This window comes from Solanum pennellii, chromosome 2 (assembly GCF_001406875.1).
Source record: "Solanum pennellii chromosome 2, SPENNV200".
Taxonomy (NCBI): domain Eukaryota; kingdom Viridiplantae; phylum Streptophyta; class Magnoliopsida; order Solanales; family Solanaceae; genus Solanum; species Solanum pennellii.
This window is the reverse complement of record NC_028638.1, coordinates 54656644-54727909: the sequence shown is the minus strand read 5'-3', so window position 1 is coordinate 54727909 and position 71266 is coordinate 54656644. Positions and strand designations below refer to the sequence as shown.

Here is a 71266-nt window from a genome sequence, read left to right as displayed (position 1 = left end):
AAAAGTAAGCAAAGAAAAAGTCCACGCTGTTAATTAGGATTTTATATTTTTAGAAAATTGGTAAAGTTGATTTATTTATGGTATAATTACGGGCCCTACACGTAGTTTGTTTCGTTTCTCTCCATTAAAATTACATTTTTGCTGATTATTCAAACATTTTAAAGATTTTTCAAAAGTTTTTCTTGTGTTGAAATTTTAAGTCTATTTTGTCCATGAAAATTAGTCCATCTAGAAAATAATAGTAAGCCACTTGGTAAGTGAAAAACAAGAAGATGAATAGAAACGCTAAGTCATTTAAATTTCCACGTAATTTAGGTATTTATCAAATTTTATGACCATCTATTTAAAAATATTTTATATATATATATATACATATACCAAATCTCATTGTCATTTTTATAAAAAAAAATAAATTATTTAATGATGATATGAATCTGAACCCACACCTCTTAAAGAAAGACAAAAGTCCCACATCGGTGATTAATGAGATGGGTGGACTCTTTATAAGGCATGGGCAATCCTCCTCCCTTTGAGCTAGCTTTTGGGGTGTGAGTTAGGTCTAAGACCTAATTTTACAACACCTAAAGTGAAGGTTTAGAATATAATTTCTTTTTTTGTTAAAAATATGTGCGTGTAATGGAGTATATAATAAATGATACTCTTTCTAACAGCTTAAGATATTAGATAAGATCATTCACTTTAATAGCTCTAACAAAAAGTAGATTAAAAATGTTTCTTTATTAAGGTGGTGCATGAGTGGATTCAGGTGGTTAGGTTTGAGGTTCTCGAAACTCAATAACTTTTCTGCGAATTTCATATTTGTATATATTGAGAAATCTAGTAAATATATACGAGTTAGAAATTCATAAACAAAGTGTGTTGTTTGATCTAGTGATAAAATAGAAACTTGATAAACTCTACTACATGTTGAAAATTCATAAATTTTAAATTCTAAATCAACGTCAATCACATAATGCAAATGTCTTTGTGCCAAAGGGCCTTAACGGAATTTGTTGAAATGCATTGTCTTTTACTCCATAATTTAACTAAGTTCTCATACAGATCTCCTATCAATTATTGTGATGTAATGTAATGTATATTCACTCCAACATATAAAACAAGTGAAACTTCATATATTTGTCTGTATGTTAACATGATCCATGTCTGCTTGTTTGACATATGATTCTACTTTGCCAAACACAAAATTCCAACATTTATGCTAAATCAAGTCTCTTTTTTTTTGTAACAATTTGCACATGAAATCAATAATTAATTCTTAAAGATCACAAGCCACTTCCAACTTTATCCCTATATTTTTTTTAAAAAAAACAAGAAATGTTAAACTAAAATATCTGCTAATGACAACGCCCCTCATTAAACAGTTGTTGGGGGGAATTTACTCTATAATTATATACATGGCCAACTGTCATTAAATGAAAAGTTGTTGGTGTCTAATACTCCGTGTATTCCCGTTTATGTTATACTCTTTTCTTTTTGCTAGATATGATTTCATGTCACACAAATATCAACGATATGTTTTTAGACAACGAAAAAAGAAATATTTATTGATCTTGGATTTTTGTTTTGTTAGGATAAATGGGGGAAGATGAGGGAAGTCATTTTCAGATAGTGATGGGCCAACAAACTGTAGAAACCTAAGAAGAATGAATAATGAACCAACTACTAATTGATCAAACTCTTTCAATTAACTTATATTTCACTTTTGAGTAATCAATGAGTAACATGCTCACACACCCACCACCCCACCTATGAGGCTATGCTTAATCTTGTTTTGATAGTTTCCTTTTACATACTCTTGTTTTCTCTTTTAACATTTTCATTCTAAAAGGAAAACTTAAGACAAAGATATTATGTTTTTTCTACAATATAATATAGGTTTCGAAAATTAAAATCATGATCAATGAGCAGATTCAGTATAAAATTGTGTAAGTTATTGCAAGCATTAGACGATAAAAGTTTAATATTTTATCTGAAAGGTTAAGTAATACATAAGCAAATAGTAGATCTAGTGTAACGTTGTTCGAAAGGATAATTACTCAACGGCTACACTTGCACATGTTTAAGATTATGTACTAAATCTAAATGGTGACCTAAAAGGGAATATTTGCAAAATCAGCATTGAATTTTAGGGCCCTTAAGCCCAAAAAATTATTCCCAGAGCCCAACACTCCTCATATTGACAGTATTTGGTAGGGGATTACAAAATCAAATCGAAAATCAAATCGAACCACAAATGAGTTAAATCGAGAAAAAATTTTGAGTAGTGGTTGGTTTAACTTGATTTGGTGTTGGAAAAACAAACCCTACTATATTTGGATACTTTAGTGTCATTGATTACATCATTGTTTGCGTTATATTCTTAAGAAACATCTTAGATAATTGTATTTTGATAGTACTGAAAAAATATTTGTTTCAAGTAAAAGTAAATTATATATTTGTATGAATACTTTAGCGGAAAAACTCGAAAACTCCGAAAAAATCTGAAACAACCCGAGGTTGAAAACCCAATTTTTATTTGTTTGTTTTGGCTTATAGATTTAAAAATCCGACACAAATGGCTTGATTTGATATTTAAAAAAGCCGAACCAACCCGACCATATACACACCCGGTACTGGAAAGTCTGCTCAAAGAAAAAGCTCCAATCTCCATTTGGTAGGCTCAGTTCTAAAGTCTATTTTAGCCAGGAGCTAATCACAGAGCACAGTTCTAAAGTCTATTTTAGCCAGGAGCTAATAGCATAGTTTCTATGAGAAAATAGTTAAATGAGAGGATTAATGCTGGGGAAGTGTGTCGTGTTTCATTTCTGAACCATATATGTCAACCATAATTGTCACTGCTTTTGGACCAAAACTATTGTGCTTCAATAGGAAATTTAATCCTTTTCACCACTGTAAATTTTCCCTGGTATTGCACATCTAGCACGTAGAGAAGACAGCCAACAGATTTAACTATTAAGAAGGTAAAACAACAATAACAACGTACCCAGTGAAATCCCTCTACATTGGTTCTGGAGAGGGTAGAGTGTTACTTCACCACTACTTTGAGATGATAGAGAGGCACTTTAAGAAGTTGAGGCCTAAATAACTTAGAGATAAAACAGTTGCTTGTTTCCAACTCATCATTATGTAAAATGCATGTTCCTCTGAGTTATGGATATGTACAAACATTGACCATGAGAAGTGTTCTTCACTAGTGTCTTGATTTGAGCAGGAAAGTGTAGTAGGAGAGAAGGACGTACAACAAATTTCGCCTTTATTTCAAGTGTCATTGCTGCTTCGAGAGAGATTGATCCCAGGAATCATACTTATCATTGCAGCTTTGTATCATTACATAATAGTTAACTTATCTGGGAATACTATTTACAAGAAAGTGTTGATTAACTGCATAAATCTATTATATCTGGTCTGATGTAAGAGACATATCTCAGTTCATGAAACTTATCATTCATCGCAAAGACCTGCTGGAACAGGAGAAAGCAATTTAAGATGCTGACCTAATCTGTCAACCATCTGATAAATCTTGTCTGATTTGACGTGAGATTTATCCATCACGGTGAATTCACGGTATTCATCATTCAATAGTAACAAGCTAGCACCAGATTGATTTGGCCTGCCAATGTTCTTCATCATCAACCTTATGTTGGCAACATTATCCCAGTCTCCTGCTGAAGCATAAATATTCGACAATGCAGAAAGTTTTCCAGCATTTTTAGGCTCTAATTTAACTAGGAGGCTACGCACGTCATCTGCAAGTTCAACATCTTTATGCATCCTGCAAGCCCCTAAAAGGGAACCCCAAATTTTTATGTTAGGTTCAAGCGGCATCTTTCGTGCAAGTTCAAAAGCTTCTCTAACGTAGCCACCACGGCCTAAAAGATCAATAAGACAGCCATAATGTTCTACTTCAGGTTTTACCCCATAATCTTTCTCCATGGAATAGAAAAAAAGTATTCCCTCGTCCACCAAACCAGTATGATTGCACGCACACAATATACCAACTAATGTCACTTTATCAGGCACAAATCCTTCTTGCTTCATCCTAATGAAGAGCTCAAGTGCCTTCTTTCCACGTCCATGCATAGCCAACCCATGTATCATAGCATTCCAAGATACCAAGTCTCTTTTTTTCAGCCCGTTAAAGACTTTATAAGCCTTATGCAAACATCCACACTTGGCATACATATCAATCAACGCATTACAAACCAAAGTATTACACTTGTACATACTCCTTTCAACGGAATCATGCACTTTTTTACCCAAACTAAGCATTCCCGACTCTGCACAGGCAGCTAGAATGCTTACAAAAGCCGCAACATCAAGTCTCAAACCTGTCTCCTCCATTTGCATGAACAACAGAATTGCCTCATTTATAAGACCCTTTTCAGCATACCCCGATATCATTATTGTCCAAGAAACCAAATTCTTGGAAGGCATCTTATCAAATAACATCCGAGCCATCTCCAAATCCCCAGCTTTGCAATAACCCGAGACAATGGTGGACCAAGAGACGACATCCCTCTGTGGCATAGTTTTAAACAACTCAAATGCCACACTCATTTGCTCAGCCTTGGTATATCCATCTAACATAGTATTCCAACTAACCCTATCTCTTTGAGGCATTTCATCGAACAGCTTCCGCGCTTCACTCAAATCCCCCACTTTGAGCAACGCACTAATCATGGAATTCCAAGAAACAACATCTCTCTCCTTCATTCCCCAAAACAACTGACCTGCAATTCGTACACCAACTAACCCACACTTGGAATAAGCATCAATCAACGAATTGGGCACATATATATCATCCTCAAACCCCCATTTCACAACATGGGTATGAATCATACTCACAACACTCAACCAACACTTCCCCGAACAACCCTTTAGAAGAAACGAAAAGGTAAAATTATCAGGAAAAATACCAGAAGACTGCATATCAAAGAAAGTATCAAAAGCTTGAGATGGTTGAAAGTTGTAGATATGAGCTCTTATCAAAGCATTATACAAATGCACATTAGGGTCACGCACTTGATCAAAAATCTTCAAAACAGAACCCATTTGTCTACAATTCGAGAAAGCAGCAATTAACTTTGGAGCAATGAAAGGGTCTTGTTCAAGATTGGATTTGTATACCAATGCCTGCATTTGCTTCAGCTGGTTAATGTCTCTGCATTTATCTAAGTCCCATAGTTTCTGCTCGAAGTATCTTCGCCTTGAAACCCATGTAGGAGCTCGGATTGGTGTTGGCATCTGCATCTTACAAATGGCAATTTTTGAAGAAAAATAGTCGAATGAGTAAAGATTTTAGCTCAACTCTAAACGAATGTTCATCAGAAACTGTCGGGGATAAGGTTTTATTTACGATAAATATCTAAGGAGAAACTTATCACGAACAAGTTATTCCGTAATTATGTAATAATATTATGGCTCGTTATTAAAATTACTTTATATGATTCAAAATTTGTATAATATTATTCGTATAACTATTATATAATGTAAATTTTGTATAATGTAATTTGTATAATTTTTTAAAGTTTTGATGACTGTGTTTGTATAAATTCATTATTTTCAGTTTATACAAAAATAACTCAATTAACAAAAATATTTGTGAATTATATAAACGAAATAGTTTAACTTATGATTATAATTCGTAAATATGCAAACTATAATTATGAAACATAATTAAATTTACTACAATGTTTATTTGTAAAAATTCCTCGAAAAAAAAATAACATGAATTTTCTAGTGATCATTGAATGTTAAAGCATATTTAGCACGTACAATTAGAAGCTTGAGTACAATTATTTTAACGTGTCTACAAACAAAATTTTCATGTTTATGTATAAAAAATAATTAAAAATATTCATGAAACTTTATTATATAATTTTGATGATAAAATTAGAGTTACATAAACATATTTTTTATTATTATTATATCTTCTTTAAAGATAAAAATATAAAAAAAATCATTTTAAAACACAATATTTTTGTATGTGATTCCAATAGTAGTAGCCTAGTAGGTTTGTTTCTTTCATTAGGATAGTATGAAATATTTGTTTTCCTAAACTTTCCTTTATTAAGAATAAAATAATGAAAAGAAAAGAAACTAAATATATAAAAGAACCAAGAAATATAAGTGGAAATGGACAAATAAAACTTAAAAGGTTATCTACTACAAAAAAATTTATTACAAGATCAAATTTTTGGAATAGCTTTTTTTTTCTTTATTCAATTATAAGCTATTTATTACTCCTTATCCTTATATTTCTAATTACCTGTTCATTTTTAAATTAACACACCTATTAAAAAACAGTTAATGACATAAAATTTATCATTTTAACCTTATTAATTATGAAATGGATGAAAAGTTCTACATTTTTTTCAAAGTAATTAGTTATCTAATTGAGGATATAATAGATTTAAAAAATTATATTTTTTTAATTTATCAAAATGAAGAAATAATTAGGGACAACTATTAAAGAAAAAGTGGACAAGTAATTAGGGATGAGAGAGTATGAAGTAGTGATACCTCTCGAAAGTCAATTTGTTTATATTTCAAAGTTAACTAATTTTAAAATTAAAATTTAGATATTTAAAAATTATATGTAAAATATTATAAATTACAATTTTATTCATGTATCATTTATCAATACGAGCAAGAAAATATAAACTAATTTAATATTGATCGAAATTCATATCACTTGACTCTTAAAAAGGAATGACATTAGAAAGAGACAAAAATATCTTAAAAAAAAGTGAGGAATTAAATAATAATAGGGAATATGATATAACCTCGTTACAAATTTAGCCAAGATATAATGGATTAATAGATGAAAACTTTATGTATTTATGCTTACAAATTTAAATAATTTTTCAAATTAGTTCAAAACTTTGCATATCACCTAATTCATAATTAATTAAGGTCAGAGCTTACATTTTTTTAAATCTAATTGTCAATTACAAACTTCTCTAATTTTTAAAAGTAAATATTTTAATATTTAAAAAAATCATTGATATAATCCTATCATATAAAAAGAAACATAGATTTCAAAGTCAAAATAAATAAATAAATAAATCGTAGTAAAATTTTCAAAATATAAATATTTATCATCTTCTAGTAAAAGTTTAAAATATGTTAATGAAGATCTTTAGCCTGTTCATCAAGAAAAATTCTTAGCCAAAAGCAATGCTTGCTTTCAAAATTTTCCTGCCGAGCTTCCTCTTAACTTTTCTCAAAATCATATTTTAAAATTCTTATACTATCTCAACATATATATGAATTTAAATAATTTAATTAATTCAATTCATAGACGAAAAATCTTATATATTCTAAGTATAATTCGTAAAAATACGTATTTCCGAATGAAACAAAATTTTATTATATTTATGAAAAATGACCAATTAGATCATTTTAATTATGAAAATTCACAAGGAGAGGCTATTATTAGTTGGAAGACATATATTAACAAATATAATTGACGCATATGCTAAATTAAAAAATTGATCAAATTTTTCTTTGCATAAATCTCGCGAGGTGAGGATCTAGTCATCCTACAATCTTAGTTCATTTGATACATTTTCTATACATATTAAATTCACAATAAGCTCAAAACACTCAAAATAATAATATAACAATGCAATTATGCATAAAATATAACGTAATATAAATACATATTTTTAACCGAATATCATCATATAATTTTGACATATATAACAATATTGATAAAAAAAATATGTTACACATGTTACAAGAAACTTGTCTTACAATAAGGAAAATCACAAATAAATGCACCAAATCAGCACGGAAGAAATGCACAAATAGCAACACTTCTTTGCGTGAAAAACCATTTTTTTGGGTTAAAATGATCCATAACGGTATGAAAATTATTGATATTTATTTGATTAATTACTCTAATGATAAACACATTAGCTATCAATTTGAAGATTGTAAGCTCAAATCACCAAGAAAGTAAAAGATAAAATTTCTTAGAAAAAATTATAAAAAAAAGAACTCATTCAATTAAATTAATATTTATCATCAACTTCACGTGTAACATATATTAGAATAAGATATGTATACATATTAAGAAGATAGGAGGAAAATTGAAATATATTTTTTAGGAAGAGCGAAAATAGTTATAGGCTACTAACTTTGACTAAAAAGAGTTAAATATCTCAATTTAATGTCAACATTTGAATATTAGGCTACAACTTATAAACTGGACAAAAGTTAAATTTGACTATGCCAACTTTTGAATGTCTAAAATATAATATCAAATTGGAAAAAACTAAGGGCTTTTGTGATAGAGTGTATTAAAAAAATAATATTTGTATTAATTTGATATATTTTTAGTATTTTATTTGATATATTTTTTTAATCTATTAATAATTGATGTCTGTATTAATAATACACTCTATCGTGTATTGAAAAGTGTATTATTAATACCATTTATTTTTATGCATTAGTAATGCAATGATCACTAATGCATGTATTAATATTATTAAAAATATAATTGCCCTCAAAAACTTGTTTTACATCATTTTCACTATATTTGTATAAGATATTTTTGTAAACTAAAAAAATTATATAATGCATAATATTTTTAGTACACCAAATCGAATATTGCATAAAAAATTCATCATAACTAATACAAGCATTACTAATATAAACATTACTAATATATTACACTTTACATTATTCTTATACACTGTCAAATTTGGGGCAGATGCCAGATGAGAAATCGACTGCCTCACCGATAAAGTAAAAATATATGTAGTCTCTTTATTTTTTTAAAATTTTTGTTTAGAATTTTATTAAATGGTCTATTAATTGAGCCATTGAAATTTCCTTTGGAAATATTTGAATTCAAAATGTTCAATTTTTTTATTTTTTATTTTTAAAGTCTTTTCCACTGAGAAACCCACAATTGACCTATTTAAAGATTGGATTGGCCAATTACGAATTGCCAACTGAAAAGTTTTGCATTGACATCTTTTTGTTTTATTTATATATAATATAAAAAGCGTCATATTATTTTCAGAGGGGGAAAACATAAAAAGAATCCCTTTTTATTAATTTAAATAAGTCTTCACTTCTTCTTTTTCTGAAAAAAAAGGTGAGGTTATTTATTAATTTAGATTAGATTACAAAAAAATTAAAAAAAATAAAATAAAAAAAATACGCGCACTGAGCACCAAAAGCACCACTCCCAAAGGTTGCAAGTTGATCTTCATAAAAGGAATCTATATAATTAAAAAAAATTATCTTAATAATTAAAAATTTTCATAAAAGCAATTAAAATTCTGATCTCAATAATTAAAAGTTCTTTATGAAAGAAATCTATCTAATTAAAATTTTGATCTCAGTAATCAGAAGTTTTTTTTTATAAAAACAATCTATATAATTGAAATTCTGATCTCAATAATAAAAAATTCTTCATAAAAGCAATATATATCATTAAGATTCTGGTCTCAATAACCAGAAGTTTTTCATAAAAACATCTATATAATTAAAATTTTGATCTCAAAAATCAAAAGATTTTTCAATTTATGTTTCCTAATTCTTCCATCTAAATCGGAAATAATTTTTTAAAATTTCAACTTGTTAAGCAAATTAGAAATATTATAGTATAAGTGACAAACTTAATGACTCAACGTATTAAAATATTACTCCTCTGTTCCAGTTTATTACGTGACAAATTTAATGGTTCAAATAGTCACACAAATACCTATTAATTATTATTTTTCGCTCAATAATATTTATTATAGTTATCTAATAATACTTGTTCAATTTACAAAATTAAGAGATAATTTATTATTTGTGTCTATTTTATCCTTGTTATTAAATACTCTTTTTGTTCCATTTTATATGTCATCTTTTTACTTTGCACTTGCATTAAAAAATAATATAATTTTACCTTTCTACCCTTACTTACTTTTTCTCGGACTCAAGTTTTCAATTTATGAATATAAATTCATTTAATCAATAAACATGAATAATTTACTTAGCTTTTCTAAGTTGGTCAAATATATATTTTTAAGAATAAAAACTCACAAGGATAAAAAAGAAACAATATCGTAATTTATATATTGATTTTATGAAATGACAAATATTATGGACTAACTATTTATAGAAAGGGATAACATATAAAATGAATCGAAGAAAATATTATTTATCATCTAACACATTTTTCAAAAACTTTAAATTTAATAAAGTCAAAACATTAAATTTATAAAATCAAAGAATAATATAGTAGTCCATCCATTCCTATTTATATGACATTCTCTTCTATAAATAGTTGATTCACAATACTTATCATTTAATAAAATTAATAGATAAATTATCATATTCTTCCTAATATATTTTTAATAGACTAATTAATTAGTTTTAATAATATATATTTTGACTAACCTAGGAAAACTAATAAGTGATAAATATCCATTGAAGTTTTTCATACATTGATTAATTACTCTCTCCATTCCTTATTCTAAAAAAACTTATTTTGAAAAAGAAATTTTAACAAACAAATTAAAAATAATATATGGAGAAAAAATAAAAATTAATCTTGAAAGTTAAAGCTTTAATAATTTATTTTCAAAATTTTAGATTAATTGGTGAAAAAATGGCTCCGAAAATAAACTCAAAAATTTAAATAATCATCTAAATATATTTTAATTTTTGAAATCTAACATATTCATTATTTATTGAGAAATTGACTCAAGAAAACATTAAATAAAAATAAACAGGTAAAATTAGTTAATTTCTTAATACACAAAATCTTTCTATTTCTTTCTATTTTTATTTATATGATTCACTTTTGATTAGTAAGTTCTCCAGAAAAAAAAAAGGACATACTTTTATATTTAATAGTAATAATATAATTTTAAAATACTTATTTTGCCTTTAATAAAATGCTTTAATAATTTAGAGATCAATTATTTATTGTAGATGACAACTGACAAATGAAATTAATCACATAAATTAAAGACAAATATAATATTTTATCAAATATTCTTTTGAAAAAATATATTTTATTTTTAAAATTAAAATCCAAATATATATATATGTAGAGAAAGACTAGGTAGTAGGAGGATATCGCATCAGATACCTAACACCCCACCCACCAAGTGGACCTCACGGGGCGGAGAAAACTCACCTAACTCCAAAACCCATCTATTCAAATGCATTTTTGTTACGCACCCAAATATTCTCCATTTCTTCTTCTTCTTCTCTTTCTCTGTTTCTAATGGAAGCTCAACTGTTAAGACTTTCATCTACTCCCATAACAACCCCTCTTATTACTAACTATTCAAGAAACAATACCCTTTTACCCCATCAAAAGTTTCTTAAGTTTCACTTGTCAAATTCAGGTACCATTAAGCATGGCATTCGACCCATTCAAGCTTTTTCAGCTTCTCTTGGGTAAAAAAGATACAATCTTTACTCTTCAAATTTAATTTTTTTTTTGAAGGACTATGTTTCTTGAAAAATTCAATCTTTATAAGGCTCTGCATGCGTTTGGGTTTAATGGCACAATGAATTTTTTATTTTTAGTTAATGGCTTTTGATTTTTTGCTGGATTCCAGTTTTGAGTTCTGTTTTTTTTTTTACGAAGTTACTGTGAAACTATCTTTGCTCTAAGAAAAAACTATCTTGTATGGCTATGTTGGATCAGGATTAACTTTAATGCTACTGAATTGGGACTTTGACTTCCTTTTCCCCAATTTAAGTTATGCGTTGCACTGTTATTCTTGTGCCTGTGTGTCAGTTCCTATTAAATTGAACATGGTTTTGGCATTAACAATTAGCAAAGCAAGAAAAGGTCAAACTTTTGAATCCAGTTTATCCTTCACCTAATCTTCCTTTTTTATTCTGTGTATTAATTTGGAAGGTACATGGTACTCTGTAGACATAGTCTAAACTTGTATGTCTAAGTTTTGGGGTCCTTTGGGCACATGCTGGGGAACTTAAATTTATTGAACAGAAAATGGAGTTCAACCTTCTGATCCCTAAGTTCTTTTGAATTATGGAATGTCCAAGAAATAGAGTTGGAATCTAATGTGACAAAAAGTGTATTATTCCCTCATTCTCAATTATATGATGGTGTTGGACTCTGTATGAAATTTAAGAAAGAAAGATTGTTGAAACTTTTGGTATATGTAACATTTCCATAGATATTTATGTTACTAAAAATCATCTACTAAGCTTAGAAGTTTAAAAGTAAGTTGTTTTAAAGTATGGACATATGTCATTCTTTTTAAGACAAATTGAAAAGGAAAAAAGGGGTGTCTCATAAATTGGGACAAAGAGACTAAATAGTAGGTGTACTGAGACTACCATACTGTGTCTTGCACATCTTTAAAAGGTGTCTATTTGCAGTGTGGAGGCATTACTTACCTTCATATTAAAGAGATGGACAAGATGGGCATTACCTAACTTCATATTAAAATACTTTAGTGCCGTAATTACAACTCAGAAAACATGTATTCTTATGTGTCTTGCTCTTTTCCTAGGGAAATGAAGAGAATAGATGAGACAGAAAGTTACACTCTCGATGGTATAAGGAACTCTTTAATTCGACAAGAAGATAGCATAATATTCAGCCTTGTGGAGAGAGCTCAGTACTGTTTCAATGCGGAGACATATGATCCTGATGTTTTTGTGATGGACGGGTTCCATGGCTCTTTGGTTGAGTATATTGTCAAAGAAACTGAAAAGCTTCATGCGAAGGTACTTTCATCCTAAGCTTGTGTGGATAAAATATATCTTTTCTTTGCATATTTTTCTGATGGATAGCTTTACAGGTTGGAAGATATACAAGCCCTGATGAGCACCCGTTCTTCCCAAAAACATTACCTGAGCCAATGTTGCCACCCATGCAGTATCCAAAGGTGAAATATCGATTGCATTGTGATTTACTCTCGTTTTGAATATTAACATGCATTGTTCAATACCTTGATAATCCATTGAGACCCTGAATAACCCAAGAAATTTAATAACTCATATACACGTCTCTATTTTCGATATTGTAATCATAATCATCAGACATTGATTTTCTAGAATGATGCGCTGGATGCTAAATATATGCTGCGATAAGCTGGGGAAATTTCTTCCCTAACTGTGTCCAAAGTGTACAGACCAAGAAATGAATGATTTATCTGTCCTCTATGTAAGTTTTGTGTTGGGTCCTGTCCATTGAAAGGACATGTACATTGAACTTGGATTTCTGCTTCAGTCATAGGATGATGAGTTGTGTAGTATTTCCCTATATTTTATCAAAATATCCAGTCTTATTTAGGTCATCCACTCATGAGTAAACCTTTTAATTTATCTGTAAAGGTTCTGCACTCAGCTGCTGATTCAATAAATATCAATGTCACAATATGGGAAATGTACTTCAAGAAACTCCTCCCAAGATTAGTGAAGGAAGGCAATGATGGTAATTCTGGATCTACAGCAGTATGTGATACCATTTGCTTGCAGGTATTTGTTTCTTTAAGTTCTATCTGTCCAGAATTAGCTTGTGATTAGGCACTAGTTATTATATTGCTTTTCGTAGCTCTTCTTATTGACATATTATAGATTTGCAATTCCATGCTGTCCCTTACGCAGTGTCAATAATTTTTCCTTTTCAAGTCCCTTCTTTAGAACAAAAACATCAACACAACTCATGTTATTTGTTAGTTGGCTCCTTGAAGTTGCCTTTCAAGGCTCTGTTGAATCTTCTCTCTGGACTGCCAATATCATTACGACACTAGGAACCATCTTGTGAAGAAAATGAACTCAAGGCTTTGAAAATAAGTGTGACTGTGGTGATACCTTAAGAAGAATCTAATCCATCCCTTTGCAACAACTTCTCAAAATCATGTCACATTTGATGATTAGTTTTCCTGATACATCAGGACCAGCTTATCTTCCCTCCCCTTGACACTGTGTTTCACTTAAGTTCCTATTTTATTCGACAATTCTTGTTACTAGTGAACTGCCACAGCTATTTTCTCTGAGAAATCTGTGCATTTACATAGTTAGAACTTAGAAGCCTAGATATATGTTTGCCCTGTCCTCATGGCCAGTATGTGCATACCTTGACTATTTCATTCGATTCTTGCATCACACTAGTATCTATATGGGTGACTCTATGCATCAAAGCTCAGGCAGATTAAGAGAAATCACGTATTCTTTTTTGGCTTTTGCTGTACTCGAATCCATGTTCCCCACGTGCCAAATAATCAGACAGTTTGTGTTCAATGAACCCTCTAACAAGCCCTTTTTCCCTTGTTCAATCACACCAACCTTGTTTCCCGGTTCTGTTTCTCTTTCTTTTATCCTATTTTGGTATGGATTGGTGCTAATGAGACAATGAGTGAGCATGGAATTCTTGTCCAATTGCAATTTGAGTGTTGTTTATAGCTTGGATGGTGAAGGAACTAAAATCTTCCTAGACGGATTTACACCCATTAGAAGTGGGAGTGGAGGTTCTAGTGGGCAGATAATGCTAGAGATAGAAGTGGTTGAGAACCATGAAGTCTCAGGTTCAATTCTCAGCGGAGGCCAAAAACAGGTGATTCTTGATTCTTCCAATCTGTCCTTAGCCTTGATGGACAGAGTTACTTAGTACTTGTTACTGGTGGGAGGTGGTAGGTATTCCATGAAATTAGTTGAGGAGCACGAAAGCTGGTCCAGACCGAACATTGCAAAATGTTTCTGCTGGGGAGAAAATTAATATTTGAACAAGAAGAATCATTGACGAACAGCGGACTTAGTCTGTGCCTACTGTGCAGGAGTATCAGCTGGTATTATATGATAACTGAGGTAATAGATATGTATAGGATTTCGTACGATCTATTGTTGGGAAGGATAACAGCTCATTAAATGATTTTGGAAATTTTTGTTTCTCTGATTTGTGCCCTCTAGACTGCTTTTGCCTTCATTAGTGTGAAATTGACATTCAAATTACATCAACGCTAGTGAATTAGGAGCTGTCATGTAGCGACATATCAAATATGCTGATTTCAGAATTTCCGTTGGCAACTGGATAGGATAGACTAGAAAGAAAACGACACCAAGAAATTGCATCGCCTTGAGATTACCCTACCGGTGTTCTTATCTGAAAGCATTCTTCTATCCACTGCCTTAAGAGTTTGCAGGTTACTGATTGCTGAGACCTTGTATGCAGGCCTTGTCAAAGAGAATTCATTACGGAAAATTTGTTGCCGAAGCAAAATTTCGAGCTTCACCAGATGTCTATAAGGCTGCTATAAAAGCACAGGTAATCCATTTCCTGATACGTCCAATTTTATTGCTTAATTTCTGTGCTTTGTGAATTCGTGTTAAAGATAGGCAAGAGCACTTATAATTGATATTTTGTGACGGCTATCATTCCGCAGGACCGAGACGGTTTGATGGATTTACTAACCTACCCTACAGTTGAAGAGGCTATAAAAAACAGAGTAGAAATGAAAACCAAAACTTATGGACAGGAACTGAACAATGGACCGGAACATGTAGGAGATCCCGTGTACAAAATCAAACCATCCCTAGTTGCTGAATTGTATGGGGACTGGATCATGCCATTGACAAAGGATGTTCAAGTTGAGTATCTTCTGAGAAGACTGGATTAGGGGCAGAAAAACATCTGATGGAATACAGGAGCATTGAGTTGTATCATACTGTTCCACCAGATGCCTATAAATATATGATGGACAAAGTTTCTTATAGTGATTTCTGGCATTGTAAATGAACATGGAGGTGTTGAAGAACTAAACAGCGATTCTTCTCCTGAGAATGTACCGATAAAAAACTGTTGTAATTTATGATTTTTAGTCCTTGAGAATGTAAAAGAGGGATATGTCTTTGAATAATCAACATTATAAGCTGGTCTTTTCCAATGAATTTCCACCCTGTTTCTGTTGGTGCCGCTTTTTTTTTCAATGTGCTTTTCTAGATCTGTTTGAAGCTTTCATATATGTACAGCTCTAGTTTCTGCACGATGGACAAGAACATTTAATTAGTTGAACAGATTTTCTATCATCATTGATTATTAAAACAGACGAGCACTCAAGGACAAATACCTGGCGTGAGTAGTGGCACATCATGAGATTCTTCATAAATTTTTTTTTGGCTGAACAAGGAAATATATTATTATGTCAAAAATTGTCTACACAGACTTGTGGCACTGTCACTGAACTAGCAGGAACAACAATATTTACATACATCACAGGAGCACTAGAAGGAGTAGAGGTACTTCCATGTATATACATAGATGAAGAGTGGGCTGAAAGAACTGAATTTGTGTTCACTCTTCTCCTTACTTGTCTGCACAAAACAACCAAAGTTGATGGAGGAGGGCTCGAAAACGTAGTAGTCAAAACAGTAGGGGTGCTTCCTGTGCTGCTAAAAGCTAAAACTGCTAGGCTATCTGCTAGTTTGTTCTGCTCTCTGTAGACATGGCGGACAGTAGGATCATTCGGAGGCACCTGCAGTCAAGCAAAAGAGGTGAAATGTTAGTAAAATCAGTGTACAACAATCGACTAGCAGCTGAGCATCCACATTTATTTCCAGAGGCAAAAGATGACGATCCAATGCTTATTGTAAGCCCTTGAGTAAAGCATGTAATTCGGTGTCTAAGGCATCCGCAGTGACCAAAAGGCCTGAAAAACCCAAGATCCAATCACCATAATGATTACTAAACACCCCTCCTATACCACCTAAAGTAAAAGAAGCAGGTATAAAAGCACCATCGATATTTAACATAAAATGGTTACTGGCTGGATTCCATTTAACGTATAAAGGAGATTTTACAGTCGAGTGCTGCGTTTTTCCTGCCAAAAAACAATACTCAATGGCAAGGTGAGAGACAAGGGCGGGAGAAGGCATGAAATGCTTGCCCTCAAAGATATATTTGTTTCGTTGGGTCCAAATATACCATAGGCAGAAGGCTAGAAAAATCAATCTAGGGGTCATCCCAATGTAACCCTTGCTATGTGAGGAAAGGAAAGATTCCAGCCAAGAATAAGGATATCTCTGAGGGTCAGCTAAGGACAAAATTTGAGGCAGAATGCCCAGTTCTTCCCAGAAAGAAGCAATCTTAGAGCATGTAAGAAAAAGGTGGGTTATAGATTCCACATCACCTGAATTACAAAGCTGACAGACTGGCAAGGGGATGCAAGAGATGTGGTGAAGGCAGCAAGAGATTGGCAGTCGCCCATGGTGTAATAACCAGAGAAAATGCCTGATTTTAGGAGGTAATGACAACTTCCAAATCAAAGCATAAGCAAGAGTTGAGGGCTGAGTGGTATGAGTCGACTGAGAGAGAGTGTTATAGCAAGAATGCACAGTAAACTTGCCAGAAGGTGTTAGGCCCCAAGAGAGTCGATCAGAGGCAGTAGTATATTGAGGGAAGTAGACCGACTGAAGTAGCCTAAGGACATGGTGAGGCAGGTCAAAGGATAGAGTTGAGAAATTCCAACTATTGCCCGATCGGTATTGGCTAATTGTACTGGCCAGTTCATGGCGAAGAAGCGGACCTTGGATGAGTGTACGGAGAGCCAGGCCAGGCTTAATGCAGGGCTGGTTCCAGAAGTTGATGTGGTGACTGTACTAGGTCTCCAAAGAATCCCAGATTCGCAATATTTCCAACCTTGCTGCAAAGTTTTCCAAGTTCGGAGGCAGCAGTTGAATTAGGTAAGGAGCGAGAGTATTTATTCCGCAAGATCATGGCCCACAAATTATTTTGTGAGTTGTGGAGTCGCCAGGCATTAGATGCAAGAAGAGCATTATTTTTTGTTCTAAGGTCCTGGATGCCTAAACCCCCTTGGTCCTTAGGGCTGTGACAGTGGACCAACAAACCAGATGAAGCCTTTTCTTTATGGGAGTTATTCCTCAAGAAAGTTGCGTTCATAGCGCTCCATGGCCTGAACAACAGAAGACGGGAGCTTAACAACTTGCATAATATGATTGGGCAGAGAGTTGAGGGTAGAGCGGATAGTCTTAATATTGTTATTTCCTTCTCCTGCTGCCGTTCTTGAAGACTCGTTCGTGGCAAAGAACTTCTTGCTTTGGTATAATGGAGGAGCTGAATGACTTCCTCTACTATTCCTTATAAACTCATCTGTTTTAACTCTGACTCCCAGCATTAATCCATTTATGCGAGTTCCCATCGACCCTAGCAGGCAGCATAGCTTGTGGTATTCAGAAGGACCTGAATTACAAACATCCCATGGATCAGGTCCCCCTATACTGGCCATATTCTCTCTAGAAAGAGCATAAAAATTGAGGCCAAACTTTGCAGGATCTGGGAACAAGCAGTCCTCTTTTTCCACAACTGTTGTAACAACAACTTCATGTTTAACAGAAGTTTTGATACCATTTTCGGCAATGTAAAGATTAGCATCTTGAAACCAGGCCCCGAGCAAAGTATCTGGTGGCAGAGGAGTCGGTTTTGGACTAAAAGGTAGCAGGCCAGAACAAAACTTTTCAGTCTGTTTGACATTATCCAACAAGATGTTAGTCTTCATCCAGAATGTCCTTGGTTAATGAAGATTTTTCTGAATCTCCTGACAAAAAATTGACCTTTGCAATGCCTTGCTCTGAGTTTTGCACCTAGAGAAGTTCTCAAAATATAATTCTTGCCTCTAGGATACCTTTGATTTAAGACCTGGTTGAGATCATCAGATACTTCAAATCCAACACTATAATCACTATCAAAATGATCCATCATATATCAGGCTTCTGCGCAAAGAACAGCTCCGGGTAAATGGTTTCCTTCTCTCATGCATGACATGCAAACTGTCATCAGATCAAGTGACTACCTAAATGAGGCATCTACTATTGATCTGCCAGCTACAATTGTTTGACTCATTCTCCCATCACAAACTTATTAACAAGCATTACAGATGTATGCAATAGATTTCTGTTGGGAATTTCAAGAAATCAGAGAGAAACAACAAAGAATCATATCATTTCAAAAAGTACTTGGTCTGAAATAAAGAATTTAATATACATCTGGATGTCATCGTCTCCTAAAGATAGGAAGGCTCCAAGAAGATTGATGTAACAAATATCTAGATCTATGAAAAATTGACGTAAATTTTGGAACAAAGTGATTGTTAGGGAAACAAAGTGTAGAAATGATAACTTATAACATCTCTTATCCATCAATTTGACCTATATACCTTCACAATGTAAACATCAGGACCTGAGATATAACCTGAGAACTTGAATGAACCATCGTTTGCATTCAATTTGTTAAGGGAACTCAGATGTACCCCAAACCCACTGGACAATAGCGGCAAGGGAGAAGGAGAAGCACGTGCGCAAAGCAGGTCATCCTCATTTCATGATAATGAACATAATCTAATAAACCAGATAGGAAATATCATTAAGTTAGCTGGTATGACAAAGACGGACTTTTCAATATCAACAATTTTGAAGGAGACACTGGCATGCACAAGGGCGATTCTTAGCACAGACTCTTTCAGAAAATGCAAGACCCTCTTTGGGCTTCCACAGATTATATACGCAAACCAAAAGATCAATCGACAAACTACAACTTTAGAAGTAAAGTATGTAAACCAATTTTTTTATTTGTTTGAACTGTGAGAAAACTAGAAGTACTTGGAGTGCATTTGGTTCATTCAAATGGTTGGTGGTAAAATACATCACGAACAATGACTGCAAAAGAAAAATCCCAAGAAATTTACTTATAAGCAAACATCAGTCAACTCATGTATCATGTATCAGGTAAGCTTATACAGAATTTCCCATTGTACATGCATTAGTCTGCAATCATCAATTACAAGGTACAAACACTTGTCGTCCCGTTTACAGTGTGCTAAGAACAAAGACCAAGTTAGTTGGTTTATAACTATCCTAATAGATACCACCAACTAAATCTCAAAAGAGCTTTACCGCCATACCTTACGATATCCATGTCGCCTCCCATGAGTTTTAGAAACAAAATCCAACAAAGAAACGTAGCTCAGAGCCTCTCCTTTTAAGCCAAAGTTTGCTGGGAAAGCATGCATATCATCTGAATGATTTGTATTTTGATGCCACTGGTGTAAAGAAGCACACAAAACCATAGTTAAAACGGCAAAGACAAAAAGAAAGCATAACAAAAGATGAAAGAAACAAGCACCTATTGTCACCAGAAGCTGGGTAGAAGTGCCAAAGCACCAATATTTTTTCCAGCTCAACTACAGCTGTTATCAAAGGCGAAAAGCGCAAAAAAGCTCTAAGGTCCATTACAGATGAAAAGCATTCAAACTGCAAGTCAGAAGGGAATGGGTTCAATATCTACACATTATCATGGAAAATACATTGCCCCTTATGCATAGTAAAGGGGTAAATTTGACTCTTTTCCCTTTTTTCATTAGCAAACTGAGGCTCAGATTTGTATTATGACAAGGCCAAAGACACAACCACACCATGGCTGCAACACATGATTGCATATGTGAGTTATGCTTCTCAATTAAGGTCATACTGGGTTGCACTGGCAAGATACAAGTTGAGTAATCTCAATGCCCAAATTTAGTAAGCCCAGAAATCATCACCGCCTCTTTATTAATTTTCATAGTCATGCTGTCGTTGTATAGTTGTGGATATTGCCTTATGAGCATACAAAAATGAAATGAAACCCAGAAAGTCAAGTGTACTCTCTCTGTCTCTTTCTTTTTTAAGGGCAGTTGGTTTGTTAAAAAGAAATGGGGAATCATAGGGAAAACATTGAGAGAAGGTCAACTACCCTTGATAGAAATTCGAAACTCTTTGCTGTCTCATTCTTGCCTTTTGTAGGCTAACCTAACAAAAGGGAATTCACAAGACTTCAAGTGTCTTTCAGCCAATTCTTTCTCCTGAGGCTCAGATTTGTTATAAAACCAGGCAAAAGTAGACAAAGCAACCGCCATGACTGCAGACCTCAATTGCAAAACGAAGATGCCTTGCTGGGTTTCCTTGTCAAGATAAGGGTAACTCCATTTCCTGACCCAACTCTATACAACTTTGTTTTTCATCATCACAGCCTTGGAGTATTTGTTGATGCAAATTCTGAAACTTGGAATAAAAAATGCTAGGCATGACAATTCTATTACAAGATCAGAACATAAGCAAGATAGAATTTGAAAGAGATTATGTGTCCTAGGAGACTTAGAAAGAGACATTGTAATCTCTAGTGCATTCAGGATTAATATGAATGCAGTCTAAGATAATTTTGAAATGTGGGTGAAAGAAATGAAGCTAATTATAACTGAAACATGCAGTAGAAAAAATCAGCTCTTGTTCAGGTCAGGAACAAATGGCAGGACTAGTTTACCTTCTTTCGACTCCCCTAGATCTTGTAATTTGCTATTCCAGATGTTCATAAGTTTCGCTTTCACACTTGACCTGAAGAGAGAAACATTAGGTCGTGCGAGTTACTAACATACTTGATTGAGATAATATCAGAAAGGCCTTTCTCCTGAGGCTCAGATTTGTCATAAAACCAGGCAAAAGGAGACAAAGCAACGCCATGGCTGCAGACCTCAGTTGCAAAACAAAGATGCCATACCGAGTTGCCTCGCCAAGATAAGCGTTGCTCCATCTCCTGACCCAACTCTATACAACTTCATTTATCATCATCACAGCCGTATCCTATAATTAAAAGCTAGCATTGGGACATAACCTTACCCCGATCCTTTGTGGGTGACTAGAGAAGTTGTTACCAATAGGCCGCAACTCAAGAAAATCACATTCCACAACCAGTACTGGAAAAAAAAACTAAACTGCAGTGTACTACATCTATGATTCTGGAAAAAAAAAACAGAATCATAGGCAAAGCATAGAGAAGGGCAACCCCCTTGAATAGAAATCCCGTTATTCTCTCTGCTGACTCATTCTGAGCTAGTAAAAAAGATCAGGGCTTACAGAGAAGGGAGTTAACCACCCCTAAAAAAATCCAATAGTTTATACAAGATGATTATAAATTGCACATCTTAACCAAGGCGGCAAGAATAACAACATAATTTTTTAAGAAAAGCTTTCTTGAATTTCCTTAATACGTACAATGCCAACATATTCTTGAAACTTGTATAGAAAGCCAACAAGTTCCAATGCACGCAAGAATTCCAACATAATTTGACAAGAACTTGATAAAGAAAACAGGTTCTTGATTTTTTCATAATTTAGGGTTTTGGTCGGAAATCATCAATCGGACAAAGACAGCAGGTTTAGTTCCGAGAATTACAAACCTTTTTTATAAGGATAGAAGAAATCCGGTGGAGTAACGACGGTAGCGTATGAAGTTGAGCATACTTCTGTAATAGGCGGTGGGATGTTTTTATGGTTTTGGCAAAAACAAATAAGTTACTTAATACTATAAAATATATTATTTTTAGTAACTTTCTAGCACTTAACTTATTATTATATATAATAACTTAAATTATTTAACTCATGCAATTTTCACAAAAGGATGCAGAAATTTTAATCCTAAATTATGTAATTATAAATTGATATTTTTTATATAGAAAATAATTTTTTTAATAATTAAAATAAAGAATTTAACTTAAAGATAATTTTGACACTACAATCTTTTCGTGGTAGTTTTCACTAAATTCACCACAAGAAACTGCAGCAATTATTAACATCAGTCCAACAACGATTGTTTTTTATATCATCTATTTAATCATGTAAATATAATTTGATCAAATTGGGTATTTGTGGACATAGGTAAAAAGAACTCACGTACATTGACTGTTCTGAAAAATATAATTTAAGAGTGAAAATTAATTTTTAATTCAGAAACCTTTAAAGCGTATATATTTTGGAAATTCTATATTTAAATTATATATGGAGTTTTCTACTGTTCATGAATTATAATCTTTTTATATTGAAATACAACGGAAGAAGGGAAGGGCAGAGGCGGACCTACATGTTTGTGTGGGAGTGTACAGTTAACTTCTTGCAATTTTATTTTAATTATTTTTTATTTTCCGTCCAACTCTCTTAATCTTTTATTTTTTTTGTGTAGTACTCTGATTTCGATTTTTCAGTTATTTCAATAGATACATACAAATCATGAACGAACAAACGAGAATTACTCTATGTATATAACATGCCTAGAATTCAGACAATTTTCCATTTATTTCTTTGGATCAATTTTCGAAAAAGAATTAAAAATAGACTTAACCTAACAATTTTATTAGGTGGTCGATAGACCATCATTTATTAGTATAAAGTCAACACATCTTCGCTAAAACATTGCTAAATATTCCAACTTTCATGGAATGTTTATCTAGATAATTAATAAGAAAACTCTTATAATAATTGTTATTTTAATAATTTAAGATTGAATTTGATAATTATTTTTAAAATTCAATAATTTCAATAAAAAATATAATTTTTATTTTTTCAGTAAGTTTCGAAAATTAGTAATTGATTAATAAAAATAAGAAAATATGAAAAAACTATAAAATTAATGCCAAAAGATCACAAATAAATACAGTAACCTTAAATACTTGTATTTCTTTAAACAAATATAACTTTTATTTTCCCTCTCAATTAAGGATAATTTCGCGAACTTAGGAAAAAAGTTTATTGGTGCATATTTCTGTGTGTCTTTCTTTATTACATCTGTTACTATCTTAATCCTCCTGAAATTTCTAACATATTTTGTTGGGATTTGTGAATACCTCTTGGTAATGATATAATCCGAGCTTAAATGAAAAAGTGTATATTCATATAGCCAATTCAACTTGTTTGAAAACTGGGATGTAGTAAAATAATTATTATTGTTGATGTTGATATGGTAAACACCCCTACTAGCGTGATGATAGTATATTAGACAACTTGCCTGCTATTCCCAAAATTTGCAAAGATTTCAATGTAAAGAAAAGGAATATTGCATATCCTTTTGGTTAGAGATGAAAGGAAATGGTATCCATTTAGTAATCAAGAAATGATGAAGAACATGTATCTTGATCTATGCTAATTATTATTGTTCCTTTGTCTTCTAATTAGCCAAACAGGTCTTCATTTAGTAATCAAGAAATGATGAAAGAACATGTATCTTGATCTATGCTAATGATTATTGTTCCTTTGTCTTCTTGATTTTCCAATTAACCAAAATAGGTCTTGAAGCACTTCATAATCATCAGGGTACAATCTGATAACATCTAATTGCATATTTGGTTAAGTATCTACGCTTATGTTATTATTCTCAATTTCTCAGCTGCTATTTGTTTCTTTTGCCTTCTCCTCAAGATTGGCAAGTATAGCAAGAATGATGTAAAGCCTATTGATTCTTTGCTTTGCTTTGCATCAATGGAGGCATAACTTCATATCCCTTGCTTGAAGTGAATTATAATGCCTTATAATCAATGTCAAAAATGAACAGAGTGCGCATCCGGGGAATCGAACCCCGGTCAGTACCGTGGGAGGGTACTATGATACCACTACACCAGATGCGCTTCTTGTTGTTGACGTACAACTAATTCCTTAGAATTTAGGGGGAAAGGCAAACACAAATCTGGAGATGATGTAATATAAGGATTTTCATATGAAGTGAAAAAAGTGTCTCTCTTGCTTTTTTAAGTCATTGATTTCCAATCCTAAATAGATCTTAAGAGCTTCCCTCTTAAGGCAAGGTACTACATACACTTCACTCGCCCCATACTAAAGAGAGGGTATCTGTTCCATTATTCTGCTGACTAAAGCCTTGATGTTTGGCCACTCGCCAAGTCTCCCTTCATAACCACCATAGGAGGTGTCTGCAAAATTTCTCTGCACCAGAAAGGATTAACAATGGCCAGCAATGCCAACATGAGATGACAAAGTACGAAAGAGCGCAAGCAAATGTGAGATGGCAGACAAACTCACACACAATGAGCAGCAACAACTTTGCAAGAAGATCATTGCCTCAGCCTTTAAGTTCTGTCTTCCAGGTGGACCTTTGATGCATATACTACACCTGGGCATTATGTACCAGGTAAATGCCATAAACTAAGAAAGTGAACTCATTCCAAGAAAAACCTGTGACAGACATGTATTTTATTGAGCAAAAATTAACTATACTCAAAAGATAAAGGCAAACATCAGTAAGCATGAATTGAAAAAGATATATTCTTTGCCTCCACACCCACCCCCAAAGGGAAAGTGGAAGAAAATTAACAGAAAAGCACAAGCACACTTCCATGATATGAAGCAGCTTGTAAGGAGCAAAAGAGAGAGCACAATAGCCAGCGTGTCTTGACATACACGAGAAATTTCTCCAAAAGGAAGTGCTCGCCAAAGTACTCCACAACTGTCTTGGCTCTACACAAGAAGTGTTCATTCCATATTGCTGAACCACTCGTGATTCGTGAAACAGAACCGTAGGACCACCATTCCATGTTGCAGACTTATTTGTGGCATCTTATCAATAACATTTAATGACAATGTAAGTGGGCAATTCAGAAAACAATGTAATTTTTTTTTTAGAAGTGAAGTTTACTATAAAATTATTTTTAGAAGTTTCTTTCATAAGAATTGAGGCAGCAATTAAATAATTAGAGTCAACCTAGATTTGCATACCGCAATATTTTCTAAATGAACAAATCCTCTTATATTAGAATCATCTATTAGTAAATAGTATCAGACAGTACAGAGATTGGACCACACCGAAACTAATACAACCAATAAAAACATATACTACTAGTACTATGCCTCAATGTAAAAGTAAAAGGTTTCAGCATATGAACCCTCAGTTGGACCAAGTTCAGATAAATAACCTATAAAGCATATGAGATCAAGACATAGAGATTGATCCAACTTGATTCACACAAAAATGAGGACAATAAGTTCAACGATGAATTTCCTCTTCATGAACATTGGGGGAATATGCACATGACATTCTAAAATATTGAATGCAAAGGATAAAAGACCTACAGACATGGATTAACTTGTTTAATAAGATACAAAATGTTTCTAAATATTACTCCATCTAACACATCACCTGCGGAGTGTTCTCGTGAAATTCCTTATGCACCTGCCTCAGAGGTGATTTTGGCAACTGAAAAGAGAGAGAGCAAACATTACTGCTCAACTGACAAGGAAGAGTATATCAAACAACTTCATTCCTAAACAGCATCATTTTTTGTAATGCCCAGGATGGAGGGTGGGTTGATGCGGGCGGGTCAAAGAGAAAGAGTTGGCAGGCTTCTATGTTGCCAAGCTGCTCATAGAGGGTTACATATGACGTCGAAAAGCTCGAAAAATGAGTGAAGTGATATATATGAACATAGCAAAGTTCACACGGTATGAGTGCTTTTGGGCATTGATGATAGAGTTGTCCAAGAGACAAATCTGTGAGTTTGTTAAGCGAAAGCACACAATATGTGCCACAGCTTATGTTATACCAACTATGACATCAGCGTCAAGTTCCCGAAGTACGATGATGGGGAAAATCTTACCAAGGACACTAAGTTGTAAGGAGGCACCCTCACGTGACACTAACGGCGGAGGGCGAGTTAATGAGGAAGAGTGGAAGTTTTTAGTTAACGAGGATTGGCAAGCTTCTGAATAAGGGGTACATATGACACTTAAGGCAAATCTCACATCAAAAAGGGAGAAAAGAGTGAAGCGTTACCTAAGACATGGCGTAAGTTGGATGGTATGCGTGTTTTTGGATTCAATGGCTGTGTAGTATAAAAGACCAATATGTAAGGTCTGTTTGCACAACAGTTGACAATAGTCCAAAGGCTTGGCAGTGAAATTTTTAGACCTTGACTCTAATCTAGCAGACATCTACCACACATAATATCATAGAGACAAGTTATACCTAAATTACATGAAAGCAAACCAATTGAACAGCATGCTTATGATCACCTTTAGTCCACTTTCACAACTATGGTATTTTGCATCCTTAAGACATGCTCCTACATCATGCGACCATGAAAAATTATCTGAACTCCTTCAAACAATTATAATTGGTGGCGAAATAAACTCAACATCAATAAAATCAGAGGGAGATCTATTACCTTGGCAGTGTAAGCATTAGCCTTGATTCCAAATTTAGAAAGAAATTTTGGTATACTTAATGTTTCTTTCCTAGTCGGGGCATATATTATTGTTGGTCAATCCTGCAACGGTTTGTGTCGAAGCTTTGCTCTTTCTTCTGGATCATTGGTCAGATCAGGAGTTTTGTGCAACAGAAAATCACTACAACCTTTCAGTGGTAGTTTTCCACTAAATTCACCACGAGAACTGCAGCAATTATGACATCAGTACAATTTATTTGAATTCATCAAGATATAGGAGTAAATGACCAAGTTTATAATTTAAAAAATAATAAATGTACATTCTAGGTAACCAATGAGAAATTGAGGAAACCCCTCATAGGTACCTTGGACGAGAAGATGAAGTCTTTACATAAGCTGCAATATTGCTGGTTAGAGGATAAGGAGAACCCCCAAAAAACATTTCCCTTACTCGGTTTTCAGAAATGAAGAGACTATCTGTCACACAAAAAGGTCAAGTTTGTGAATACAAGAAAGAGTAGGATGACATACTTTTATCTAATGTGGTCTTTCAATCATGAATTAAAAAGAGTTGTGTTGTAGGATAAGGTTTTTTCCTCCATCAACTGCCAGGGATAAGACATATCTATCTCAAGCTAAGGTTATATCCTCTTGAAATCTCATACTAAACAATCTTGCACCGAAGTGAAGATAGATTGCCCAGTGGTTGTAGCAAGTGAGAAACTGAAATTTAACACACTTTAGAATGTAGATGAAAGTACTGCTGCAGTTACGACAAAACAAAAGGAATTGTTTCAATCCACACTAAGGTAACTACTATTAAAATTTTCAAATTCTCTAGGTATATGCAAAATAATTTTCAAGGTCTCTGCTGTGGTTTTCGGACTTTGGTAACAGATCGAGTTATTGGTTGTTTAATCCCTAGTGTCATGGAATATGGGTCAGTCAAATTTTCTCTTAAATTAGATTTGTACTATATCATGATCTTTTCACCCAAAGAAGAGTTTTACCATCCAAATCATCAACATCTTACACAACATCACACTCATCTTCCAGATACTACTTAACAGACAGTTGTGTCTATCCTTCAATGAATCTAAACCATATCACCCAGGAGACGGTACTTCATTGTCACTGTCAGAAACAGCATCCCTCAACATCGTCTACACAAACGTCATTGATCCAATTATGTTCATCCAAGCAACCATTGGAAGCATTATCAGAGCTTTCAGAGTTCTCCTCCAAATTTGTAGACATTAACTTATTTTCGAGGAAGTCTTCCCTTTTTTGGAATAAGTGCTTATCAATTCATAAAAATCCTTGTTGTAGGATGCTAAAGATGATGTTTTAGAGTTCTCCACCGATAAGCAGCAGAAATGAAATGATTTACCATTATTTCTATCAGCATATGTACAAAGAATGAAGACTGTACCTTTAATATGCAGTATATAGCCCTTTCGTGGTATGATGCAGCAGACATAAAGTGACACAAAGATTAAGGATCTAGTTTAAATACCATAACTAGTCAAAGAAAGTTGTAATTTAGTTCTTGAGTGTGAATGTAAATGATGGGCAAACATAACGTCACAATTTAAGTATTGAGTTCTCGAAGAATTTAACTTCATGGGAGTTTAAACGGTGTATGGATTATTAACAATAAATAAATGTGTTCTCAAACCCCACCCCCTTTTACATACACACACAAACACATCAAACAAAATAAGGAAAAGTAAGAGAAAGAAAGCGAAGAATGAAACGGTGCAGTAAATGCAAATGCAGGACATACAAAAAAATACCAAACCAAAAATATTACCGTAGCACGGTGTAAATTATCTTACTAAAAATTGGAGATTTGGCCGGAAAAACAATGTGAGAACAATTTTTGTCGCCTCTGACATGTGCAATGACTGCAGAATGTCTTCTCGAACACGAGTAGCGGCAGCAGCAGTCAGTGCCATGATTCGGAATGTCAAACTTCAGAAACTTCATGGTGTCCATTCTAAAATTCTCTCTCAAAACAGATAATCGCCTATAATACATGGAAAAATTGTGTCAATTGTTTCCTGCAGCTTTTGCTTGGCTAGAACAGAGTTGATAAGAGATATATCCGAGGAGTTTGTCTACTCATATGCATGGTATTCTCTTATCAGTTAATAAGCATGATCTATTGAGATTCATATCTATGCTCAACTGGTAAATTAGCCTTGTAATTCAATAAGAGAAATTACTAGTCAATAAATGGGGCATACTAGAGTCAGGTGTAATTTGATAGCCTGGTATAGCAAAAGACCACGTCTACAAGCAAGCACTATCTTCATAACAGAATGATAACAAAACTCAAGGAACTTAAGAAATTTGTTGTGGTGTGTTACTAGATTAATGAGCAGAAAGAAGTCGATATTTTCTTGTCAGAAGCAACAAAAACACAGAGGCTCCTTGAGCTTCAACTGCAAGAACCAATTTCATAAAATAGCATTACTGTGATTTATCAAACCAATAAAAGAATAAAAACCTGTAATCTGGTCGAAAATCATGACCCCACTTAGAAACACAATGAACTTCATCGACTGCAAATAGAGCAATTCCGCGACTTTCTGCAAGGCTTTGGAGGGGTTTTATGAGTCTGAAAGAAAAGGAAAAAAGAAATACAGGAAACTCATCTGTCAAACAACAGCCAATGCTATCCTTGAAGTATAATTCAAAAGATCAACATGCTCCATACCTTTAGAATAGTCTCAGGGCATACATAAATGATGCTATACATGCCTGTCATTGTTTTCTGTTCAACACTTCAATCAGTTTGACCAGATCCAAGGAAGCAAGCAGAAACACTATGTTTTGCTAACTCCAAACACTGATCGTGCATCAAGCTAATCAACGGTGATATGACTATGACAACCTTCCTAGTCAGCTATGCCAGAATCTGAAAACACAACGATTTACCTACAGGAACATAACTCTGCAGAACAAGACGAAGAAGAGGAGCCTCTTTTTCCCAGCATACCAGAACAACTGGTGAAACATGCAGTACTAGTTGATGCACTTGCAGTGTTTCTTCAAGAATCATCAAGTAGATAATCAATCGCACTATCAATTGACGGACCTACAACTTCTACAGCATTTTTAATATCAGATAAATCAAATACCACTCCAACCAATTCAGCAACAACTTGGTCTGAGTCCATACTGTAATAATTGTTTCAAGAACAATGCAGCTGAGAGTGCACATACACACAAAAGTCAGAGAGTCCAGATTGAACTACAATCAAACAAATTGAAAACTTAAGAACATTTACTGTTTTGGGGGACTTTACAGACACAAAACTAATTTTTAAGGTTGTAAAGTGTTTCAGTTGTCCTGATGCATTGCTGCAAATCACTTGAAAATAACACTGATAATCTAACAATGCTCTAACTTCAATCAAGAATTGAATCAACAAGAAGTTCTCACAATAGACCACTTATTTAAATAATTTCCCAATTATTGCCAAGTGAATGGGGTACTGGAGAAATGTGAAAAGAGACTCACCAGCTGGAAGAGTCAGTACTTGTCCTTGGGAGGAAGATTTAACAGTGTGATGGATGCATTACCTCTTACATGATGTCAGTATTCCCTATGCCTGCCAGTGTATCTAATAACATTGATGCTCTTAGAAGAAATTTCTTATGGCAAGGCAGTGAAGATAAGAAGAAGTTTCATCTTGTTAAATGGAAAGAACTGATGGTGAGTAAAAACACAGGAGGCCTAGGAATAAGAAATCTGAGGAAACAAAACCAGAGCCTAATGATGAAGTGGTTGTGGAAGTTTGCAAATGAAGATAACATGCTCTGGGAAGAGGTCATCATAGCAAAATATGGCATGGAAGATAAGTGGATGACTAAAATGATAAGTACTCCATATAAATGCACTGTATGGAGGGGAATCAGAAATCTATGGCCAGTGCTATATCACAGAACCAAGGTAGAAGTGGGGGATGGGTCAAAGACATCCTTCTGGGAGGATAAGTGGAATGGGTCTGTCCCTATGAAACAGTTGTATCCTGAATTGTTCACTTTATGCCAACATCAACAGGCCACTGTGGCTACAATGTGGACTGGACAAGGATGGAATTGTTCTTAAGGAGGTACCTTCAGGATTGGGAGATTGACAAAGTGGCAGAATTTCAAGATTCAGCAGGCTCTTTCAGCAACCTCACTGAAAAGAAGGACTTATTAGTTTGGCAGAATGATACCAAAGGTCAATTCTCAGTAAATTCAGTGTATATGGAACTCAACAAGAATGCTGGACAGGAGATGGAATGGCCATGGAAGATCATCTGGAAACCAAAAGTACCCTACAGAGTAAACTGTTTCATGTGGCTATTAACAAAAGAAGCAGTTTCGACTCATGAAAATCTAAAGAAAAAAGGCTATCAGTTGGCTTCGAGATGTACTTTATGTGGAGAACATGCTGAGACAATTAACCATCTTTTTTTTGCATCGTACATGAACAGAACAATTATGGAGAATGTTCATCTGTCTAAAGGGGATAAGATGGGTGAAACCAGGGAGCATTAAAGGAATCCTGAGCAGCTGGAATAGAGATGGCAATGCTTCTGACAAGGAGAAGAGATGGAAACTTGTCCCGGCATGTATTTGGTGGACAATCTGGAAAAAGAGAAACAGCAGGAGTTTTGAAAATTGGCAGAATAGCTTACAGAAGATCAAGATGGACTGCTTAGCTCTTTTCTATTTTTGGTGTGAACAAGATATATTAACTAGGACAGAAGATATCTTTGATGTGCTAGTTATAGGTAGCAGTTTAGACTAAGACTATTTTATTCTGTAAGTTGTAAAACTTTTGAAGGGGAACTACACTTTTTGTTGTAGTATACCTGTAAATATATAGACTAAAGTTACCAGTTTCAAAAAAAAAAAAAAATTCCCCGTCACACTAATTGTTTACTTTCTCCAACAACATTTGTTCTAAATATCATCTATCTGATTACATAAGTGCATCAAACAAAGAACTTCTGGACATGGAAAAAGAATGCACAAAGGGAAGAGTATATCAAGCAATTTCATTCCTTAACAGCATTATTTTTTGTAATGCCCAGGACGGAGGGTGGGCTGGTGCGGGCGGGTCAAAGAGAAAGAGTTGGAAGGCTTCTATGTGGCCAAGCTGCTGACAGAGCATAACAAATGATGCTAAAGATAATGTTTTAGACTGATTCACCTGCAATAAGTGCTTATCAATTCATGGAAGTCCTTCCTGTAGAATGCTAAAGATAATGTTTTAGACTGATTCACCTGCAAACAGCAAAATGAAGTGATTTACCATTAATTCTATCTGAACATTTGTACAGATAATGAAGACTGTTCATTTATAAGGTTCAATCACTAATACTGTTTAAAAATAAAACTAAAAACAATCAAGGGGAACATTATTAATATGCAGTATAGCCCTATCATGGTATTACGCAGCAGACATAAAGTGACACAAAGATTACGGATCTAGTTTAAATACCATAACTAATCAAAGAAAGTAGTAATTTAGTTCATTAGTGTGAATTCGTGATGTATTGATAGAAAAACATAATGTCACAGTTTAAGTATTCAGTTCTCTGAAGAATTTAACTTCATGGGAGTTATAAATTATTAAGAATAAATAAGTGTGTTCTCAGAAATCCCCCCCCCCCCAAACACACAAACACAACAAACAAAATAAGGAAAAGTAAGAGAAAGAAAGAGAAGAATGATCTGGTGCAGCAAATGCAGGACATACAAGGAATATCAAACCGAAAAAATTACCGTTGCAGAAGACCGCATCTACAGTGCAAGAGCACTACCTTCATAACAAAATGATAACAAAACTCAAGGAACTTAAGAAAGTTGTTGTGCTGTGTTACTAGATTAATGAGGAGAAAAAAGTCGATATTTGCTTGTCAGAAGCAACAGGAACACAGAGGCTCCTTGAGCTTCAACTGCAAGAACCAATTTCAAATAGTCAACCAAATAAAAGAATAAAAACCTGTAATTTGGTCGAAAACCATGACCCCACTTAGAAACACAATGAACTTCATCAACTGCAAATAGAGCAATTCCACGACTTTCTGCAAGGCTTTGAAGGGGTTTTATGAGTCTGAAAGAAAAGGAAAAAAGAAAAACAAGAAACTCATCTGTCAAACAACAGGCAATGCTATCCTTGAAGTACAATTCAAAAGATTAACATGCTCAATACCTTTAGAATTGTCTCAGGGCATACATAAATGATACTATACATGCCTGCCATTGCTTTCTGTTCAACACTTCGATCAGTTAGACCAGATCCAAGGAAGCAAGAAGAAACACTATGTTCTGCAAACTTCAAACAATGATCGTGCATCAAGCTAATCAACGGTGATATGACTATGACAACCTTGCCAGTCAGCAATGCCGGAATCTGAAAACAAAGAGATTTCCCTACAGAAACATAAGTCTGAGACACTGAAAATCACGATTTAAAGGAAGGGAGAGAACGGTGAAGAAAGAAAAAGTGCAAGGGGCTAATACCTGATCCTGTTGCTGCAAGAACAAGACAGTCTTGGTGAGATAACCAAGCTTCCAGAGCATCTTTCTGAAAATCCTTCAACAATGAAAATCCAAAGTGTTTCTGCAACAAAGTCTTGACCTTCTTTTGCCAATCTGGTCCAATATTTTCATCTTTGCGATAAGATAATGATACGGCCTTTTCAGTTGCAACGTGGAGATCAGAATCCTGCAGAGGAGGATGCACATTTTGGCTTCCCGTATCTCTTTGCAAGCCTCTTTTTCCAGCATACCAGCACGACTGGTGAAACATGCAGTACTAGCTGATGCACTTGCAGTGTTTCTTCAAGAACCATCGGGTAGATAATCAATCGCACTATCAATTGATGGACCTACAACTTCTACAACATTTTTTAAATCAGATAACTCAAATCCAATTCCAACCAATTCAGAAACAACTTGGTCTGGGTCCATACTGTAATAATTGTTTCAAGAACAATGCAGCTGAGAGTGCACATACACACAAAAGTCAGAGAGTCCAGATTGAACTATACAATCAAACAAATTGAGAACTTCAGAATATTTACTTTGGGGGACTTACAGACACAAAACTAATTTTTAAGACCGGAAAGTGTTTCAGTTTTCCTGATGCAATACTGCAATCACTTGAAAATAACACTGATAATCTAACAATACTCTAACTTAATCAAGAATTGAATTAACAAGAAGTTCTCACAATATAATTAATTTAACTAAATGGATATATATTACCTTAACATTGTAAGCAGCAGCCTTGATCCCAAATTTTGAAAGAAATTTTGGTATACTTAATATTTCTTTCTAGTTGGAGCATAGATTATTGTTGGTCCATCCTCCAACGGTTTGTGTCGAAGCTTTGCTCTTTCTGCTGGATCATTGGTCAGATCAGGAGTTTTGTGCAACAGAAAACTAGTACAACCTTTCAGTGGTAGGTTTCCACTAAATTCACCACAAGAAACTGCAGCAATTATTAACATCAGTACAATTTATTTGAATTCATAAAGTAAGTTATAGGAGTAAATGTCCAAGCTTATAATTTAAAATAATAAATGCACATTCGAGGTAGCCAATGAGAAATTGAGGAAACCTTTACAAAGTGCCCCTGTACGAGAAGATGAAGTCTTTACTTAAGCTGCAACATTGCCGGTTAGAGGCTAAGGAAAACCCACAAAAACCATTTCCCTTATTTGGTTTTAAGAAATGAAGAGAGTATCTGTCACACAAAAAGGTCAAGTTTGAGGATACAAGAAACAGTAGGATGAGATACTATCATCTTATGTGGTCTTTTGATCAATGTACTAAGAGAGTTTTGTCATAAGATAAGATGATGCAAGGTTTTTTTTTCAATACATTTCCAGGGAAAGCCATATCTATCTCAAGCTAAGGTTATACCCTCTTGAATCTCTTACTTAACAATCTTGCACCGATGTGATGATAGATTGTCTAGTGGTTATTGCAAGTGAGCAAACTGAAACTTAAACACTTTAGAATGTAGATAAAACTACTGCTGCAGCTACGACAAAACAAAAGGAATTGCTTCAATCCACACTAAGGTAACTACTATTAAAATTTTCAAAATTCTCTATGTTCACAAAAAATAATTTTCAAGGTCTCTGCTGTGGCTTCGGACTTCGGTAACAGATCGAGTTATTGGTAGTGTAATCTTTAGTGTCGTGGAAGATGGAGTCAATCGAATTTTCTCTTAAATTGGATTTGTACTGTATAAATGATCTTTTCACCCAAAAAAGAGTTTTACCATCCAAATCATCAATATCTTGCACAACATCACACTCATCTTCCAGATATTCAACAGACAGTTATCTATACTTTAATGAATCTAAACCATATCTGCCAGGAGAAGACACTTCATTGTCACTATCAGAAACAGCATTCCCCTCAACGTCGTCTACATTAACCTCATTGATCCCATTACATTCATCCATGCAACCATTGGAAGCATTATCAGAGCTTTCAGAGTTCTCCTCCAAATTTGTAGACATTAACTTATTTTTCGAGGAAGACTTCCCTTTCCTGGAATAAATGCTTATCAATTCATGAAAATCCTTCTTGTAGGATGCTAAGGATGATGTTTTAGAGTGCTTCACCTGCAAGCAGCAGAAATGAAGTGATTTACCATTATTTCAATCAGCACATGTACAGATAATGAAGACCGTACCTTTAGAAGGTTCAAACACTAATACTGTAGCAACAATAAAACTAAAAACACTCAATGGAAACTTTATTAATATGCAGTATAGCCCTTTCATGGTATTATGCAGCAGACATAAAGTGACACAAAGATTAAGGATCTAGTTTAAATACCATAACTAGTCAAAGAAAGTTGTAATTCAGTTCCTGAGTGTAAATGATGGGCAAACATAATGTCATAATTTAAGTATTGAGTTCTCTGAAGAATTTAACTTCATGGGAGTTTTAACGGTAAATGGATTATTAACAACAAATAAATGTGTCCTCAAACCCCCCCCCCCCGACAACAAACAAAATTAAGGAGAAGTAACAAAAAGACAGCGAAGAATGAAATGATGCAGCAAATGCAAATGGAGGACCATAGCATGGTGTAAGTTATCTTGCTAAAAATTGGCGCAGGGAAAATGAAGTGAGAACAACTTTTGTCGCCTTTCAGATGTGCAATGACTGCAGAATGTCTCCTCGAACACGAGTAGTGGCACTAGCAGTTAGTGCCGTGATCGGAATGTCAAACTTCAGTAACTTAATGGTATATCCGTTCTAAAGTTCTCTTTCAAAACAGATAATTGCCTATGATACATGGAAATTGTGTCAATATTTTCCTGCAGCTTTTGCTTGGCTAGAACAGAGTTGATAAGAGATATATTCAAGGAGTTTGTCTAGTCATATGCATGGTATTTTCTTATCAATTAATTAGCATGATGTATTAAGAGGCATATCTATGCTCAACTGGAAAACTAATCCCTGTAATTGAATAAGAGAGATTACTAGGAAGTAAATGGGACATACTAGAGTCAGGTGTAATTTGATAGCCTGGTCTAGAAAAAGCAAAAGACCATGTCGACAGTGCAAGCACTATCTTCATAACAGAATGATAACAAAACTCAAGAAACTTAAGAAAGTTGTTGTGTGTTACCAGATTAATGAGGAGAAAAAAGTCGATATTTGCTTGTCAGAAGCAACAGAAACACAGAGGCTCCTTGAGCTTCAACTGCAAGAAACCAATTCCAAATAATAGCATTAGTCTGATTTATAAAACAAATAAAAGAATAAAACCTGTAATCTGGTCGAAAATCATGGCCCCACTAAGAAACAGTGAACTTCATCGACTGCAAATAGAGCAATTCCACGACTTTCTACAAGGCTTTGGAGGGGTTTTATGAGCCTGAAAGAAAAGGAAAAATTAAAAAAGGAAACTCATCTGTCAAATAACAGCCAATACTATCCTTCTAGTACAATTCAAAAGATTATCATGCTCAATACCTTAGAATTGTCTCAGGGCATATACATAAATGATGCTATACATGCCTGCCATTGCTTTTTGTTCCACACTTCAAACAGTTTGACCAGATCCAAGGAAGCAAGCAGAAAACCATGTTATGCTAACTTCAAACAATGATCGTGCATCAAGCTAATCAACGATGATATAACTATGACAAACCTTCGCAGTCAGCAATTCCGGAATCTGAGAACACAAAGATTTCCCTACAGAAACATAACTCTGAGAAATCGAAAATCACAGTTTACGGGAAGGGAGAGAACGGAGAAGAAAGAAAAAGTGTGAGGGGCTAATACCTGATCATGTTGCTGCAAGAATAGGACAGTCTTGGTGAGATAGCCAAGCTTCCAAAGCTTCTTTCTGAAAATCCTTCAACAATGAGAATCCAAAGTGTTTCTGCAACAAATTCTTGACCTTCTTTTGCCAATCTGGTCCAATATCTTCATCTTTGCAATGAGATGATGTGTAATACAGCTTTTTCAGTTGCAATGTAGAGATCAGAATCCTCTAGAGGAGGATGCACATTTCGACCTCCAGTATCTCTTTGCAAGATTTCTGATTGAGACATATTCAACTTATTTATTGTCTTGCTTCTTTTAGGTCTACTCGCTGATTGAATGAATTCGCTGTGCTTGATTACCATATTTTGCCTACAGCACAAGGCGAATAAGAAGAGACTTTTTCCCAGCATACCAGCACGACGGGTGAAAACTGCAGTACTAGTTGATGCACTTGTAGTGTTTCTTCGAGAATCATCGAGTAGATAATTAATCGCACTATTAATTGATGGACCCACAACTTCTAAAGCATTAGCAATATCAGATAACGAAAATCCCATCCCAACAATTCAGCAACAACTTGGTCTGGGTCCATAATGTAATAATAATTGTTTCAAGAACCATGCAGCAAAGATCAAAGAGTGCACATACACAAAAAAGTCAGAGTCTCCAGATTGAACTACAATCAAACATATTGAGAACTTCAGAACATTAACTATATTGGCGGACTTAAAAACACAAACTAATTTTTAAGGTTGGAAAGTGTACCTCTAACTTCAATCACGAATTGAATAACAAGAACAATTTTATGGTCAGAATGTGTTTCAGTTTTCCTGATCCAATGCGGCAATCACTTAAAAATAACACTGATAACCTAACCATGCTCTAGCTTCAATCAAGAATTGAATTTTCTTCTTCTTTTTTTTTAATCAAGAATTGAATTAACAAAGAAGTTCGCCCAATTTTTACATAATTTCCCAAGAAGTTTACCTTTTCCAACAACATGTGTTCTGAATATCATCTATCTGATCATGTAAATACAATCAAACAAATTGAGAACTTCTGGACATAGGAAAAGGAACCTGCTTCAACTACATTGACTGTTTTTGAGGTTGGGAAGTATTTCAGTTTTCTAGATTCAATGCTGCAATCTTGAAAATAACACTACAAAGCTAATAATTCACTAACTTCAATCAATAATCCAATCAACAAGAAAAAATTTAAGGTTGGAAAGTGAACTGCTAATCTTATAATTCTCCAACTTCAATCAAGAATTGAATTAACAATAAAATTTCAAGGTTGGAAAGTCTAGTGATAATCTAATAATGCTCCAACTTCAATCAAGAATGAATTAACAAGAAAAAATTCAAGGTTGGAAAGTGTGCCGCTAATCTTATAATTCTCTGATTTCAATCAAGAATTGAATTAACAAAAAAAAAAAGTTCAAGGTCAGAAAGGGTTTCAGTTTTCTTGATTCAATGCTGCAATAACTTAAAATATAATCTAATAACTCTCTAACCCCAATCAAGAATTGAATTAACAAGAAAGTTCTCACAATAGACCGTTCATAACATAATTTCCCAATTATAGCCAAATGATTTTCCCAGTAATTGTTTACTTTTTCCAACAACGGTTCTATCTGATCATGTAAATACAATCAATCAAATTGAGAACTTGTGAACATAGGTAAAAGAACTCACGTACATTGACTGTTTTGAAGGTCGGAATTCGGAAAGTTTTTCAGGTTTCTTGACTCAATCTTCAAAACAACACTGATAATCAAATCAAGAATTGAATAAATAAAAGATTCTTACAATATCATAGACGAAGAACAGTGAAAACCCTAGTGTTAAAAGAAACGGGAAATTGGATCCCCTTCTCTATAGCGCCATTTGTTCGGCCTAATCTTCAAAACGGCCAGTTTTCTTGCTTCAGTGCTGCAATCTTGAAAACAAGACCGACAATCTATGCGATTGCCTTTCTATGGAGACGAAGAACAGTGAAAACCCTCTTCTATACAGCGCCATTTGTCCCGCCTAAATTAAACCGAAGGTTTGAAGGCAAATATATAAGTGAGGACATTAACCGCGTTATGCGTACACCACACGCCTTTTTATTTCTAAAAAAAATATAATTATTTGTTTCAATATATTATTTCATTTTAGGTAAATATTTATCTTGGGTAATTTTTATTCAATTAATTAAAAAGGGTGTGTGTTCGGTTTAGACTTAGGTTTACGCTATTTGATTTGAATTCTGAAAAAAGTTATCCAATTCGAAATGAAATTAACTTTAGTTCATATATTAACAAACTTTTAAAGCGTATAGATTTTGTACATTTAATATTTAAATTATACAAGAAATTTTTTACTGTCCACAAATTATAGGGAGAGCAAAGACGGATTCACATGTTTATGTGAGGAGTGTAGTGCATCTGTTAAATTCTAAAAAAATTATATAATTAATAATACTCTATAAAAAATATGAAATAATGCTTTGTTGTATTGGTACAAGATAATTGATTCACCCCGCTTCTAAAATTTAATTCCAAGTAGAATCCTTCTTAAATATTAATACACTCAAAATTTTTAAAAAATGGATTCGTCTCTGGAAGGGAAGAGGTATTATACGAAAACTAAATGATTAAATATTTATATTTATTTGTCAATTTGATTAATTAAAATAAATCAATTTATATTTATTTATTACAATCTTAACTTCAACAAAACACTAAATAAGGATATAGTGATAAACTTATCTATTTTATTAAGAGACGTAAAATTTGTTATGATGACATATAAATAGAAATGGAGAGACCAATTACTAACATTACACACATAACCTCAAGCTTTTAGTTGGGTTGAAAACTAATGACCTTTTTCATCTAGAATTCGACATAATTTTGCAAATAACATATGTTTCTCGTATTTTCTATAAAAATAAAATTACAAAAAATATTAACTAAAAGAACATTTTCTAAAAGAAATATACCTTTTTTTGTTGTTTGATTGCTAAACTGTATTATTTTTTTAAAAAAGGAGAACATAACTTCCATTACTTTTAGATGGAAATCATCTTCTGTCAAAAAAATAATAAATTAATTTTTAAATTCATATAAATGCGCTAACCAAAATCTAGAAATTATGCTTAACCTTTGATACTTTTTAAAAAAATAAAAAAATCAAAAATCAAAACGCTATAAGTTTTACAAACATGATTATTTGGATACATAAATTGTATTTATCATTTTGCTAGAACAAATTAAAAACAAGTGAAAACATTTTAAAGATATTTACTTACTTGAATTATTAGGGAAATGGCAAAATATAAAGAGGATGGTTTCACATAACGTTCAACTCATCTAAACATCAGGTCATATGGTTGTTAGTTAAGATGCACATCTGGTAGAAAATCACATATAATATAAACTAAATAAAAAATTTAGAAAAAGTGATGTGTCACCTCTTTTTGGCCAAGGCTCCTATTTCTTTTTAGCAACTTTCACATATATCAAACATAAAATTTATATTTGTATGATAGCAAAGTCTGTATAATTGTGTTTCATAGCAAACATAAATATGTATAATTCGTTATACATATACGAAGAAACTAATTATATAATTTGTTATACATATACAAAAGAAAACAGTTGTACAAATTAATTGTATAACTTGTGTATGTATAAAACGAGAAAGAAAGAAAGACAAAAGAAAAATGGGTAGGAGAATATTTGTATTGCATAATTATAAGTGTATATAGACGAAGATTTATGTATTTGCAAGTGTATATACAATTTTCTCTCACTTTATATAAATAGAAGCACAATTTATACATTTTGTTTATGTTTGTATAAGCAATAGAAGCGAGCGAGATATGGAAGAGGGAAGAGAGGGGAACGAAAATATATATATACATACAATTTTTTATCGCTTTATACAAACACAATTACATTTTATACATTTGTGTTTGTATAAAAGTGAGAGGGAGCGAGCGAGAGATGGAGCGATAAAGGGAGAGTGGTGAACGAGAGATAGAGCGATGAAGGGAGAGTGGCGAACGAGAGTTTGAGGGAGAGAGGTCACTGACAAACAATTTGTTACAGGGTATAATTAAATTAAAGTATAATTTTAGTATCTAATTTAATTTATTAGTTTGTCATTATATACTATTTATCCTTTTATTGTATTTTGTATAAAATTGAATGTGGTACTTTTTATTTCTTCACTCGTTCATGCTTTTTAGCATAAACAGTTCAATTGTCCTTATTTCCATTATTTATGTGGCTTTTGGCTATCATAGCTTTTAAATTATATGAATAATGATGATAAAAATAGAGAATAATTAAAGAAAATCTATCTTTTAGTTTACTTATTATCTATATTCCCTATTAGTTTAACAAATCTCTAAAAAAATTTATTCTTCTTTTAAGTCAATAATGTCATTAATGTATTCGACCCTCTTTTAATGTTTCAACGCATGTATTCGATCCTTTTTTAATGTATGAGTACTTTGATTTTTTGGCCATTAATGTATCCGGACCTCCATTAATGTATCGGATCCTCCATTAACATATCCAACCCTTTTTTTAATGTATCAACGCATGTATCCGACCCTCTTTTTAATGTATCAGCGCTTTGATTTTTTGGCCATTAATGTATACAAACCCTCCGTTAATGTATCCGACCCTCCATTAATATATCCGACCCTCTTTTTTATGTATCGATGTTTTGGTTTTTGGCGATTAATGTATACTGACCCTCCATTAATGTATCCATTTAATGGATTCAGTAATTATAAACTTTTAAAAAATTTATTATAATTTTGCTTTAAAAATATGTGATTTCTGTAATTTGTTCATATTAAGTGGTGATTAGTTGATTAATTGAAATTAACGATTCTTGAAGCTATTGAAAATGAATAAATAGATAAACAGAGAAGTGATTTGACACACATCTATCATTTTCTAGACCATTCGTTTTTTTCCTCTATTTTTTCATATATATATTTTTTATCATTTTATTTTACCATCAACTTATAAGACATAATTCGAAACATACAAAATCAGCCATTAAGCTAACATTTGTTACCATATATTAGTAACACCTTAAATTTCACAAGTTTTTATCTAACAAAATAACAAGCCAAAGGAAATATCAATTGGTACAACTAATTATTAATTATTATGCTATTGTTATATTACACTAAGAAAAAGAACAAGAAGGAAATCCGGTGGAGTAACCCTAAATGCAATGATGAAGTAGGGTTTTGATCGGAAATCCGACGGAGTAACGCCGGTAGCGTATGAAGTTAGCAGGCTTCTGTAATAGGCGGTGGGATTTTTTATAGTTTTGGAATTAGTTAAACACGCGGCAAAACAAATACGTTAATGTAAAATATATTAAATTAATATTTATTTCCAAACATTCTTAGCAAATATTATTGGGTGAAATTTCACCCTTTGGTTTGTCATGTTATTGCGAAAATATATATTTCACTTTTTTAGAAAAATATAATTTATATTCATAAGTTTTAAAAAATATCAAAACTAATTATAAGTTTGTATTACAAGTCAATTGGATCTTTGTTAGAACTATAACAAATAGTGTTCATGACACTAGAGCAATGTGGTAATTGAGTAAATACAACAAGCATCATTTCATACATTGTGAAGTAGATAAAACACATGATTTTGTTATTTTGAACCGATTATTCATCATTTTCATCAGTAAATATATTTTCATTTCACATTTACCGAATATTCCATCACTACTTTAGAACTAATGTAAAAAATTATGTAATACAACGTAAGCAACAACTATATAGGGTGTTTTTGTAAAAGATAAAAGTTTAGGGTAAACTTTCAATTTTTAAAAGATCTCAAATAATGATATTTGGCCCAACTACTATTTTTTTCTAGTATTTGAGAATTTGAGATATATGCCAAAAATATTTGCCAAATAATGACAAAGTGTATGGACAAATGCTATTTGCCAAGTTTTTTTCCAAATATTATTTGAAAAATCTATGTCCAAACGGACCCTTAATATACACAGTAAACTACTCTGACTTTACCTGGAATTTGTATTATCCGTTCTCTTTTCCTATTTTATTATAGTAGCATCTTTATTTTAAGATTTCAATTTATATGTCTCATTTTAAGAGTTTAAATTAGAGTCGCTGATATAGGCTAGGTCCGTTGAGCCAGTCTGGCCTAATTTGAAATTTAATAGCCTAATTTGAATAAACATGCTGATTTGTGGGGCTTAAGAAATATTGATAGAGCCGGCTCGTGGGCCAATAAAAATTAATCAATAAATATTTTATAATATTAAAATTTAAAATTAAAGAGAATCAAACTCAAAATAATTAGATTAATATTTATATTTAGATTTTCTACCTTTACTTGAAAAAAACTTAATAAATATTATAAAGATAATTTTAGAGATAAAGTTTTAAAACACACCTAAAGTATATCATCTTTTTAAGTTTGGGATAATGCCCAAGTACCCCCTCAACATATGCCCGAAATCTCAGAGTCACACTTATACTATACTAAGGTCCTATTACCCCTGAACTTATTTTATTAATAATTTTTTACCCCTTTTTAGCCTACGTGGCACTATCTTGTGGGCCCAATGATGGTTGATTTTTTTTTTCAAACTAGTGCTACGTAGGCTAAAAAGGGGTAGAAAATTACTTATAAAATAAGTTCAGGGTGGTAATAGGACCTTAGTATAGTATAAGTGTGTCTGTGGGATTTCGGGCATAGGTTGAGGGGGGTACTTGTGTGTTTTCCCTTTAAGTTTCATACGTAAACTATTGAGAGTGTGAGTTTCATACCTAAATCATCACTTTTTTAGTTTGAGAAACACATATCTCTCAATAGTTTAAGTATATGAAACTAAAAAAAGAGAAAGAGATAGTTTAGGTGTTTTTGACACTTATGTCATAATTTTATTTGTGGATTGATTAATAAGTAGTAACATTAGCATTATGTAATATTGTTTTGTCAATATTTGTGATAATATTTTTTAAATTATACTACCTCTGTTTAAAAAAGAATGACATATTTTCATTTTCAGTTTGTTTAAAAAAGAATGACTTTTTTTTTTGGTAACCACTTTTCATGTGACATGTTTAATACCACAAGATTAATGAACAATTTTGTATATTTGACATAACTTTAATTTAGGACTACATGATCAAAAGTTTTTTTTATTTTCTTAAACTCCGTAGCAAGTCAAACTAGACCATTATTTGTGAAGGGAGTAATTTATAATTTAATTTAATAATTATAAAAAATATAATTTTTAAAAAAGTGGGCTGACCCGGCAAGCATGTAGCTCACATACTTGTGGGTTAGGCCGACCATTTTCTAACCACACAAAAAATAAGTTAGCCTGACTTGACCCGTAAAATGTCAAAACCTGTATGAATTAGCCCATGAAAAGGCTAGTCAATATTGACAATTTTAGTTAAAATAGAATAGTTATAGATACTTCTTCCGTTCGAAATTGTTTGTGATGTTGCGCTTTTCAAAAGTCAATTTGTCTAATTTTCAAAGTTAAATTAGATCACATTAATTCGATATTTTAGACAAAAAATTAGATATTCTAAAACTACATAAAAAATACTACAAATTCCAATTTTTTGCATATTAATATGATGAAAAATTACTTCTTAAAATATTAATCAAAATTTTTATAGTGTGACTCTAAAAATAGAAATCATGACAAAAGATTTCCGGACGAAGGGAGTATCTTTTTTGATTCTTGATAATATAGGTCATCTATATTAAATAAATAACTCAATCACCAATCTTTTTTTGAATAAGATAAATTTTATATTAATAAAAAAAAAAAAAATCTAGTTATTAATATAGGAAATATTTATTGTCAATTAAAATAAATAAGCACTAGAATAAAAAATTTACAAGAAATAATATATTTTGTACATTACGTAACTTCTTCTTTTTGTTTCTTCCGCGTGTATTAATTATTAATAAATAATTAATTAATTCTAAAACTATAAATAGACCCTATATTGAGGCGCTTTGTAAAATCACAACTATATTGCCCTGCTTTTTGATTACGCTACCGTGGACTACTCCACTGGATTACTGATCTTTTCAAATTAAGCTACCGGCGAGTACTCCACCGGATTACTGATCTTTTCAAATTACGCCACCGGCGAATACTCCATCGGATTACTTATCTTTTCAAATTACGCTACCGGCGAGTACTTCACCGGATTACTGATCTTTTCAAATTACGCAAATTACGCCACCGGCGAGTACTCCACCGGATTACTGATCTTTTCAAATTAGTTACCGGCGAGACTCCACTAGATTACTGATCTTTTCAAATTACGCTACCGGCGAAGTACTCCACAGGATTGCTGATCTTTTCAAATTACGCTACAGACGAGTACTCCACCGGATTACTGATCTTCTCAAATTACGCATCCGGCGAGTACTCCACCGGATTACTGATCTTCTCAAATTACGCCACCGGCGAGTACTCCACTGGATTTCTAATCTTGACTACCGCAGTACCATTGCAGTGACGATGTCCGATCATTATCTTGGTATTCTACTGCTCTTCCTAATATTTTGACATTGTTTCCATTTAAACGAACTAGGAATAATCCAGAATAATGTATATTGTCAGATTTTTTTGGAGTTCTTTAAAAAAATCAAGATCAAAACCTATCTTGGTATTCTTCCTCCAATGTTAGCTATTCTTGGAATTCTTGCCTACAATACATCGATAATTCTTTGTTGGAAATTGTTACTAAAACTCATGGGAAGACCAAATGTATATAGCAAGGTTTTGAAGATAAAGTTCTTTTAGTTTTGTTCGTAGAAACCATTAAGCTAGGTATAAAACAACTAACCTGGTTTTTGTTCTTGCCATTGTTTAGAGGTAGACAAGTGTTTTTATGTTGGTATTGATGATTGTTGTTAAGATGTTGTACAAACGTTCCTGATACATTCTTTTGGTGATGTATTTTACAACCAACAAGTTCGAAGGAAGCAATTGCACTCCATGTACTTCTAGTTTTCCTCAAACTCTCCATGTACTTCTAGTTTTCCTCAAACTCAAACAAGTAAAAAAAAAGTTGATTACATACTTCAATACTAAAGCTGTACTCTGATCTGAATAAGCTTTTGGTTTGCATATATAATCTAAAAGCCCAAAGAGGGTTCTTGCATTCTCTGAAAGAGTTGAAAGAGTCTCTGCTGTGAATCGCCCTTGTACATTCTAGTGTCTTCTTCAAAATTGTTGATGTTGAAAGGTCTATCTTTGATACACCAGTTAACTCAAGGTTATTTCACGTCTAGTTTCTTAGTTTTTGTTTATTTGCATTCAGTGAGGATGACCTGCTTTGCACAGGTGCTTTGTGCTTCTCTGTTGCCGCTATTGTCCTGTGGATTCGGGATTCATTTGATTTCTCTTAACAAATTGAGTGCAATCAATTGTTCATTCAAGCTTTCAGGATACTTTTCAGGTCCTGATGTTTACACAATGGAAGTATACAAGCATGGATAAAGAGATGCGATAAGTTATCTTTTCTACACTCTGTTTAATTCTAGCAGTTATCTTCATTGACAATACAGTCATTGTCATGTTCTACAGCACACGACAGATGAGCGATTTCATTTGGAAGAACTTTGTGAGAAGGTAATGATAGCTTATTGAACTATTGCTCAACTGAAAAAAATGAAACTTCATGCGCTACCGTGTTTCAAAGCTTTTGAACTAATCGTGATTTGTTGTCATAAAGTTTAATTTTTTTGTCACTATATCACCTTTTTGGTGAAACTACACAAACTTCTACTTTTCTTGTTCTTATTACTCTCTCTGGTATAACTCAAAAAGGCAATTTAATATGCTATCTCTTGAGCTGAAAAACTGTTGTTTGGAATTGCACCTCAGGTGGATATATGAGATTTAGGAGAAAGTTCCATTTCGTGATGCATCTTCTCTGTCTCATAAGGCTAATTTATGTTTGCCGCCCTAATAGATTTTAAAGCTTTTAGTTGATTCGTGTGTTGGCTTGGCAAAGTTCAGTTTCCTTACCCCCAAACAAATCGCCCTTTTCGTGAAATTACAAATGTCCTTACTCTGTCTTCCATGGAGTTCAATAAAATATGTTTTCTCTTGAGCCGAAAAACTGTGGTTTGTCACGGCAACTCAGGTGGATTTATGAGATTTTGGATTTAAATTTCCATTTCAGGGTGTTACTTCTCCATCTCATAAGGCTAACTATGCTTGCAGCCACGACGGAGTTCGAGTTTGGTTTCGTAAATTTCAGTTTCTTTTTCTGATTACACCACTCTTTTGGTTAAAGTATACATGACTTTCCACGTCTCTTATTTTTATTACTCTCTCCAGTAACTCAAAATAGCAATCAAAGATGTTTTCTCTTGAGCTCAAAAACTGTTGCTTGGCATGACATCTCAAGCGGGTCAGTGAGATTTTGGAGAAAGTTTAATTTCATGGTGTTTCTTCTCTTTCTCATAAGGCTAACTGATGTTTGCATCTATGACAGGTTCTGTGATTTTTAGCTGATTAGTGTTTTGACTTGGCAAAGTTCAGTTTATTTCCCACCCCTCACCGAACCACCCTTTTCGTGATATTACACATGCACTCCCTCTTTTGTTATTCTTATTACTCACTCTGCTATGTTTTATACAAATTTCAGTTTTTGGAGGTTTTCATCTGTCGATGTTCTATCAAATATGTTACTGTCAAGCAAAAGAATTGTTTCTTGGCATGACACTTCTGGTGGGTCTGTGAGATTTTGGGAAAAGTTTCATATTTTGGTCTTTCTTCTCTTTCTCATAGGCAATGTGATTCTTGCAGCCATGCTGGGTTTCAAAGCTTTTGAGCTAGTGATGTTTTGGCGTCACAAAGTTTAATTTCTTTTTGTCACTAAATTACCCTTTTGGTGAAACTACATGACCTTCTACTTTTCTTGTTCTTATTACTCTCTTTGGTATAACTCAAAAAGCAATTTAACATGTTCTCTCTTGAGCTGGAAAGTTGTTGCTTAGCATGGTTCCTCAGGTGGGTATATGAGATTCAGTAGGAAGTTCCATTTCATGGTGCATCTTCTGTGTCTCATAAGGCTATTGATGCTTGCAGTCATGACAAATTTCAAAGCTTTTGAGTGGATTCGTGTTTTAGCATGGCAAAGTTCAGTTTCCTTCTTTCCCTTGACCAAGCCACCCTTTTCCTGAAATTACATATGACCTTCCTCTTTTCTTATTCTTATTACTCTTTCTCTCTTCCGTTTTATAAACTATGATGTGGAGGTTTTGTCTTCCGTGCAAGTTTGATAAAATCTGTTTTCTCTCGAGCTGAAATACTGTTGCTTGGCACAACATCTCAGGTGGATCTATGAGATTTTGGAATTAAATTTCCATTTCATGGTGTTTCTTCTCCATCTCATAAGGCTAACTGATACCTGCAGCTACGACGGATTTCAATATTTTTGAGCTAATCGTGTTTTGGCTTCGCAGAGGTCAGTTTGTTTTCTCACCAAACCACCCTTGTGTTGAAATGACACATGACCCTCCACTTTTCTTATTTTTATTACCCTCTCTGGCAAACTCAAAATGACAATCAAATGTTTTTCTTTTGAGCTGAAAAACTGTTGCTTGGCAATTGGCATGGCATCTCAAATGCATCCTACATTTTGGAGAAAGTTCCATTTCATGTTGTTCCTTCTGTCTCATAAAGCTAACTAATGCTTGCAGGCTGCAGCCATGACAGGTTCCTAAGCTATTGAGCTGATTCGTGTTTTGACTTGACAAAGTTTAGTTTCTTTCTCACCCCTCACCTAACCACCCTTTTCGTGATATTACACAAGCACTTCCTCTCTTCGTATTCTTATTACTCACTCTGCTTTGTTTTATACACAATGAAGATTTTGAGGTTTTCATCCTTCGATATTTTATCAAACATGTTGCCTGTGAAGCTAAAGAACTGTTGCTTGGCACGACATTTCGGGTGGGTTAGTGATGTATTTTACATCCACCAGTTCGAAGGAAGCAAATGCACTTCAAGTACTTTCTAGTTTTCCTCAAACACAAACAAGTAAAAAATTTGATTTACATGCTTCACTTCTAAAGCTATACTCTGATCTTATTGATCTTTTGTTGTGTATATATAATCCGGAAGCCCAAACAAGGTCTTGCATTCTCTGACCCTTGTGCACCCCTTCAAAATTGTTGATATTGAAAGGTCCATATTTGATACAACAGTTAACTCTGGTTTTTATGATGTTGTTTATTTGCATGCAGTGAGGATGACCTGCTTTGCCCAGGTGCTTCTCCTTCTCCGTTGCACTATTGTCCAGTGGGTTCGGGATTCATCTGAGTTCCCTTAACAAATTGAGTGCAAGCAATTGTTCGTTCATACTTTCAGAATACATCTCTGGTGGGGTTCATCTGAGTTCCCTTAACAAATTGAGTGCAAACAATTGTTCATTCAAGCTTTCAGGATACATCTCAGGTCCTGATGATAAGTTATCTTTTCTACACTTTTGTTTGATTCTAGCATTTAACTTCATTGAACATTACAGTGTGGTGACGGGCTACGAATTATTTTCAGTCGAAAGGTAATGTTATTAAATTTCTTCGGAGGGTTAGGTATCTTGCTGATATTATCTCAATCAAATATGTTAGTAACTCTCACAACCTAATGTTTCTCTTATCAGGCCAAGTGTGAAATGAAACTTGTTAACATTTGGAATAGCAAATTACAAGCTCAAGGGGAGTGCACAAGTACACGTGATGGGAAGTCAAAAGAAGATGAACCATTCCTGTCATTTGTTCATGACCTGAATAAGAATTAACAGCTGAATGTTTCTAGTGCATGTTTCAGTTAAGTAGCTGCATTTCTTTCTCCCACTTCTCAAGATTATCTTAGACTGCATTCTTATTAATCATGAAAGCCTTAGAGATTACAATGTCTATTTCTTAGTCTCCTGCACTACAGTCTCTTTCATATTCCATCTTGCATATGTTCTGATTTTGTAACAGAATTGTCATGCCTGGCTTTTTTTTGCTCAAGTTTTCACAATTTGCACCAACAGAAACTGAAGTTTCTGGGAGAAAATGGAGGGACTTCCCTCCAGATATTACAGTTGTTTACCTTAGCTATATCTCAGATATTCTTGGGACTTCTTCTCTATTTATTTTGTTAAGATGATAAATTTTTACTTTTTCCAATATGAGATGCAGAGTGGTATTGGAACAACGAATCTTAAGAATCAGGATTCTATACTCAATGTCACTTGTGACGTCTTGCATTTTATCGGTGATTAATCAGTTCCTGATACCATTGATAAAAACTGCCTAGAGGGTGCCAAAGTTCTCGAACAGGTTGATAATAAGTTTATTCCGATTGTGGCGAACACAACAATTGCTATAATTGATCAGATCCATTCTGTCCTTTCTATTGTCCGTTATGACCATTCTTTGTTTCTCATGAATTTCCTTATAATGCATTTACTTTAAATGATTGTTTCTCTTAGGGATCCTTTGGTTGGACATAAGCAAAAATAAATCTCAGCATAAACTTCCACATAAACAGTATAACATTTGTTTGCTGCATGCATAACTATGTTATCACTCAGTTATCCCCATAAGAAGAATAAGCTTGACATAACTGATGCAGCATTTGGTTCTGGAAAAATGAGGATGACAGGCTATCTTGATCCTAAGCAAGAATTGGCACCTATTTTATCTGATAAGGATATTGGTTTCGAGTCTTCAACCATGCTTTTGCAGGTCATGCTTGAAATTGGTTACCAGTCAGTGGCGGAGCCAGGAATTTAACAAAGGGTGTCCAGAAATAGCAACTTGTTATGTTAAGGGTGTCCAAAATATGTTATTTAATCATTTCGTATATCATTTTACTTATATATATGGGATTAGATCTGCAACATTCATTCGCAAGCTTCAAAATCATGTACTAGGTAAATTAATATCTTTGTTTAAATTTTCATCACACAACCAGTTGCACTAAATTTTGCAAGATTCATTGAAGTTAAACTAAGTCTGTGCATAAAGTTGTATGTTTTGGTTAAAGCAGTTACCTTTAATGTGATTCACAGGTAGCCAACATCTGTCACCAAGCATGGCAAGCACTGAAGATAAGCAGTTGTAATTATGCTTTTTAAGTCCTTGAGGATGTGTAAGAGATAAATTTTGAGTAATGAACATTAATAAGCTGGTCTTGTCCAATGAATTCCCATGTGGTTTCTGTCAGTGCATCCTTTTCTTTTTTTCCAGTGTACTTTACCAGATTTGTTTAAGGATATTCCTATTCTTTGACTGTTACCAGAGAAAGTGATCTCTTTTGACCAAGGGATTGCTATTTTCATGTTGATGACTTTATAAGTCTCCAAAAGCCAGTAGAGTTTTCATCCGTCGTTAGCTCTACTCAAAGTGTCAAATTTAGTTCCACAAAAATGTAGCCAAATTTACTTCTCTAAAATGTTTTGAGTAAAAGTGCTCCTGATTGATATAAAAAATTATGTTAGGTATAAAGATACTTTTTAGATATGTAATAACAAAAATAACACACACTATGTAATCTTGCAATTAGTGGGTGACCAAACACTTACTAGGTGTGTAAATAAAAGTTTACTTTTTACAGAATCATATATATTAAAATCTTAATACAAATACCAAAATCTGTTTTTAACTTTGAAATGAATGCCTAGGTGGAGGTAGGAATATATACACTTCAAATAGCTTATATTTAACATTATTCATTTTTAAAAAACTAACATTTACAACATTTATACCTCACTAGAAACATACAAACTTCTATACAAGTATTTATTTTTGTTTTCATCTGAGAAAAGTTTGAAACATTATCTTCTTAGTATATACTACTAATAATATTTATATCTTGATGTTTATGTGTATCGAGCGCGTCATTTTTTGAATATTCTTTTTTCATTATATCACATTATAAAATAATTTTAAAAAATTATGGTCGTAAATCTCGGACCAGAAATGCCTAGCTGGACCTAAGTTTTATTGTGAAATTCTTTGATTTTTTTTTTCATTTTGAAGAAAAAACTAAAGGAAAAAAATGCAAAATTTGACAACTTTGTCTGCCGTGTTCCATTTTTCAACTCATAAACTTTCTTATACTATTATATGTTTCTAAAACATAAAAAGTCAGCAATTCATAATCTCAACATTAAAATTGTGTCGGTTATTCATCAAATATGTTTCTAACACGTTAAACTATGTTAATATTGTATAATAATAATAATAATATTGTTATTAAATACATTTTAATTTCATCTATAGATAGTTTGAAAAACTTATTAGTTTGGTTTAAACTTACTGATTGTTCACACTTGAGAGACGTTTTGTTATTAAGGAGATTATTTCAAAATTTAGTTATTTATACATTATTTATTACAATTTTATTATAGATATAATTCATAACTTAAATATATTTTAATTAGGTGATATTGTAAATTAATAACTAAATAAGGTAGGCATATAATTCACTAACCGATGTATCATTGTTGATGAATTGAGTTCAAAATTTGATTAAAAGGTGGTAATAATGGATAACAAGCAGTTGGAGGGCAGAAAGTATGTGCTAAATGAGCTGTTAAGTTTTGACATTGCCTTTTACCTTAATATATGCGTTACTCCACATTATTAATTTTAAAAAAATCGTGTTCATTTTCTAAAGCAATTAAAAAGATAACTTATTTACTAATGATCGTGATGGTACAGTGAATAAATTATTTATTTTTAATTAAAATTTTTGAATTTTTATATACTGAATATGATATTCGTAAAAAGCAAAAGGAAAAAAATAGAGGTTAGTAAAAGGGCAAATTACAGTTGAGTAAAAGTTTAAAGTTTCAACTATAAATAAGGTAGTCCACATGCATCTCTCAAAAAGAAGAAGGAAGAGCTTAGCTAAGAACTCTAGAGGTTGCGAGAAGATATTACTGTAGCAATGGAGGCGGTGAGAAGGAGGAGCTTTGGTTGGCCGACAATGGCGGTGGTGCTAGCATGCGCTTTGCTCGTGATGCTGCCTCAAGTGTACTCGATTCGGTACATTGTGGGATCGAGATTTGGGTGGACTAACAGTGTCAATTACACCAATTGGGCTAAGGACAAACATTTCTACAACGGAGACTGGCTCTGTAAGCTCTGGATCTACTCTTCTTTCAGCTCATTCTTAAGATTTTCTTCTGTTCTTAGCTTGTTTCTACTAATAAGAAATTTGTCCGGATCTTAGATATACCCGGGGTTTAGTATAAATATGAGTATAATTTTGTTTCTATAGTTGGAGCTCGGAGCCTTAGTTCTGTTTAAGCTCTGTGGTTTACGCTGGGTTTCATTTATTTGTTTGCTGCTTTCTATAATTGGAGCTCTGCCTTTTCCGGTGCTAATTAGTAGGAGTAATTTTCTGAAGCTTTGATTGACTTAATGTTGCTAGATAGTGAAGGTCTGGTGTAAATTGCCTTTTTTTTCTGTGAAGGAGTGAATTGTTTTCTAAAATTAGAATTCTTCTGTGTCGTTCAGATCTATGTTTTTAGCTTGCATTTAGAATGACATTTACTCTGTTTATACCTAATTTGAATTATAGAGTTTCCAGCTGGGCATTTTCAGTGATGAAAGTTTGAAGTTTTTCCTTTTATGACTGCTTTTAGCTGGCAGCTTCTTCATAAAGGCAATGGTGTTCCGTTTGAAATTAAATGTTGCCCTTTCCTTTTTTGGGTGGTTTATTTAGATCTAAATCGCACACATATGATACTGTTTTACAATGAATGAAAGCATAATCTTGAATTACTTGTCATTTTAGTGCTATAGTTGCGATATCATAAACAGTCTCCACACGTTGTAATTTTCTCTTTTGGATATACATTTGTCCCCCGCATTTCCTATATGCTGGTTGTTTTTATTATTATATCAAGAAGCTACAGTTGTGATACCACCATTCTTCACACATCGTAAAGTTCTCTTTTGGATGTACATTTACCCCCGGTATTTCCTTTATGCTGGTTGTTTTTACATAAAGAAGCTACAGTTCTGATATCACCATTCTTCACACATCGTAACGTTCTCTTTTGAATGTACATTTGCCCCCAGTATTTCCTTTTTGCTGGTTGTTTTTACATAAAGAATATTCCTTTATTACTTATAAGAAGAAAAAAAATTGTGTCATCCCCAAATTCCTGCTGTATTCATGATCTTCACTGTCCGTAGTTTTATGTGACTGTAGAGATGGCTAAGCAACTTCTCCATGGATCTCAAACTTGTTTTTTTTCCATTTCTAAATTGCGTTAGCACAGACAGATTAGCTGTTATGTGAGCCATTGATTAAAGAAATTGTTCTATGCTTCTTGTCAGTAGAAGGTAAATCCAATTTTCTTCCGGTGACTGTAAAATTCTGTCTTTACTCTCAACTGTTTTTGTTTGGATCTGAAGTTCAAGTAACCACTTCTGTCTGACATTCTAATCTTTAAGCCAATTTGCAACAATTAAATGCTTATAAAAATGGATTTGGTAGGACATTATAGCTAAACAAAAGAGAAATAAAACATTGGATAAGATAACTATTCCAGCCACATGCTTAGATGTCAGCCTCATGGCTGATCCTGTCCAGAATCATCCAGTTGTTCTGTAGGGACAAATATGTTTGTCACAGTTCTGGTTCCAGCTAATGCTGGACAAGCGTTGCTATTCTCTAATCTAGTTTAGTGCATAATGTGTAATCTATTGAAGAAATATTTTATCATTTTCAAACGGCTCAATGATGTATAAGTGTGTACTTGTGCATATACATGTGTAGTGTTTGCCGATTTCTATGCTTATCTTGCCTCGCAATTACTTAGACACATTACAAGTTATTCAGTCTGTATAGTAAAGAACTCTTAGTTTTGTAAAATATTGAGATATCTTCAGTTATTTGTCGTTGTTTAGTAACTCTTCTTCTCCCATCCCAGTTTTTGTGTATGATAGGAACCAGATGAATGTGCTTGAGCTAAACAAGACAGACTACGAGAGCTGCAATACTGATCATCCTCTCCACAATTGGACCACTGGAGCAGGAAGGGACGTTGTTCCGCTTAATGTGACTAAAACCTACTATTTCGCTAGCGGGAAAGGATACTGTTATGGAGGCATGAAAGTGGCTATTCATGTTGAAAAGGCACCTCCACCTCCAAAAGCTGCTCCAGTACGCAGCAGTTCAACAAATTTGCTCAACTCATTTAAAGGACAGATAATGATACCAGCTCTTTTCGCAACCGCTGCTGTGTGGGATGCATTTCTTCTGCTCTGGTAGGATGGTTAAGTGAACCATACATGCTGGATGCTTCAGATAATTAGTTAAACCAAGTGTCAAGAAAGTGTTTAGATTTATTTTTTGTGTGCTTGTATTTTCTCTTTTCTTGAAAGTTACCATCTTTTTTTTTTTACCACCAAGTGCCATTATCATTTGACCTGAAAATCAATTTTTTATTTCAGATCAAATTGGTGTGTGGGTGGTTGATCTGAAAAATTTGTTTATTTATGTTGTTACCTAAACAAGTTTACAATTGTTTTATTGGAGAAATTGATTGCGTGGATCACGGAGACCTTTCATGTTACTCTTTTCATTTGTTATACCTCTCTTAATTACTTATTGTTGTATGTTAGCTGTCTCGATTTGACTTTGGAGAGTTACAGTATATTCCAAGTCATCTAAAGTAGTTATGCAAAGTTTGTCTTCATATTAAAGAGCTCACATGATAGATTGTGATCATTTTAGGTTATGTATTACCTAAAAGAGGAAAATAAGTTGCGTGTGTTATTTCAATGGGTTCAAATACTACCTGGCAAAGGAAATGGTGGCCCCTTGCCATGTGACTTGATGATTCTGTTCTCACAAATTAATTAACAGCTGGTTTCCAATAATGTAATATACATATATATTTTTGGGATTAATTTGGGGTTGAAGATAACGAATAAAATATTGTTTTGTGCCATTTTTTTGTTCAGTGCGTTTGTTTGATTTTTTATTAACCTGTTCAATATTTTTCCAACTTCTTTTGGTTTCCTATCCAACGCCAATAATTTTGCCAACACACATTTGCAGTAATCTGAATTTTTTGGTCTCCAAACGAAAAATGGGCAGGTGTTTGGCCATGTTTAACTTTTTTGCCGATTTGAACTTTCAGAAAAAACTAGTTGAATTTTAGAATTTTCAACAATTTCAAAAATAACAAAATAGTTTTTACTTTTTTCACTTTAGATTACTCACGATTTTTCAAAAAAAAACACACTCTAATTTCTGTGTGTAACCTCAAAAAACTTTAATTTTTAAATATCATTTTTTTATAAATAAAAAATACATTTATTTAAAAAAATCACAATAAAATATGATCAAATGCTCAAAGTAAGCATTAATTTGAATTTTTGAAGATCTTTTTGCACCCGTTTTTTTTAACTAACGTAAGAGGTTCTGTCAATCGGATTCTTGTTTCTTCTGGGCCTAGTTCTGTAATTTCAATGAATTGAATGCATTTATGGACTGGCCATTTGCACTTTTGTCTTTTCTTATGCTTGTCTTTGAATTTTGTCTCCAGTAATGAAATTAAAAAATTTCGCACAGTATAGGTTTATATTTTTATATTATAACATTTAACAAGTTATGTTATTTTAATTTTAAAAAACTTATTTCTCATCAGATGTAAGTTTGATGACTAAAGACAAACAATAAAAACCAACTTATTTGTAGGATAAAAATTAAAGATCATGTTTTTGGTTTTAAAAATGAATTTAAATATTTTAAACAAAGGAAAATGTGTCACATAAATTGAGATAAATTAAAAAAAATTACATTAGTTGAGTCTTGTTTTTACACTCTATTCATCGTGTTAAAAAAAATGAAATTATATAGACAATAATTACACTAAAGGATAGTTTAGTACGTAGGATGGAATAAATAAAAACATATCAAAGAGATTATTTTATTCCACATTTTAGTACAAATTGTGGAATAATATAACTTTGAGATTAGCTAATATCTCAAACCAGGCATAAGATTGATTCAATTTCGATTTCACGATATTATATTTTATTCCTCGTACCAACACTCCCTTGAAGTAAGAATTGTTTACCCACGGTTTTGCTTCTGTTAGCCGAATTCATCTCAACCCAAATAACTTTTGAATGAGAAAATAAATTGCATAGTTACTAACTTCCATTTTATCGTCTTAAAACCATCTCAATTCTCAAATCATCCATTTGACGTCTCTAAGCATTCTATTTTGCAGTAACAAGAAATTGGGAAAGCTTAAATTAGCTAATAAAAATGTGGTTTTTGCCAACGTGTTTTCATTTATGACCTGTTTATATATTACTTTAGCTCATTGTGATCTTCCAAATTCAATCCCTTAAAAATTTGAATCGATATGTAATCCAAAACTAATTCATAAAAATCTTATTAAAATATTTAAACAACTACTTTTATATTTAAAATGTGGCATATAACCCTGACTAAAAAAAATAAAAAAATATTAGATACTTGAAAAGCAAACTAAATAAATTAAAACATACTAAACATTAGATAGTTAAATTATGACCGTTTATCAACCAATTTTAGCCCAATCAATAATGATATATCGATTTCTTAGCCTAATTCAAGTTCAACTTAACCCGCTTATTTGACATGATATTTTGAAACAAATCAGTAGTGTAGGGCCACACACCAACGGAGAAAAATGCATCAAAGGTCCTAAATCGACGAATAGTAAAAAAAAAGGACATAATTAGTCATTTCTTTGCCATTTATTTCGTTACTCATTTGGTATGCGTGAGGATTCACGCAGACTTACCCCTATTATTTCTCCCTGTATATATATGGCTGTATCCTCACTGTCAAAATGCACCATATATATATGCTTATCAATCACTATTAAATACCAAAAAACAATAAAATTTCTTTTGAATTTGTAGTAATTGTATTGCTAATACATTTTCTTCAGCAAATTCCAACTTGAGAAAAATATCCTTATTTGTGCAAAATGACATTTGATCTAATGATGATAAGGTCGATGATGTTGTTAGGATTGATCAAATGTGCAGCCAGTGGACTTGACAAGGTGGGCGGTAAGCATGGCTGGGACCAGAATGTTAACTATACTGATTGGGCTTCTCATCAACATTTTTACGTTGGCGATTGGCTTTGTGAGACTCCTGATCCTTTGTATCTCATACTAACATGATTTAACTTGCATGATCTTCTGAGAACTAATTAAATGAATTGTTGAACCTTAACCGTGGTTCCGTTTCAGATTTTGTGTTTGACAAGCACTATTACAACGTGCTGGAGGTGAACCAGACGAACTATGAGCAGTGTATTGATAGCGATTTTATATCAAACATTACAAGGGGTGGGAGAGATGTTTTTCATCTAACTCAAGCAAGGCCTTATTACTTCATCAGCAGTGGAGGTTACTGCTTCCATGGAATGAAATTAGCTATAAATGTTGAACAACCTTTGCCAGCTTCTCCAGCACCTTCTTCATCAGACAAAACTAATGCTTCTCCACCCCAAATTGACAAACATTTGATTATACCAGTTTTCGCGAGTAGCACTCTTGTGTGGATGTTTTTGTTTGCTCAAGCTACATAGTCATGACTTCACTGTGTTTTCTACAGCCTGAGGAGGATTTAATCTTTATGGATTTACATTTCTTTCACACAGACACAAATACATATCTAGGTTTATCTTAATTTTGAGTTCGGAAAATTGTTTGTGTTTCAAAGTTTATTAGGCAAGCAGCTAGGAGTGTTTTTCGTTTTTGATTCATTATTGAATTCCCTGTCAAATGTTGCATTCTATTGTACTTTTTGAATTTATTTGTTAGAATTCCTGGTTCCGCCATTATTACTATCCCTCGTAAGCAGGTAACCCCTGACCAATTGGTTGCTAAACATCTTTCAAATCATACAGAAGATAGAAAAAAGTACTCTGTAGTTCTATTCAGAAAGAGGCATAGAGTAACCGGAATGGTTTACCTACGAATATTAATATGATCTTCACTAATGCACCAACCATTAGCAAATAGCAATGCTTCTGAAAACCCAAAGCTAATAAGATTAAAAATTCTCTCTGCAAACTAGAACTATTACTAAATTATGTTAACTTTCATACTGATAACTCTCAAAAGAAAATCAATAGTACTTCTATCTGTTCATGAAGCTGCTATTACTTACTGGTAGAAAGTTTGCTGTGTATAGCAATTGCTTGAGAAATTAGGCTAGGAGCATCACTAGAATCTTGAGGAAGCAACGTAACGGTCCTGATCTTGTTTTTCTTCTCGAGCACTTCAACATACTGCTCAGCAACCCTTAAAACTAGTAGCATCAGAACCTCCATCTTCAAGAATTGCTCTTGATACCTCAGTAATTGCATGCGCAGTCGCTTGAGCATTAAATATAATAGCATCAGCTTCTCCCTTAACTCTATCCACTTGGTCTTTTTTAGCAGCCTCCAGTCTCCAAAATCACAGCCATTTTCTTCCCATCTGCTACATTTACATCAGCTTGTCTTTGTCCTTCAGAAATCAGTACTTTCGCCCTTTTCTTACGCGCTGCTTCAGCTTGTAATTCCATAGCCACTCTTACACCTTCCGGTGGTGTTATATCCTTGATCTCATACCTTAGACACTCTAATTCCCAATCAGTACGTAAAGGCCAATAGTTAATCGCATTAAGTATGCTTCTATTCAATTCAACTCGCTCTTCAAAAGTCTTGTCAAGCGTAATTTTCCCAAGCTCACTACGCGTAGTAGTTTGTGCTAACTGGACTACAGCGTAAATAGGGTCCTCTGCTCCATATGAGGCTAAAACAGGATCAATAATTCTTATATAAAGTACACCATCCAGTTCAATTGGCACATTGTCTTTGGTAATTCCAGTTTGTCTTGAAATTAGAATTGCTTGTTCAGTGTACATATTGTATCTTATCGTTCAACTACGTAGACTTGTTGTTGAGGGACAAAGTGAATGCCAAAATTTTTGGGTGGTTTGATTTTGTAATTGGTGCTGAAGTTTCGGACGGAAGAGGAGGAGATATGTGAAGGGATTATATGTTTGCGGAATTGCTGTGAAGAAGTTGAGAGGTATCTGCTAAACTGCATTGATTTTCTAATGATTTTAATGGCGTTGAGAGAACTTCCTTTGTAGAAACTCATCATTTTTGATGAATTTCTTGTGAACAGTTCTAACTCTTCTGGAGTTTTCTCTATTGTTGTGTTGGAGTGAAGTTCTTGTTGTTTGATGAACAAGTTAAGTATTTGGTTTCTTTTGTACAGGAATAGAGGAAAGACTCAAAATAGTCCCTCATTTTGGGGTTAAGGCTCAAAGTAAATTTTGAGTGTTCACTGATAGTTCTCCATGTTTGCAATATTGGTGCATTTTTTATTCTTTCCTAAAATTTTATCTATTTTTTAATATTAATTTTGTCCAAAATTTTATATAAGTAATGTCCAATCATATTTTTATATATTTAATAGAAATAATACTTCTATCTGAGATAAGGTGATAAGAAAAACACTTTATACTGTTCATTAGAAATATTACTGCATCTAAACTAAGAACATTTTATCATATGACTTTGCAGGAAAATAAAAAATTATACTATTGCAGGTGAAATTATCGTGATGAACCTCTCGACTTTACCTGCAATACAATTTCTACTAAACAAAACAAAATGTTTTTCTTCTCACTTTCTTTCATATGGAGTTGTTATGTCTAATAAATATATAAAATGACGATTGAACATCCCATACATAGGTTATCGATAAAATCAATGCTAAAAAATAGGTAAAATTTTGGAGGAGGACCAACAGTACACCAATATTACAAACATGAGGGACTATTAGCGCTTCATGTGAAAACACAAGGATCATTTTGAGCCTTAACCAAAAAAGAGAGACTATTTTAATCCTTTCCTCTACGGAAATATAACTCTTTATGTATTCTTTTTCTCCAAGAAATATTTTATAAAATAGAAAAAATTTAATATGAATTATTAATTAGTGAACGATATTTTAGAGGAATGGAGTCACAAAATCATAGAGTTACTATTTTCACTTTAACAAAAAAAAATTCACGAATATTTCTCATCTGAGAAGTTGGTTAAACACACCTCATCTATGAACCAAAAAGAACTTTTTTTAAAAAAAAAGAAAGAAAAGAGAAAAGTCTGAGAAAATATCTTCTAGGATAAATATATCTCTTTATCCTAATTTATGTGACACATTTCATGTTATTTGATACTCAAATAATTTAAGTTTGACAAAGAATTGACATATGGTATTTTTGATTTTTTTAAGTGAAATTTATATAAGTTATAAAAATTGACAATTCAAAATAATTAAAAGATATGCAAAAAAAATTACGATTTAAGATAAATTTGTTTGAATCTCAAAATTTAAAATATGTCACATAAATTGAGATGGAGAGAGTATAAATTTCATATTTTTAAATATATATTTTTTTGGTGAGTTAGGGCATGTTCAACACTACCGTCTATTTTACTCTCCAAATATATAATTTTCTATTTTTTAAAACAACTAACGTCAACCCAATTCTCTATTTTACTCTCAAAATAATTCTCTTCTCTCCTCGCTATTAATGTAATTATTTTTATTTCATTTTTATTTTCTTATTTCATAATATAAATTATTTCTTTGTTTTTTTGAAATAATCACTTTCTATTGTTTTCGTGTAATATTATTTTTTTTGGGTTTTCAAAATATCTATTTAATAATTATATTTTATTTTAAATTTCTAAATAACATATATTGCAACTAAATATTATATAATATACAAATCAATGAATACAAATTGCAAGCGAAAACACAATATCTTCAACGAGACGTAAATTAAAAAAATACGTTATTGTTATAAGAACTTGATCCACCGAAAACTCTTGTTATGATAAAATTATTATATTACATATTGTATTGCTACCTTGTATAATTAAATTAATTTTATCATTTTAATTTTGTCCATTCTTCGCACTAAAAATTAATAATCATATCAAATTATACTAAAATGATGAAAAAATTAAAGAATTAAAATATTATTAGTTCGGGATGAAGTTAATATAAATTAAATAATATATTTTTAAAATGTTATATTACATTCAAAAAGAATTACTAATATTAGAGATTTGATTAATGACTTTATATGAAAAATAATATGTTAATTACAAAATAATAGAAATAATACAAGTTTGGAGAAAGGGGTAAAAAATGCTCTTAAACTATGTGAAATAAATAAAAATGTCTTTCATTTGTAATTTGGTCCAAAAATGTCCTTACCGTCAATACTTTAGTTCAAAAATGTCATTGCAAGCAATATTTTTGTCCAAAAATGCCCTTATAGTTACTAAATGAGTCAAAAATGACCTTTCTGAAGAAATATATTATTTTATTCATTTTTAAACATATATTCTTCCTAATTAAAATATTATTAAACAACCATGTTCTTATTTTTTTTCCTCTTAAAATCACTTTAACAAATAAAAATGTAGGAATTTATTTTTTCTTAATCTCATTTTATTAATTAAAATAGAATAGTTTCATGAACCCTTTTCGACATATAATATATGTCAAATATAAAATATCATAATATATCTATCATTAATTTATATTTATGTAACGATAAAATAATTATTAAAAAATAAGAAATATTTTTATTTTTTTCTGAATTTAAGTAAGATAAACATTTCCTAATTTAAAAATATATTATTAGAAAAAAAGTGTGTTAAAAATAAAATAAATAATATATTTATTTAGAAAATGAGCATTTTTTACCCATTAAATAATATTAAAGATATTTTTGAACCAAAGTATTAACGACAAATATATTTTTGAACCAAACTACAAATGAGAGACATTTTTATTCATTTTGCATAGTGTAAGGACCTTTTTTAATCATTTTCCCATAAATAAATAAAGAAGGGAAAATTACGCAACAAAACAAACTTATACTATTTTATTACTTATCATCGCTATAGTATGCTATAATTTCCACTCGCGACTAACTTTATACATTAATTACGTGGGTTGACTTCGAATTTGTATAATTAGTCATGTTTGTATATGTATAATTCGCCAGAATATACAAATACATAAGTATAATATACAATTATTTAACCTATATACATATACAATTCACCTCTCTCTCACTTTTTGCCCTCTCTTGGTCACCTCTCTCCTCCCTCTCTTAATCTCGATCACCTCTCTCCTTCTCTCCCAATCTTACTTGCCATATATACAAATACATATGTATAATATACAATTATATACAATTATATACATAACAATTCATCTTTCTCCCACTCTTTGTCCTCTCTCGCTTGTCTCTCTCCTCCCTCTCCCAATCTCTCTTGCCATATATACAAATACATATGTATAATATACACTTATATACATATACAATTTACTTTTCTCTCACTCTTTCCCCCCTCTCTCTCTTCTCTCCCAGTATCGCTCGCCTTTCTACTCCATATAACATGTAACTATAAATTATAATTATCAAACTATAACTATAAATAGTAATTAATTATTTTTAATTGGATATATGTGAATGTTTCCCAAAGTAAGTGAATTAAAGTGTAATTGGAGAGCCCATTCTCTATATTAGTTTCAAAATACAAATTTTTTTTTGTCTTTTGGGTTTGGGATTCTACGGATCGGGTCGGGTCGGGTACTAAGCAGAGGAGCTAATTTTCTTGATAATCGGATAAGATTATTCATTATGGTGGGTACTAACAGGAAGAAGCGTCCCAATTCCATCCGCCATGGCAACGGCTATGTCAGCCATTTTTGTGCCTTCCACTTCTCTCGCTTCCTCCAATGCACGCAAGATTAATCTAAGTTCATGGAACGAGAAACTGGTTATACCCCAAAATTTTCCATTCTGGACTCCCAAGTACCAGTCTAGGAAACCACCGTCATGCTCCGGTACCAATGTCACGGTGGTCCAAGGTGATCGGAATACAACCGAACTACCAATGAGTGTTGAAGCTCTTGACAGTTTCATTCGCCTTAATTTGGGAAACTGGACCGGCTCTTTCCATGTCAGGATCAACTCCGTTCCTCTTTCTCTCTTAAAGTGGATGCATCGTCTTATTTTTGTCTATAACTTTATTATTGATAAATACACGTTTATTTATGAATTTTTGATAAATATTCATATCCTATAATTTTTAGTTTGAGGTGGAAACGTGCATGGATTTGATTCCTTCATCTGCTTGATTTATTTTGCAGCAATTTGATGGTCATGGAAATTTGATGCATAGAATTACAACGAAACTTGCTGTGGGCTCTTATGGTGAAGGTGAACTGATGAGTTTATTACAAACGTGAGCTCCTATAGTTTGATTCTTCCCTGTATTAACAATGTGTCTTAACCTTGCTATGTTTCTGATGAAAAGTAAAGTAAATAGATTAACCGTCCTTAACAATTTTGTAGCTTCTTCGGTGACTAATATATGTAAAGTATATATGTTAGTTTATACATTCTAACTTTGAGAATGATCCAGTCTAATTCTTTTTGTAATTGTGAAATTGCTAGTACTTGTGTAATTAGTAATTTAATAAAATTAAAGGTAGTTGTTAGTTATCCGAAGTTAAAAACCTCTTTTGAGATTTAGGTAAAGTTAAACCATTAGAATTGAGGAGAAAACCATGGAAATTTCAATGTTTACACTTCATGTTATATGGTTATAGTTTAATGGCATGTAGGCGAACTTTAGGGAATACTTGGAAATCCAGGTGAATTTCTCTTTTTCTTGTTTGTGAATTTTGAGAAATTTTCCATTTAGTGGCATGCATATCTTTAAGTGCAAGTAGATTTTGTCAGCCCAAAGCTCAAATTCTTCCAGTGTTTTAAATAAAGTAAGTTTGGAGAATTTATTAAGGACGCCAATGTCACACATGCATTTCTGATTCATAAGCCCCTTTAGTTTCCGGATGTTTGCTTTTTTATCTGCATAGAATTAGTTAACAGTGGACACTAATGTATAGGGTATTTTCATTAAATTTGGGTTTTGTTACATGTGTTCACTTTGTGGTCTGGGAAACAAGTCGACTAACCGGCTTCAAAATTGTAGGTTATACATCAAACAACCTCCATCTACCACTTCATGTTCTGGCGATGATTGTGAGTCAGAGTGGTTTGAGTACAAAATCAAAGAGACCAACATGTTTACGGTCGACAAATATCAACAGGTGAGCTTCACTAAGACAGAGAACTAACTTATATCCCTTCACTGGTCATACTTAATAAAGACTGTTATCTGCAGTTTCTGCTCCTTTTCAGATTTTATTGCATTTGAGGTACCACTAAAAGTAGTTTGCAGATTGGCTTCTTCCCCAAGGAAAAGGCATACGCACTAAGATATCAGACTGCTGGCATGTTGGAGACTGTGTTAAGACAGGGAGTGCTAGGTGAAGATGATATCGGAGAAGAATCACCAAGGTAAATGTTTCTTACGTGGAGATGACTCAAATCAATAAGTTAAAATATCAGTTCTGATGAGATCAAAGGTTGAAATTATGCATATGTTTTGCTGCTAGCTTTATTTTGGAATTGCTACCCAGTATGACCTTAATGTTGCTGTTTGTCACTTTTCCCTTGGCTCTGCTGTGTTCTGGTCTGTGTGCTCATCGGTTATGTTTTCAAACATATTCAGTTTTCACCCTGTACTAAAACAAACCAAAAAGGCTAATGCCTAAGAATTTGAGTAAACAAATTCCAAAAGGCAAATAAGACAATCAATATGTAAATAATCCTCTCAGCATAGCAGTAATTAGTTCCCAACTTAAAAGATATCAACTCTGTAAAAGAATCTCAAACAATTAAGCATTCATTAGTAGATCTTTCCAACTAACAAATAAATATTGGTGATCTTGGACATCTCATAAGCTTCATCAGATCAATTAGCTTGCATATTATTGCTTCTGACTTTCATGTTAGAAATTATAGACCGTTTTCTAATATCCAATTGCAAAGGTTATGTAAATTGCACGGGATCTTTTCTCATGAATGACTGTTCATATTTTTTGATTAGCTTTATCTTTTGGTTCCTGGCTTTGAATTTCTTAGTATCATTCTATAATTCCTTCTTTTCTTTCACAGAAATCTGAAGCTTCCCTCTAAACGTCCTTCTATTGTATGTGAAAATTGTCTTTATTCACTGGAGAAAGATAGGCGAGTGAGAGCATTTCATATAATGGACCCAAAAGGAGTACTGGAAATGATTCTTGTTTTCCTTGAAGAAAGAGGGAACGGAGAGGCCATTCCTCCCTCCTTTGACGATTTCAAGGTAATTTTGACTTGAAAGGGGAAGGGTTGCCCTTCTATTCTTCGTTTGGACTACCTAAACATAGTTTGATTCAACATGTTAGTTACCAGAACCAAATGATTGTTCTTATGCATTCGATGGTCATCTTGTAGGAGGATACTGAAAGAATTCTGCCTCATCTTGGAACTTGGAAAGGTCATTCGCGAACAACACGTACTGGTGTTTATGGAGCAACAATTACTGAAGCAAGTACAACTGCTGTTCTTGAAATCGACAAGGACGGCCAGCTAGTTCAGGTTTGTTAGCTCCTTGCAATCAGTTCCTTGTATCAGATAGTTTAGTAATGGTGAACTACTAGTATCCACGAAAGGGGTCATCTGCCCAGTTACACTTGGATAGTAAATGAAATCTCTCTTTCATGCAACTTCTTTGAGAAATGAATTTGAAATAGTTCAATGATATGATGAATTAGCCGTCTGGATGGATCCTCAGCTATATAGGAAACACAAATGCATTGGTAGAATGGAGTTGTCACCACAAACTTAGCTCAAATATGGGAGGGTGGGGAAAGTTGTGATCTTCTCATTTTGCTTTATTTATTTATTTATTTCAGGCACTGAAATGAATATATTTGGTTTCAGCTTTTGGTTGCTAATATATTTCCTTTAATTCCCTTCTTAAATCAAGGATATCACGTCTACTTCTGGTGCGACTAATATTACAACAAATGTACATTGGACCGGTACCATATCCAATAACCTAGTGACATTCGACGGTGGTTTCCAGCTTACTCTGTTGCCTGGGGGCATTTACATGGGATACCCATCTGATGTGGCCAAGAATGTGCAAGAATCCACAGCATTTCATGTTGAGTTTTGTTGGCTAGAATCGCCTGGCAAGAGACAAAGACTTATCCGCACTTACGATGTAGAGGGCTTTGCTGTTTCATCTACATATTTCATCGAGTCCAAGGTCTGAGTTATTTCCCCTGATTCAAAACTATGTGCTTCAGGCACCATATTTGCTCCCGCATTAACCATTTTTCCTGGGTACAATCACCAACACTGTAGTATCAATTCTATCTATCTATCTATCTATATATTTATTTTTATATATATATAGAATAATTGTGTCGTGTTATTATCTGATCGGTGCTAATAGATGTTCAACTAAAATGCATATAGAATGCCTATGGGTCTAACTTGCACCCTGATTAATTTCTAAAAGTTATTTTCTCACTAAACTAGATGCTTCCCTTGTGTCAAGAAAATTGTTACCTTAAGATTATGTAGGCTCCTCCTTGAGAGTCATGACACTGTTTACTGAGCTTTAAAGATTGTACCCTATATTTTATCATTGGGTTATCTTGCAGGTTTACTAGATTTGACTTGTCAAGTTGCCACTTGCCTCTTCTCAGAAAAGACAGGCTTTATTGAGTTATTGTAAATAGCAAGAAGACAAAAAATGACTTTATTTTGTGAGGAAAATGCCACTAGGTTGCACCTTATGAGATGCTTATGCAGTTGCCCTTGACCGTATGTTACGTTATGTCTTTATTCGAAGCTAAGAATAACGTGTAGTCGACATATTTTCCTTTCTTCTAAATTTTTCAGTAAAATTATATTTCAATTGTTTAAAAAAGAATTATTTTATTTTATTTTTAGTCTGTTTAAAAAAATGATTTATTTTTCTTTTTGGCAATATTTTAACTTTAACATTTCACATGACATATTTAAGATCACAAAATTAAAGGACATTTTGATACATTTAACATAACTCTAATTTAGAATCATAAGATTAAATTTTTTTTATTTTCTTAAACTCCGTTTCAAATCAAACTAGATATCTTTTTTGAAATGGCAGAGTAGTAGGTATATTAATTCATATTTACGACACATTTTCTTTCTCTATCAGCTGACTCTCTTCTTGATTAATTTCCATTTTTTACTCCCCAATTAGATATCATGTGCTTTTGTTTTATATTTTTATCTTGTTTAGTTAAATTATTGTATGCATTTTGAGAAATCAAATCTTTACCAGATAAGGTGAAGTGCAACTAACTAATTGAACTACCAGATATTTCATACATCCTCCATTTTAAAATAATTGATATTCTTTTATCCTTTAATTTTATTTTCTCTAAGTAAGTAACTTTTTAATGGATGGATGGTGTCCAATTTTTTACCCCTCCTTAAGAGTTCTCATATTTTTACTTCTTTTAATAATTCAAATTCACTAAAATCTAAGATTAAAAAGTGATCGAGATTTGTCGTTCCATGTTATAAAACCACTTTATGAGAACAGAGGAAGTATAAAGAAAGTGAAGGTATCGACTTCTCTCAAGTGGCATTTGGTAGGTAAAGAATTCATTGTATATCCAATGTGTAGTAGTACTCTTCATTTAGACCCCTTTTAGTCCACTAGCCTGACATCTTATCCTTTTGTTTGGCAACTTGAAAATACACTACTCCTCTACTCCAGATATTTACCTCAACTTTCAGTTTTCTAATTTATTGCTATTTTCCAAATTCAGATTCTAAGGGGACGTTTGGTAGGCTGTATTAAAAGAAATAATCCATGTATTAGATGTGGTATAATCTAATACTGTGTTTGATAGGAATATGAGCCTATGTATAACTAATCTATGGATTAGTTAATACATTCTAAATGGTATAGGATATGATACCATGGGATAAGCACATAAAGACAAAAATATCTCTCAAATTTTTTTAATTTTTATTTTAATTTCTTGATTTTATGTTTTATATTTGTACTAGTAAAATTATTTAAATAAATTAGTTTACAAATTATTTAGAGAGACTTATTTGTAACTAAATATATCTAATTCAAATCAATACAGATTTAAAATGTGAGTTATTTAACATTTACTTATTAAAAGACAAATATATCACTAATTATTCGTATTTTGAACAATTTAAAAAAATTACATACATATTAAAATTATAACTTGCAATTTTTTATGTGTGAATGTACATGGTTTATTCAATTTTCCAATTGTTGGCCGTCTTTTATAATTTTAAAAGTAGTTGGTTTATCTTTTTTAAATTTAAAGTTGACATTTTATTAGTGATCAATTTATTAAGATGAAAATTATTTATCCTCAAATAATTCAAGTAGAAAATTGAAAACATGACAACAAAATTATTCTTCTCATAGCTAGTTATAATGTCATAAAAGAAATATTTTCCGATAATTATCTACTTTGACCCAATTAAATAATAATATAAGGGTATAATTGGAAAAGAGATTTTTAAAGAATTTGATTTCAAATACAAGTTGGGATTGGAAACAATGAACTAAACACTACATAAAAATAAATCATTTGTTGGGTTTTATTTGCCCTAAATTTCTTACCATAAATAGGTTTTCCTTTTAGAAAAAGGTTTTGGATTGACTAATCATTTTCTTGTAGGAAAAGGTTTAGGACTCTATAAATAGAGGAATGTTCCTTCTAACTTAATCAGCATTCACAATGTAGTCTTAAGGGCTTTGAGAGTTTTGGTTAGAGGGAGAATTTGTGGGTCACAAGCTTGATACGTTATCACTTGTGTGAACCTCCCATGTATTCCGAGTGAATTGGTTGAGGTTGTTTTCCCTCTGTATTTTGTACTCTCATATTTATAGTGGATTGCTCATCTCTTTTGTGGACGTAGGTCAATTGACCGAACCACGTTAAATCTTTGTGTCTTTTGGTATATTTCTCGTTGTCTTCTTACTCGTGGTCTTTCGAGGTTTGTTTTGCTAGCTTCCGCATTTACACCTGCTTATTTACGGTCCCAACATCATGCATTACTAATCCCTACACTACTAATCTATACATTATTAATCCCTGCATTACTAATCCATGCGTTATTCATTTTTGTACTAAACAACTCCTAAATATGTACATTTTGTGTTTCAGTAAACCGGATAACTTTTTATCCAAATTTTGTACATAAATAACAAAACAAACGGTAATAATTAGTAATAAACTTCAAATCATGATTTCACGTCTAATAAAATATCTCCAGTGTATTGACGAATGAGGAGTGACGAGTGGAGCACCCATCATATACTCTACCAATATATATACACATCAGAACGAAAGGGATAGCAGAAAAAGCAACTCCACTTTCTTCTTTATCTTTTTTTTTTTCTCTTGAGAAGAAGAAGAAGACTGAAAATGGGGGAAACAGGGGAAGCTTCAGCAATATCGTTTCCATCTCTGACAATGCCACCTCGCCCTTCATTTGAATCCTTTTTTAACATGTCTTCTTTCAGCCCAGGTCCAATTTCTCTTGTTTCCAGTTTCTTGTCTGATCAGAGCCCTGATTCTGCAGATTGTCCTCCTTCTTTCTCCCAGCTTCTCGCCGGATATGAATATTCTGGAGATCCTCCTGGGTGTCAAAAGAACTCTGGGTATAACCAAAATCGGTCTGTGAATCCTCAATTGTTCATTGTTCCCTCTGGTTTGAGTCCTTCTGGATTCCTTAATTCTCCTGGCTTTCTTTCCCCACTTCAGGTAAAAATATAATCTGCTCAAATTCTTCGTTTCACTTGCAATAATATATCAATAATAGC

At 33.0% G+C, this 71266-nt stretch overlaps 7 protein-coding genes, 1 long non-coding RNA gene, 1 other non-coding gene and 3 pseudogenes across 56 annotated transcripts in view; 6 read left to right on the top strand and 6 right to left on the bottom strand.

The window, feature by feature from the left end:
- Positions 1 to 2901: 2901 nt before the first annotated feature.
- LOC107009681 (pentatricopeptide repeat-containing protein At3g29230) lies at positions 2902 to 5402 on the bottom strand. Its single transcript, XM_015209025.2, has one exon. It carries the CDS (start codon positions 5269 to 5271, stop codon positions 3463 to 3465), a length of 1809 nt encoding a protein of 602 aa, XP_015064511.1. The 5' UTR covers positions 5272 to 5402; the 3' UTR covers positions 2902 to 3462.
- Positions 5403 to 11158: 5756 nt separating this feature from the next.
- LOC107009704 (chorismate mutase 1, chloroplastic) lies at positions 11159 to 15906 on the top strand. The gene is made up of 6 exons (XM_015209056.2): positions 11159 to 11436; positions 12528 to 12744; positions 12819 to 12905; positions 13354 to 13497; positions 15191 to 15283; positions 15402 to 15906. Exons 1-6 carry the CDS (start codon positions 11261 to 11263, stop codon positions 15633 to 15635), a joined length of 951 nt encoding a protein of 316 aa, XP_015064542.1. The 5' UTR covers positions 11159 to 11260; the 3' UTR covers positions 15636 to 15906.
- On the bottom strand, positions 15709 to 22358 carry LOC107009712. 17 transcript variants are annotated; one of them, XR_003576691.1, is made up of 8 exons: positions 22239 to 22358; positions 21326 to 21396; positions 20759 to 21060; positions 20153 to 20280; positions 19932 to 20069; positions 19188 to 19368; positions 16086 to 16490; positions 15709 to 15996 (listed from the first exon to the last, which is right to left on the bottom strand). XR_003576691.1 is itself a non-coding variant. In XM_027914523.1 (8 exons), exons 5-8 carry the CDS (start codon positions 20037 to 20039, stop codon positions 15974 to 15976), a joined length of 444 nt encoding a protein of 147 aa, XP_027770324.1. In that variant the 5' UTR covers positions 20040 to 20069; positions 20153 to 20280; positions 20759 to 21066; positions 21326 to 21396; positions 22239 to 22358; the 3' UTR covers positions 15709 to 15973. The 17 variants fall into 17 exon arrangements, 14 of the variants coding, with proteins under 14 accessions (XP_027770324.1, XP_015064552.1, XP_027770325.1 ...); XR_003576692.1 differs by having other exon boundaries at positions 19223 to 19368; XM_027914523.1 differs by lacking the exon at positions 19188 to 19368 and having other exon boundaries at positions 16086 to 16135; positions 16228 to 16490; positions 20759 to 21066.
- Positions 22359 to 24384: 2026 nt separating this feature from the next.
- On the bottom strand, positions 24385 to 24455 carry TRNAG-CCC. Its single transcript has one exon. It is a non-coding gene; the product is annotated as a tRNA-Gly (tRNA).
- On the bottom strand, positions 24456 to 34081 carry LOC107011713 (annotated as a pseudogene).
- A 39-nt stretch (positions 34082 to 34120) lies between these two features.
- On the bottom strand, positions 34121 to 37991 carry LOC107010171 (annotated as a pseudogene).
- Positions 37992 to 45367: 7376 nt separating this feature from the next.
- Positions 45368 to 51666, top strand: LOC107011948. 32 transcript variants are annotated; one of them, XR_003576819.1, is made up of 7 exons: positions 45368 to 45899; positions 46686 to 46708; positions 46824 to 46877; positions 46952 to 46996; positions 47553 to 49940; positions 50040 to 51302; positions 51441 to 51666. It is a non-coding gene; the product is annotated as an uncharacterized LOC107011948 (long non-coding RNA). The 32 variants fall into 32 exon arrangements; XR_003576820.1 differs by having other exon boundaries at positions 46812 to 46877; XR_003576818.1 differs by having other exon boundaries at positions 46686 to 46996; positions 47553 to 47609; positions 47711 to 47783; positions 47868 to 49940.
- A 1582-nt stretch (positions 51667 to 53248) lies between these two features.
- LOC107011647 (lamin-like protein) lies at positions 53249 to 55964 on the top strand. The gene is made up of 2 exons (XM_015211230.2): positions 53249 to 53513; positions 55320 to 55964. Exons 1-2 carry the CDS (start codon positions 53324 to 53326, stop codon positions 55658 to 55660), a joined length of 531 nt encoding a protein of 176 aa, XP_015066716.1. The 5' UTR covers positions 53249 to 53323; the 3' UTR covers positions 55661 to 55964.
- Positions 55965 to 58260: 2296 nt separating this feature from the next.
- LOC107010607 (lamin-like protein) lies at positions 58261 to 59245 on the top strand. The gene is made up of 2 exons (XM_015209886.2): positions 58261 to 58545; positions 58653 to 59245. The coding sequence occupies exons 1-2, from the start codon at positions 58383 to 58385 to the stop codon at positions 58991 to 58993; spliced, it is 504 nt and encodes a 167-aa protein (XP_015065372.1). The 5' UTR covers positions 58261 to 58382; the 3' UTR covers positions 58994 to 59245.
- A 140-nt stretch (positions 59246 to 59385) lies between these two features.
- On the bottom strand, positions 59386 to 60709 carry LOC107010170 (annotated as a pseudogene).
- A 3417-nt stretch (positions 60710 to 64126) lies between these two features.
- Positions 64127 to 67825, top strand: LOC107011591. The gene is made up of 7 exons (XM_015211153.2): positions 64127 to 64456; positions 64647 to 64741; positions 65492 to 65609; positions 65741 to 65859; positions 66520 to 66706; positions 66838 to 66981; positions 67373 to 67825. The coding sequence occupies exons 1-7, from the start codon at positions 64178 to 64180 to the stop codon at positions 67661 to 67663; spliced, it is 1233 nt and encodes a 410-aa protein (XP_015066639.1). The 5' UTR covers positions 64127 to 64177; the 3' UTR covers positions 67664 to 67825.
- A 2971-nt stretch (positions 67826 to 70796) lies between these two features.
- LOC107011365 (probable WRKY transcription factor 3) overlaps positions 70797 to 71266 on the top strand; it is a 2840-nt gene continuing 2370 nt past the window's right edge. The window contains exon 1 of the mRNA XM_015210834.2: positions 70797 to 71207. Within this exon, the coding sequence (XP_015066320.1) occupies positions 70869 to 71207 (339 nt within the window). The 5' untranslated portion in view covers positions 70797 to 70868. The remainder of the gene's footprint in view (positions 71208 to 71266) is intronic.

What these genes read in the sequence shown, in the direction of transcription:
- LOC107009704 (XM_015209056.2), top strand. Translation starts at nt 11,261, where the DNA reads ATGGAAGCTCAACTGTTAAGACTTTCATCTACTCCCATAACAACCCCT. An exon ending in CACCCATGCAGTATCCAAAG is followed by an intron (nt 12,906 to 13,353) that starts GTGAAATATCGA and finishes TTATCTGTAAAG; the next exon opens with GTTCTGCACTCAGCTGCTGA. An exon ending in GTGATACCATTTGCTTGCAG is followed by an intron (nt 13,498 to 15,190) that starts GTATTTGTTTCT and finishes CCTTGTATGCAG; the next exon opens with GCCTTGTCAAAGAGAATTCA.
- LOC107010607 (XM_015209886.2), top strand. Translation starts at nt 58,383, where the DNA reads ATGACATTTGATCTAATGATGATAAGGTCGATGATGTTGTTAGGATTG. An exon ending in TTACGTTGGCGATTGGCTTT is followed by an intron (nt 58,546 to 58,652) that starts GTGAGACTCCTG and finishes GTTCCGTTTCAG; the next exon opens with ATTTTGTGTTTGACAAGCAC.
- LOC107011591 (XM_015211153.2), top strand. Translation starts at nt 64,178, where the DNA reads ATGGCAACGGCTATGTCAGCCATTTTTGTGCCTTCCACTTCTCTCGCT. An exon ending in CTGATGAGTTTATTACAAAC is followed by an intron (nt 64,742 to 65,491) that starts GTGAGCTCCTAT and finishes TCAAAATTGTAG; the next exon opens with GTTATACATCAAACAACCTC. An exon ending in CGGTCGACAAATATCAACAG is followed by an intron (nt 65,610 to 65,740) that starts GTGAGCTTCACT and finishes AGTAGTTTGCAG; the next exon opens with ATTGGCTTCTTCCCCAAGGA.
- LOC107011647 (XM_015211230.2), top strand. Translation starts at nt 53,324, where the DNA reads ATGGAGGCGGTGAGAAGGAGGAGCTTTGGTTGGCCGACAATGGCGGTG. An exon ending in CTACAACGGAGACTGGCTCT is followed by an intron (nt 53,514 to 55,319) that starts GTAAGCTCTGGA and finishes CTCCCATCCCAG; the next exon opens with TTTTTGTGTATGATAGGAAC.
- LOC107009681 (XM_015209025.2), bottom strand. Translation starts at nt 5,271, where the DNA reads ATGCAGATGCCAACACCAATCCGAGCTCCTACATGGGTTTCAAGGCGA.
- LOC107009712 (XM_027914523.1), bottom strand. Translation starts at nt 20,039, where the DNA reads ATGCATGCTTTCCCAGCAAACTTTGGCTTAAAAGGAGAGGCTCTGAGC. An exon ending in CCTTCTAGTGCTCCTGTGAT is followed by an intron (nt 16,136 to 16,227) that starts GTATGTAAATAT and finishes TTCCTTGTTCAG; the next exon opens with CCAAAAAAAAATTTATGAAG. An exon ending in TGTGCCACTACTCACGCCAG is followed by an intron (nt 15,997 to 16,085) that starts GTATTTGTCCTT and finishes TCCATCGTGCAG; the next exon opens with AAACTAGAGCTGTACATATA.